The sequence below is a fragment of the Triticum aestivum genome, chromosome 2A, assembly GCF_018294505.1.
Source record: "Triticum aestivum cultivar Chinese Spring chromosome 2A, IWGSC CS RefSeq v2.1, whole genome shotgun sequence".
Taxonomy (NCBI): Eukaryota; Viridiplantae; Streptophyta; class Magnoliopsida; order Poales; family Poaceae; genus Triticum; species Triticum aestivum.
The window spans coordinates 434,227,831-434,299,919 of NC_057797.1; positions in this window are offsets into that span (position 1 = coordinate 434,227,831).

A 72,089-nucleotide genomic window follows, 5' to 3' on the forward strand; every position below is an offset into this window, starting at 1 on the left:
TATAGCCTAAAAACTTTGGGGAGCAGAATAGATCGGGAGTTCCACCGCCAAAAGCCTCCGTAGCCATTGAAAACCAATCTAGACCCGTTCCGGCACCCTGTCGGAGGGGGGAATCCCTCTCCGGTGGCCACCTTTATCATCCCGACGCTCTCCATGACGAGGAGGGAGTAGTTCACTCTCAGGGCCGAGGGTATGTACCAGTAGCTATGTGCTTGATCTCTCTCTCATGTTCTAGAGGTGATACGATCTTGATGTATTGCGAGCTTTACTATTATAGTTGGATCTTATGATGTTTCTCCCCCTCTACTCTCTTGTAATGGATTGATTTTTCCCTTTGAAGTTATCTTATCAGATTGAGTCTTTAAGGATTTGAGAACAATTGATGTATGTCTTGTGTGGGATACCCGTGGTGACAATGGGGTATTCTATTAATCCACTTGATGTATGTTTTGGTGATCAACTTGCGGGTTCCGCCCATGAACCTGTGCATAGGGGTTGGCACACGTTTTCGTCTTGACTCTCCAGTAGAAACTTTGGCGCACTCTTTGAAGTACTTTGTGTTGGTTTGAATAGATGAATCTGAGATTGTGTGATGCATATCGTATAATCATACCCACGTATACTTGAGGTGACATTGGAGTATCTAGGTGACATTAGGGTTTTGGTTGATTTGTGTCTTAAGGTGTTATTTTAGTACGAACTCTATGATAGATTGAACGGAAAGAATAGCTTCATATTATTTTACTATGGACTCTTGAATATATCTATCAGAAAGGATAACTTTGAGGTGGTTTCGTACCCTACCATAATCTCTTCGTTTGTTCTCCGCTATTAGTGACTTTGGAGTGACTCTTTGTTCCATGTTGAGGGATAGTTATATGATCCAAATGTTATTATTGTTGAGGGAACTTGCACTAGTGAAAGTATGAACCCTAGGCCTTGTTTCAATGCATTGCAATACTGTTTGTGCTCACTTTTATCATTAGTTACCTTGCTGTTTTTATATTTTCAGATTACAAAAACCTATATCTACCATCCATATTGCACTTGTATCACCATCTCTTCGCCGAACTAGTGCATCTATACAATTTACCATTGTATTGGTTGTGTTGGGGACACAAGAGACTCTTTGTTATTTGGTTGCCGGGTTGCTTGAGAGAGACCATCTTCATCCTACGCCTCCCACGGATTGATAAACCTTAGGTCATCCACTTGAGGGAAATTTGCTACTTTCCTACAAACCTCTGCACTTGGAGGCCCAACAACGTGTACAAGAAGAAGGTTGTGTAGTATACATCATTCAACTATCGAGTTGAACTGTTTGTATAAATTAAGAACGACTACTTAATCTATGAATGAAATCTATGCTTAATTACTGAATTTTAGTTGCAAAAATTACATAGTGCGAATGATTTCTAGCTGCATATTTTGACAAATCGTAGTGTTACAAGGATTGACAAATGGCAACGTTACTAGAACAACAAATGTAAATCTTTCCGGTTTGACAAATGGCAACATACCCAATATGACAGATGCAAATCTTACCGAATTATTTGTACGTGGTTGCACACGGGTCATCCAAAACAACTATTTGCGTTGAAGGGATGGACAAATCCTGCGCTGCTCTCACTTTGCATATGGGTGTTCTATCTAAATCGTTTGCGATCAAGAGCTGTAGAAATCCTGCTCGGCACATTTTCTCTTGGCTTCCTGGGGAAGCTGTCGGTTTGCATATGGGTGTTCTAACTAAAACATTTGCGATGAGTGTTTTATATTTAAAAAGCAAATTAAACTGCGGCTTGGGCGCCATTAATGGAGAGGATGCGAGCAAGGCGGGTGGTCATGGAAGTCAAAGGGCTCGCTTCCCAGTGAACATGTGCAGAATACAGCTCGCACGCTTCCCGGTGAGCCTGTGCACTTGAGGACAGCTTGCACGCCTCTCGGTCAGCCTGCGCACCGGATGGCGCTCGCACGCCTCCCTTTCAGTTAAGGTTAAGCAGCTGTCCGCACGACACCTCCTACAACCATTAAAACGAAGACACGTGGCGTCATGTCAATGGTTAACAGAATTTTGGATTTACTAGAATTTAAAAACCAGGCATCTCAATGTTTTACCGGCAATCAACGGTGCCCTGGTGTTTGAAATTCATTCCCATTGCTTGCATGGGACCTAAGCATGCACCCAAGGACACATATTTGATTTTTCAACCAATTTATATGCAATGGAGCATGTGCATGTAGTTCAAATTTGAATTATGCACATAAATGCATTGAAAACTCAGTTAATGCATAAAAATGTCCAAATGAACCCCGAAAAAGCATGAAAATTCACACAACACTCCTGTTGTTCTATGTTGCACGAGAAAAAAATTGAAAGCAATAAGAGGCAATGGATATCGTTTCATCCCCAAAGGTGAGACGTTCCCTACCGAAAACCATCATGCTTGTTGTGAGAAGCTCCGGTTTGTGAGAAGCATATACCCAAACCTGCCCCAAATGGGAAAAAATTTGTACCACGGCATGTTGATGCCGCTCCATGATAGCATGCCAAGTTTCATGAATTTCAGATAAGTTTTGGATTTACTAGAATTTGAAAACTAGGCATCTCAATGTCTTGCCGGCAATCAACGGTGCCCTGGTGTTTGAAATTCATTCCCATTTCTTGCATGGGACCAAAACATGCACCCAAGGACACAAATTTGTTTTTTCAACCAATTTATATGCACTGGAGCATGTGCATGTAGTTGAAATTTGAATTATGCACATCAATGCATTGAAAACTCAATTAATGCATAAAAATGTCCAAGCGAACCCCAAAAAATCACAAAAAATCACACAACACTCATGTTGTTCTACGTTGGCACGGGAAAAAAATTTGAAAGCAATAAGAGGCAATGGATATCGTTTCGTCCCCAAAGGTGGGACGTTCCCTACCAAAAACCATCATTCTTATTGTGAGAAGCTCCGGTTTGTGAGAAGCATATACCCAAACCTGCCCCAAATGGGAGAAAATTTGTACCACGGCATGTTGATGCCGCTCCATGATAGCATGCCAAGTTTCATCAATTTCATACGAGTTTTGGATTTACTAGAATTTAAAAACCAAGCATCTCAATGTTTTGTCGGCAATCAACGGTGCCCTGGTGTTTGAAATTCATTCCCATCTCTTGCATGGGAACTAAGCATGCACCCAAGGACACAAATTTGATTTTCCAACCAATTTATATGCATTGGAGCATGTGCATGTAGTTCAAATTTGAATTATGCACATAAATGCACTGAAATCTTAGTAAATGCATAAAAATGTCCAAACGAATCCCGAAAAATCACAAAAAATCACACAACACTCCTGTTGTTATATGTTGACACGAGAAAAAAATTTGAAAGCAATAAGAGGCAATGGATATCGCTTCGTCCCCAAAGGTGGGACGTTTCCCTACCGAAAACCATCATGCTTGTTGTGAGAAGCTCCGGTTTGTGAGAAGCATATACCCAAACATGCCCCAAATGGGACAATATTTGTACCACGGCATGTTGATGCCGCTCCATGATAGCATGCCAAGTTTCATGAATTTTAGACGAGTTTTGGATTTACTAGAATTTAAAAACCAAGCATCCCAATGTTTTGCCGGCAATCAACGGTGCCCTGGTGTTTGAAATTCATTCCCATCTCTTGCATGGGAACTAAGCATGCACCCAAGGACACACATTTGATTTTTCAACCAATTTATATGCAGTGGAGAATTTGCATGTAGTTCAAATTTCCACATAAATGCATTGAAAACTCAGTAAATGCATAAAAATGTCCAAACGAACCCCGAAAAATCACAAAAAATCACACAACACTCCTGTTGTTCTATGTTGACACGAGAGAAAAATTTGAAAGCAATAAGAGTCAATGGATATTGTTTCGTCCCCAAAGGTGGGACGTTCCCTACCGAAAACCATCATGCTTGTTGTGAGAAGCTCCTGTTTGTGAGAAGCATATACCCAAACATGCCCCAAATGGGACAATATTTGTACCACGGCATGTTGATGCCGCTCCATGATAGCATGCCAAGTTTCATGAATTTCAGACGAGTTTTGGATTTATAGAATTTGAAAACCAGGCATCTCAATGTTTTGCCGGCAATCAACGGTGCCCTGGTGTTTGAAATTCATTCCCATTTCTTGCATGGGACCTAAGCATGCACCCAAGGACACAGATTTGATTTTCAACCAATTTATATGCATTGGAGCATGTGCATGTAGTTCAAATTTGAATTATGCACATAAATGCATTGAAAACTCAGTTAATGCATAAAAATGTCCGAACGAACCCTGAAAAATTCCAAAATTGAACACAACACTCTTGTTGTTCTATGTTGACACTCGAATTTTTTTGAAAGCAATAAGAGGCTACAGATATCTTTTAATCCCCAAAGGTGGCACGTTCCCTACCGAAACCATCACGCTTATTGTGAGAAGCTCTGGTTTGTGAGAAGCTTATACCCAAACCTGCCCCAAATGGGACAAAATTTTTACCACAGCATGTTGATGCCGCTACATGATAGCATGCCAAGTTTCATGATTTTCATATGAGTTTGGGATTTACTAGAATTTTAAAACCAGGTATCTCAATGTTTGCGGCCGAGTGACGGTGGCAGGGTGTTTGACATTCATTCCCATTTCTTGCATGGGACGCAAGCATGCAACCAAGGACACATATTTGATTTTTCAACAAGTTTATATGCACTGGAGCATGTGCATGTTGTTCAAATTTGAATTATGCACATAAAATGCCTGGAAAACCCAGTTAATGTATAAATATGTACAAACAAACCCTGAATAATTCCAATTTTTTACGACACACCTATAGTTGCATGTTTACTGCAGATAAAAGTTCTAACAATTCAAACACCATCCTTTGTAGCAGTGACCCCATTATGTAATTGAAATGATCAAGACGATAAATCAAGTAGATCACACATAGTTTATTGTCACCAATCATGTGAGATGCAGCACAAAATATCTTGCAGCACCGTCGATGTATACTATGCCCATGGCTTACGAGAGAAGGTGTGTCAGCTATAGTCCACAGCCGGCGTGTCAAGCACACTAGCACACTCCCCAAATATCATTTCACTCTTCATTCGTTGCCGGTGAAAGATGGGGACGTGGACCCACGTCGTGAGGGCAACTTCGGAGGCCCACTCTGGTGAGAGCGCGGCCACAGCCGCCAGGCGCGTGCTAACAAGCTTCGTGAGGGCCACCGCAGTCTGTGTCTGGGCGGCCAAGGCAGCCCACCTGGCCGCTATTGCTTCCCAGGCGGCTGCAGTAGCATCTGCCTCGGGGATAGCAACTGGCGAGAGCAGCACAGCAGCTGTCCGTTCCACAGCAGCGGCCTTAGACCTGCAGGAGGCCGCCCACTACCATGCCGAGGCTGTCCACGCCCAGCTCATGGCGGTCACCGCACAAATCGAACGAAGCTTCTCCGACAACGGTCGGCAACCCACGGCCGATGAGATGGTAATCGCTGAGAGAGTTCGAGCAGTCGTCCATTCCTGCGCGGCATACCTTGCCACGACGGAGCCCGCTAGAGCCCATATTGTGGTCGCCCACGCCCAGCTCGTGGCGGCCTATTCCAAAGATATGGTGGATGCGGATGGCGAGATGCTTGCCGAGTATGGTGCAATTGACGCCATGGAGCCCCTTCCCCAGGAGATCGTCGGGCGCGAGCTGGACATGGAGGTGGCGGCGGAGATCGACGAGCACCAGCTGTAGTAGTACTCTTTGTTTTGTTTAATTAAGAGCGCCGATCTTTAATTTGTTAGAGTAATGTTTAGGTCAGCTAGCTCTGTTCAATTGCTGAACCTGCTCGATTAAGAAGTCAGTCTCCTTTGTGTACCCAAATTATGCAATGACATGGATGACCACTGTAACCAGGGAAATTCGAACCAAAATTTTTGACGCTCAAACTCAACACACACGGGTTAAGCTATCTGAATTGTTTGTGATGTTCACATATTGTATACAGTTCTGAATAAGGGACCGTGTCTGATGACACTTTGCGCGCCACTTTTTTGGCTGAAGCGATTCCAAATTTTCGGCTTCCGCGGAAATATCTACCTCCCCGCCCCCTCCCCCTTTGTAACACCCTGGATGTAACTTTCCCAATTTGTACTCCAACTCTTGCCGTTTCCAGCGTTAAGTTATTTTATTTTCTTAGGTTCGGGTTTGTTGTCTCCGTGTGTTGTTGTCGTTATCATGCATCTTATATCATGTCATCATGTGCATTGCATTCGCATACGTGTTCATCTCATGCTTTTGAGCATTTTCCCAGTTGTCCGTTTTGCGTTCCGGCGCTTCGTTCTCCTCCGGTGGTCATTTCTACCTTTCTTTTGTGTGTGGGGATTAAACATTTCCGGATTGGACCGAGACCTGCCAAGCGGCCTTGGTTTACTATCGGTAGACCGCCTGTCAATTTTCGTATCATTTGGACTTCGTTTGATACTCCAACGGTTAACCGAGGGACCGAAAAGGCCTCGTGTGTGTTGCAGCCCAACACCCCTCCAATTTGGCCCAAAACCCACCAAAACCCTCTCCATCATCTAGAGTGTTCGATCACGATTGCGTGGCCGAAAACCGCTCCTCATTTGGACTCTCCTAGCTCCCTCTATGCCTATATATACCTTCCCCATTCCAAATCTCGGATCCCCCCCTCTCTAAACCCTAGGCCGGACACGTCCACCCGACGCCGCCGACCAACCAGCCGCCACCACGTGGCCAGGCGAGCCCCACATCGCCGCCGCCGCCCGAGGCCCGTACGGCCCCCGCGGCCCAGTCAACCGCGCCGCCGCCCGCCTTCGTCTTCATCCCGCGCGGCTGAGCGCACCCGAGCCGCCCCGCTCCGGCCGCCGCATACTCCATCGCCGGCGACCTCCGGCGCAAGCGCCCTCGCCGGGACCTCGCCTCCACGCCGGCTCCGGCGACCGCCCGCCCCGCCGCCTCTCCACCGGCCGGCGCAGCTCCGGTGAGCGCCGCCTCTCCACCGCCCGGCGCCATTCCGACGCACCACCACCGCCCCGGCAAGTCCGCCGACGTCCTCTCCGGCGAACCTCGAAGAACCCGCCGCCGCTACAGTGTAGATCTCAGATCCAAAACTTCTAGGGTTGACTTTTGCCCCGAAACCCTAGTTCATGTGCCCATCTTCATCATGCTATAACTTTGCATCTGTAGCTCCGTTTTGGGCATATAGCATATCAAAATGTTCATCTCAGAGAGTACGTCATTTCATTACATTGCATCATTTTCATTTGAGTTCATCTTGATGCCCGAAATGCTGTTAGAAGAGGGCTACTTGAGATAATTGTCAGATCTGCTACTCCTTTTAGATATTTCTCATTTTTGCCATGGTTATTGTGTGCATGATATGCCCATGAGCTCTACATATGTTTTGTTAAGGGTTTTGTCATCTTTCCAGATGTGCAACCCATGTATTTTTAAGATGTGTGTGGTGACTAGCACAAGCTTGCAAAGTGAGGCACTTGGTAATTCTAATTTCAGGGACTTAGCATTTCCACTAAGTCCTTGAGCTGTTTATCTCATGTTGCCATATGTTCATGTTGTTTCCTAGTGCTCCGTGCCTCTTTTGAGGATGATCAGTAAGGATGTTTTGTTAATCTTGTAGTGCTATATCCATCCATCCCTTTTTTTGCAATTATGGAGCATCCTATCTTGAGTCAATCGAGCTCTACTTTTGCTACTTCGTGAATCTGGGCAGATTGTCTACTTGTTAGCGATTTTGCCGATGATGTTGTAGTTGATCCGTGCATGCTATGCTATTGTTCTTGCCATGTCTAGCTTGCATTTTGTGTATTCTTGATGGGTGTATGCTTAGTTGGTCATGACTTTCTTTATAGTGAGTGCATCGAGCTCTTAAATATGCCTACTTGATATCTGTTTTCAGCATGCTCCAGTTTTCACTAAGTCTAAGATCTGATTATGTTTTTGCCATGTTCACATGCTTGCAATTGTATTTTCTGATCCCTTTTGGCTCAAGGTCACTAAGGGACTTTTGTTAAGCTCTTTGAGTAGCTCCATGCCATGCTTTACTTTTCCATGTGCAGGTCCTATAGCATATAGTTTTGTTGCTCCGAAGAGTGCTACCTGATCTGAAATTCCAGACAAGTGTTAATTTCACTAAGTCTGAAATCTGTTTACCATATGCATTGTTGCCATGCTTGTTTGAACCTATTAATGGATGAATTGGCCGTAGCTCAGTGCTAGACTTTTGTTAAGCATCTTGAGTGCATCCCTGCCATGTATTTTTATGCCATGTTTGTGTGCTGTATCATGTTCATCTCATTGCATTGAGATGGCTACTTGCTGTAAATCGCAGACCGGTGTCATATTTGAATCGCTTGCCATTTCCAAACCGTAACTCCGATTCCGACATTCTTTATATCGTTTTCAAGCGATTTCATCTCATATTTCAAGTGGCACACTTGGTTTCCCAAGTTGAGGCCAGGTTCATGCATCCCTTGTCAAATCTTGCATATGCATTCCGCATCGCATCCCGCATAGCATACCATCCTTGCATCATATTGTTTGAGATTTGCACGTGGTTGATTGTGCTCCGTTTGCTTGTTTGTCTTGTTTGGGTAGAGCCGGGAGACGAGTTCGCTAACGAGGATCCCGTTGAGTTTGCTTTCGAGGATCTAGTCAACTCTGACAACTTTGCAGGCAAGATGATCATACCCTCGAAATCACTACTATCTTTGCTTTGCTAGATGCTCGCTCTTTTGCTATGCCAATGCTACGATGCCTACCACTTGCTTTCAAGCCTCCCAAATTTCCATGTCAAACCTCTAACCCAACATGTCCTAGCAAACCGTTGATTGGCTATGTTACCTCTTTGCTCAGCCCCTCTTATAGCGTTGCTAGTTGCAGGTGAAGATTGGAGGCCGTTCCTTGTTGGAACATTTTTTTACTTGTTGGGATATCATTTTATTATCTTGTTATCTTAATGCATCTATATACTTGGTAAAGGGTGGAAGGCTCAGCCTCTCGCCTAGTGTTTTGTTCCACTCTTGCCGCCCTAGTTTCCGTCATATCGGTGTTATGTTCCCGGATTTTGTGTTCCTTACGCGGTTGGGTTATAATGGGGCCCCTTGATAGTTCGCCTTGATTAAAGCTTTTCCAGCAATGCCCAACCTTGGTTTTACCATTTGCCACCTAGCCTCTTTTTCCCTTGGGTTTCCGGAGCCCGAGGGTCATCTTATGTTAAACCCCCCCGGGCCAGTGCTCCTCTGAGTGTTGGTCCAACCTAGAGCCCCTTGCAGCGCCACCTCGGGGAAACTCAAGGGCTGGTTTTAGTTGTACGGATTGCTTATCCGATTGTGCCCTGAGAAAGAGATATGTGCAGCTCCTATCGGGATTTGTCGGCACATTCGGGTGGTGTTGCTGGATTAGTTTTTAACCTATCGAAGTGTCTTGAAGAACCGAGGTACCGAGTCTGATCGGAACGTCTCGGGAGGAGGTCTATTCCTTCGTTGACCGTGAGAGCTTGTCATGGGCTAGGTTGGGACTCCCCTGCAGGGTTTTGAACTTTGGAAAGCCGTTCCCGCGGTTACGGGCAGATGGGAATTTGTTAATGTCCGGTTGTAGATAATTTCAACCTTAACTTAATTAAAATGAATCAACTGAGTGTGTTACCATGATGGCCTCTTCTCGGCGGAGTCCGGGAAGTGGACACGGTATTGGAGTAATGTTTGCGCAGGTTGTTCTCTAGTTTCTCGCTCACGCTTTGCCTCCTCTTCTCGCTCTCTTTTGCGAACAGGATAGCCACCATATTTGCTAGTCGCTTGCTGCAGCTCCACATATTTACCTTGCCTTACCTATAAGCTTAAATAGTCTTGATCGCGAGGGTGCGAGATTGCTGAGTCCCTGTGGCTCACAGATTACTATTACACCAGATGCAGGGCCTGATGATTCCGCTCCAGGTGACGCGCTTGAGCTCAAGTGGGAGTTCGACGAGGACTCTCAATGTTACTATGTCTCTTTTCCTGATGATCAGTAGTGGTGCCCAGTTGGGGGTGATCGGGACCGTGTCGCATGTTGGGTTATCTTTTATTTTGGCGCCGTAGTCGGGCCATGAGTGTTTGGATGATGTAATGTTATTTATGCATCTTGATTGACGTGGCGAGTGTAAGCCAACTATGTTATCTCCCCTTATTATTTATATTACATGGGATGTTGTGAAGATTGCCTAACTTGCGACATATGCCTTCAATGCGATTATGCCTCTAAGTCGTGCCTCGACACGTGGGAGATATAGTCGCATCGAGGGTGTTACAAGTTGGTATCAGAGCCTTCCCCGACCTTAGGAGCCCCATTGCTTGTTCGTTTTAGCAGCCGAGTTGTGTCTAGAAAAATGTTTTGAGTCATTTAGGAATTATATATCGGAGAGTTTAGGAATTCTTTTTACTTCCCAGTCTCCTCATCGCTCTGGTAAGGCATCCTGACGTAGAGTTTTGACTCTTCTCTTCTCAAATTTCACTAAATTTTTTTTAGGATCACGCGGGTATCTTGGAATTGTTCCGATGGTTTTATGATGAGAACATTGTCTTGGTGCCTTCTGTTAGGGGTTTTGTGGAAGTGTCCCGGGGAGTTGAGCTCTGAGGTGTTGTCATCATAATTTTATCGTTGCAGTTCTGGAATACCTGAGTTTAGTACGCCGACATCGAAAATCTCTTTTATGCAGTTCATTGGTGAGATAACCTCGACGCCACCCAGTACTGGGGCGGGAGTTCGGGAGTATCGCCATAACTTGTATAACGGATGCTTTTCGAAGGTTGAGGTAGATGGTTTCCGAAGTTTTTCTTGGTTATGTGTTGAAGGATGGATGCAGCTGGATGTAGGATTTGCTAGAATTGGGTGAGATATTATGCTTCCCCTGTATCCCCAACACCTGATTGCATAACCGGAAAGGTTCGGGAGTTTCATAGGTGGGAATTCTTGTAGCTCTAGTTCTTCTTCCACGGATATTGGTTTGAGATTGGGATTTCTTACCGATTATTCGTTCTTGATCCGTACCTTGTTGATTTATTTCTCTACCTAAATTCTAAGTGGCTTCTCAATTTATGGATATGTGACCATTTCAAGAGGAATGCATTCATTCATTTTGTTCAGATGTGAAGACTTTATGTTGCAATTTTCATTCCGTTGGATTCAGCTTCAATATTTGTCTATCAATGTGCTAATAGATGTCAACCTCTTCAGGATGGCCCCTCCAACATGCACGACTCCGAATCCTGATCCGCCACCACCTCCACCTCCTCCGAAGGCATGGCAAGCTGTGATGGCCGCAACCAATGCAAACACACAGTTGATCATGCAAATTCTCCAAGAGCGCAATCAAGGCAACCAACGGAACCAAGGCAACAATCAGAATCACTCTGCTACACTCAACCGGTTCCTTGCTAACGGGCCAAAGACTTTCAGCAATTGTGTTGAGGCAGCCGATGTTGACTATTGGCTTGTGGATCTGTGCAAGCATTTCGAGTGGAGTAACGTCAGGCCTGAGGACTTTGTCAAGTTCGCTTCCTTCCAACTCAAAGATCAAGCTGCAGAATGGTTCCAGCAGTACAAGGATTCCAGAGGTGGACGTGTTATCCCTTGGGATGACTTTCGTCAAGATTTCAGAGCTCAGCATATCCCTCAGAGCGTGGTTGAAAGCAAGCGTGAGGAATTCCGCAACCTGAAGCAAGGCTATTTGTCTGTCTATGACTACAACAAGTTCTTTCAGAAGCTCGCCCGCTTTGCTAAGCAGGACGTCCCTGATGAGAAGAGCATGATATACCAGTTCAGGGGTGGTCTCAGAGAAGAAATCCAGCTAGCTCTTGTTCTCTTTGAGCCCTTGAGATACGATGAGTTCTACAACATGGCACAAAAGCAAGAGGCCGCTCAACTGAGATGTGATGCTTCCAAGAAGCGAGTCAGAGATGTTACTCCTTCTTCCTCTACTCAAGTGGCCAAGTAGCAGAAGTATTGGCTTCCTCCTCCTCCTTTCGTCAGCCGTATCAGCAGAAGAGCAAAGGTGGCAGTGGATCTTCCCACCACCCAACCCTGGCTTTCAAAACAAGACTTCGTCTCAAGCTCCAAGATCGAGTGCTCCGTATCACCGTCCGCTTTCAGAGGTCACGTGCAACAAGTGCCAACAGAAGGGTCACTATGCCAACAAGTGTTTCAACCAGAGGCGTCTCCCTCCTCCTCCTCCTGTCAGATCGGCAAGTATAGCTGTGGTAAAGCATAACCCCAAGTACGCCAAGGTCAATATGGTGAATGCAGCTCAGCCAGAGGATTCATCAGATGTCATCATGGGTAACCTTCCTGTTAACGATATTCCCGCAAGAGTTCTTTTTGACACTGGTGCATCACATTGTTTCATCTCAAGACCTTTTGCATCTAAGCATGATTTTGTTACTCAAGTGTTGCCGAAACCGCTGGCTATTGTCTCTCTGGCCCGTCAAATGACATCTCGAGTATGCGTTCCGGATGCCACAATAACTTTGGGTGACTATACTTGTCCTCTCCAAATGTTCTGGGTGACTCGGATATTGATCTTATTCTCGGAATGGATTGGCTTTCTAAGCACAAGGCTTAGCTTGATTGTGCTGCAAGGCAGATTCAATTGACTCATTTGTCTGAGGATGTAATTGTCTTTGCCGCTCGTAATAATACCATCCGTCTGTTTTCTCTCAATGACAAGGGTGAACTGGATGCTATCTCGCAAATTCCAATCGTTTGCGAATATCAAGACGTCTTTCCAGAAGAGCTTCCAGGAATGCCTCCGCACTGGCCAGTTGAATTCGTCATTGATCTTGAGCCCGGCACGGAACCTGTGTGCAAGTGTCCTTACAAGCTCGGACCTGAAGAGTTGAAGGAGCTGAAGAAGCAACTCGATATTCAAGAGAGAATGGGTCTCATCCGGCCTAGTTCTTCTCCGTGGGGTTGTGGTGTTCTTTTTGTGAAGACGAAGGATGGAACAGACCGACTTTGTGTTGATTACCGTCCATTGAACAAGAAGACCATCAAGAACAAATACCCACTTCCCAACATCAATGAGCTGTTCGAACAACTCAAAGGTGCCCAAGTATTCTCCAAGCTTGATCTCCGTATGGGTTATCATCAGATTCGTACCCGTGAGCAAGATATTCCCACGACGGCTTTCAGGACAAGCTATGGTTCATATGAATACACTGTCATGTCTTTTGGCCTCGTCAACGCTCCTCCGACGTTCTCTCGCATGATGAACTTCATCTTCAACGCCTACACCAATGACTTTGTTTTGGTCTATCTTGATGACATTCTGGTTTTCTCGAAGAACAAGGAAGATCATGCCAAGCACTTGCGTTTGGTACTCGATAAGCTTAGGGAACATCAGTTCTACGCCAAGTTCTCCAAGTGCGAATTTTGGCTCGATGAGGTTCTTTATCTTGGTCATATCATCTCTGCCAAGGGCATTGCCGTGAATCCTGAGAAGGTGTCTGCAATTGTGAATTGGGAACCTCCTCAGAACGTGAAGCAACTCCGTAGCTTCCTCGGTCTCGCAAGTTATTACCGAAGATTCGTTGAAAACTTTTCTAAGATCGCGAAGCCTCTCTCAAATCTTCTCCAAAAGCATGTCAAGTACGTTTGGTCTCCAGAGTGTGACATTGCCTTCAACACTTTGAAAGAGAAATTGATCACTGCTCTAGTTCTCACTCCGCCTGATGAATCCAAACCGTACGAGGTCTTTTGTGATGCCTCTCTCCAAGGTCTTGGCGCAGTGTTGATGTAAGAGAAGAAAGTTGTTGCATATACCTCTCGCCAGTTGAACCTAATGAAAAGAACTACCCCACTCATGATCTCGAGTTGGCGGCAGTTGTGCATGCTCTTTTGACTTGGAGACATCTCTTATTGGGAAGAAAAGTGGACATTTTCACTGATCACAAGAGTCTCAAGTACATCTTCACTCAGCCTAATCTTAACCTCAGGCAAACTCGATGGGTCGAAATGATTCAAGAGTATAATCCGAGTATCGAGTATACTCCAGGCAAGGCCAATGTGATTGCTGACGCATTGAGCAGAAAGGCTTATTGCAACAGTCTTATTCTCAAGCCTTATCAACCCGAGCTTTGTGAAGCTTTCCGCAAACTTAATCTACAAGTTGTTCCTCAAGGTTTCCTCGCCAACCTTCAAGTCTCTCCTACCTTGGAAGACCAGATTCGCCAAGCCCAGCTTCTTGATGCTATGGTGAAAAAGGTGAAGATTGGGATTGCCAAGAGTCAACCCAAGTACAAGTGCTACCGCCTTGATGACAAGGACACTCTCTTCTTCGAGGATCGTATTGTTGTGCCCAAAGGTGACCTTCGTAAAGTGATCATGAACGAGGCTCACAATTCTCTCCTCTCCATCCACCCTGGGAGCACGAAGATGTATCAGGACCTCAAGCAGGCTTATTGGTGGACTCGAATGAAGCGCGAGATTGCTCAGTTCGTGAATGAATGTGATGTCTGCAGAAGAGTGAAGGCAGAACACCAAAGGCCAGCTGGTCTCCTCCAACCTCTTGCCATTCCAGAATGGAAGTTTGACCACATTGAAATGGACTTCGTGACTGGGTTTCCAAAGTCCAAGCGTGGCAATGATGCTATATTCGTTGTCATCGACAAACTCACTAAAGTGGCTCACTTTCTGCCTATCAAAGAGTCAATCACTGCAGCTCAATTGGCGGAACTCTATACCTCTCGAATTGTCTCTCTGCACGGTATTCCACAAGTGATCTCTTCAGACCGTGGCAGCATCTTTACCTCCAAGTTTTGGGATTCTTTTCAGAAGGCCATGGGCACCAACATCCGCTTCAGCACAGCTTTCCATCCTCAAACTAGCGGTCAAGTCGAGCGTGTCAACCAGATTCTTGAAGATATGCTCAGGGCTTGTGTGATCTCCTTCGGCATGAAGTGGGAGGATTGTCTTCCTTATGCTGAATTCTCCTACAACAACAGTTTTCAAGCAAGTTCGGGCAAGGCCCCATTTGAAATTCTGTATGGCAGGAAGTGCCGTACCCCTCTCAACTGGTCTGAAACCGGTGAACGTCAGCTTTTGGGTAATGACTTAATCACAGAGGCAGAGGAAATGTGCAAAGTCATTCGAGATAACCTCAAAGCAGCCCAATCCCGCCAGAAGAGCTACTATGATAGTAAGCACCGTGATTTGGCTTTCGAGATCGGAGATCATGTTTACCTCCGCGTCTCTCCTATGAAAGGTACTCGTCGCTTCGGTATCAAAGGGAAGCTTGCCCCCAGATACGTGGGACCTTTCAAGATTGTCAGCAAGAGAGGCGACCTCGCCTATCAACTCGAGCTTCCTTCAAACTTTGCAAATGTTCATGACGTGTTCCATGTCTCTCAGCTCCGAAAGTGCTTCAAGACTCCTGACCGCACCGTCAACTTTGAGGACATTGAGCTCCAAGAAGATCTATCCTATCATGAGCACCCGGTTGCTATTCTTGAAGAGACTGAACGCAAGACTCGCAATAAGTCAATCAAATTCCTCAAATTCAAGTGGTCACACCATTCTGACCATGAAGCTACCTGGGAACGCGAGGATCACCTCCGTTCTGAGTACGCGGCGTTCTTTCAGTCCTAGATCTCGGGACGAGATCCTTTCATAGTGGTGGAGTGTTGTAACACCCCGGATGTAACTTTCCCAATTTGTACTTCAACTCTTGCCGTTTCCGGCGTTAAGTTATTTTATTTTCTCGTGTTCGGGTTTTTTGCCTCCGTGTGTTGTTGTCGTTGTCATGCATCTCATATCATGTCATCATGTGCATTGCATTCGCATACGTGTTCATCTCATGCATTTGGGCATTTTCCCCGTTGTCCATTTTGCGTTCCGGCGCTTCGTTCTCCTCCGGTGGTCATTTCTACCTTTCTTTCATGTGTGGGGATTAAACATTTCCGGATTGGACCGAGACTTGCCAAGCGGCCTTGGTTTACTACCGGTAGACCGCCTGTCAAGTTTCGTATCATTTGGACTTCGTTTGATACTCCAACGGTTAACCGAGGGACTGAAAAGGCCTCGTGTGTGTTGAAGCCCAACACCCCTCCAATTTTGCCCAAAACCCACCAAAACCCTCTCCATCATCTAGAGCATTCGATCACGATCACGTGGCCGAAAACCGCTCCTCATTTTGACTCTCCTACCTCCCTCTATGCCTATATATACCTTCCCCATTCCAAATCTCGGATCCCCCCTCTCTAAACCCTAAAAAAAGATCCCCTTGCCACCGGACGTGTCCGAATCGGGCCGGACACGTCCGCCCGCCGCCGCCGACCAACCAGCCGCCGCCACGTGGCCGGGCGAGCCCCACATCGCCGCCGCCGCCCGAGGCCCGTCCGGCCCACTCGGGGCCCCCGCGGCCAAGTCAACCGCGCCGCCGCCCGCCTTCGTCTTCATCCCGCGCTGCCGAGCGCGCCCAAGCCGCCCCACTCCGGCCATCGCGTACACCATCGCCGGCGACCTCCGACCGCCCGAGCCTCGCCGCCTCTCCACCGGCCGGCGCAGCTCCGGTGAGCGCCGCCTCTCCACCGCCCGGCGCCATTCCGACGCACCACCACCATCCCGGCAAGTCCGCTGACGTCCTCTCCGGCGAACCTCGAAGAACCCGCCGCCGCTACAGTGCAGATCTCAGATCCAAAACTTCTAGGGTTGACTTTTGCCCCGAAACCCTAGTTCATGTGCCCATCTTCATCATGCTATAACTTTGCATCCATAGCTCCGTTTTGGGCATATAGCATATCAAAATGTTCATCTGAGAGAGTACATCATTTCATTCCATCGCATCATTTTCATGTGAGTTCATCTTGATGCCCGAAATGCTGTTAGAAGAGGGCTACTTGAGATAATTGTCAGATCTGCCACTCCTTTTAGATATTTCTCATTTTTGCCATGGTTATTGTGTGCATGATATGCCCATGAGCTCTACATATGTTTTGTTAAGGGTTTTGTCATCTTTCCAGAGGTGCAACCCATGTATTTTTTTGATGTGTGTAGTGACTAGCACAAGCTTGCAAAGTGAGGCACTTGGTAATTCTGATTTCAGGGACTTAGCATTTCCACTAAGTCCTTAAGCTGTTTATCTCATGTTGCCATATGTTCATGTTGTTTCCTAGTGATCAGTGCCTATTTTGAGGATGATAAGTAAGGATGTTTTGTTAATCTTGTAGTTCTCTATCCATCCATATCTTTTTTTGCAATTATGGAGCACCCTAGCTTGAGTCAATCGAGCTCTACTTTTGCTACTTCGTGAATCTGGGCAGATTGTCTACTTGTTAGCGATTTTGCCGATGATGTTGTAGTTGATCTGTGCATGCTATGCTATTGTTCTTGCCATTTCTAGCTTGCATTTTGTGTATTCTTGATCGGTGTATGCTTAGTTGGTCATGACTTGCTTTATAGTGAGTGCATCGAGCTCGTAAACATGCCTACTTGATATCTGTTTTCAGCATGCTCCAGTTTTCACTAAGTCTGAGAACTGATTATGTTTTTGCCATGTTCACATGCTTGCAATTGTATTTTCTGATCCCGTTTGGCTCAAGGTCACTAAGGGACTTTTGTTAAGCTCTTTGAGTAGCTCCATGCCATGCTTTACTTTTCCATGTTCATGTCCTGTAGCATATAGTTTTGTTGCTCCGAAGAGTGCTACCTGATCTGAAATTCCAGACAAGTGTTAATTTCACTAAGTCTGAAATCTGTTTACCATATGCATTTTTGCCATGCTTGTTTGAACCTGTTAATGGATGAATTGGCCGTAGCTCAGTGCTAGACTTTCGTTAAGCATCTTGAGTGCATCCCTGCCATGTATTTTTATGCCATGTTTGGGTGCTGTAGCATGTTCATCTCATTGCATTTAGATGGCTACTTGCTGTAAATCGCAGACCGGTGTCATATTTGAATCGCTTGCATTTCCAAACCGTAACTCCGATTCCGACGTTCTTTATATCGTTTTCAAGCGATTTCATCTCATATTTCCAGTGGCACACTTGGTTTCCCAAGTTGAGGCCAGGTTCATGCATCCCTTGTCAAATCTTGCATATGCATCCCGCATCGCATCCCGCATAGCATACCATCCTTGCATCATATTGTTTGAGCTTTGCACGTGGTTGATTGTGTCCTTGTTGCTTGTTTGTCTTGTTTGGGTAGAGCCAGGAGACGAGTTCGCTAACGAGGAGCCCGTTGAGTTTGCTTTCGAGGATCCAGTCAACTCTGACAACTTTGCAGGCAAGATGATCATACCCTCGAAATCACTACTATGTTTGCTATGCTAGATTGCTCGCTCTTTTGCTATGCCAATGCTACGATGCCTACCATTTGCTTTCAAGCCTCCCAAATTGCCATGTCAAACCTCTAACCCACCATGTCCTAGCAAACCGTTGATTGGCTATGTTACCGCTTTGCTCAGCCCCTCTTATAGCGTTGCTAGTTGCAGGTGAAGATTGGAGGCCGTTCCTTGTTGGAACATTTATTTACTTGTTGGGATATCATTATATTGCCATGTTATCTTAATGCATCTATATACTTGGTAAAGGGTGGAAGGCTCGGCCTCTCGCCTAGTGTTTTGTTCCACTCTTGCCGCCCTAGTTTCCGTCATATCGGTGTTATGTTCCCGGATTTTGCGTTCCTTACGCGGTTGGGTTATAATGGGAACCCCTTGATAGTTCGCCTTGATTAAAGCTTTTCCAGCAATGCCCAACCTTGGTTTTACCATTTGCCACCTAGCCTCTTTTCCCTTGGGTTTCCGGAGCCCGAGGGTCATCTTATTTTAAACCCCCCCCGGGCCAGTGCTCCTCTGAGTGTTGGTCCAACCTAGAGCCCCTTGCAGCGCCACCTCGGGGAAACTCGAGGGCTGGTTTTAGTTGTACGGATTGCTTATCCGATTGTGCCCTGAGAAAGAGATATGTGCAGCTCCTATCGGGATTTGTCGGCACATTCGGGCGGTGTTGCTGGTCTTGTTTTAACCTGTCGAAGTGTCTTGAAGAACCGAGGTACCGAGTCTGATCGGAACGTCTCGGGAGGAGGTCTATTCCTTCGTTGACCGTGAGAGCTTGTCATGGGCTAAGTTGGGACTCCCCTGCAGGGATTTGAACTTTCGAAAGCCGTGCCCGCGGTTATGGGCAGATGGGAATTTGTTAATGTCCGGTTGTAGATAACTTGAACGTTAACTTAATTAAAATGAATCAACTGAGTGTGTTACCGTGATGGCCTCTTCTCGGCGGAGTCCGGGAAGTGGACACGGTGTTGGAGTAATGTTTGCGCAGGTTGTTCTCTAGTTTCTCGCTCGCGCTTTGCCTCCTCTTCTCGCTCTCTTTTGCGAACAGGATAGCCACCATATTTGCTAGTCGCTTGCTGCAGCTCCACATATTTACCTTGCCTTACCTATAAGCTTAAATAGTCTTGATCGCGAGGGTGCGAGATTGCTGAGTCCCTGTGGCTCACAGATTACTATTACACCAGATGCAGGGCCTGATGATTCCGCTCCAGGTGACGCGCTCGAGCTCAAGTGGGAGTTCGACGAGGACTCTCAACGATACTATGTTTCCTTTCCTGATGATCAGTAGTGGTGCCCAGTTGGGGGTGATCGGGACCGTGTCGCATGTTGGGTTATCTTTTATTTTGGCGCCGTAGTCGGGCCATGAGTGTTTGGATGATGTAATGTTATTTATGTACTTGATTGACGTGGCGAGTGTAAGCCAACTATGTTATCTCCCCTTTATTATCTATATTACATGGGATGTTGTGAAGATTGCCTAACTTGCGACATATGCCTTCAATGCGATTATGCCTCTAAGTCGTGCCTCGACACGTGGGAGATATAGTCGCATCGAGGGTGTTACAAGTTGGTATCAGAGCCTTCCCCGAGCTTAGGAGCCCCATTGCTTGTTCGTTTTAGCAGCCGAGTTGTGTCTAGAAAAATGTTTTGAGTCATTTAGGAATTATATATCGGAGAGTTTAGGAATTCTTTTTACTTCCCAGTCTCCTCATCGCTCTGGTAAGGCATCCTGACGTAGAGTTTTGACTCTTCTCTTCTCAAATTTCACTAAGTTTTTTTTAGGATCACGCGGGTATCTTGGAATCGTTCCGATGGTTTTATGATGAGAACATTGTCTTGGTGCCTCCTGTCAGGGGTTTTGTGGAAGTGTCCCGGGGAGTTGAGCTCTGAGGTGTTGTCATCATAATTTTATCGTTGCAGTTCTGGAATACCTGAGTTTAGTACGCCGACATCGAAAATCTCTTTTATGCAGTCAATCATCCAAGGCAATCATCCAAGGCACTGGCCTAAAGTTACAAAGGCCATCAACATCAATGAAGGCTCAACATTTGCCTTCTGCTTCAGCAGTTTTCTAGATGAGATACATTTGTCTATGTCCCGTCTATGATGCTAATTTCAAAAGGTTATAGATGTTGCATGTGAAACTTGGTCCCGGTGTACTTGTGTAATGGGGTAGCTGAGTGTTGAAGGTATATGATGTTGTACTCTGATGTATTTTAATTATGAAAATGAAATATATTGTGTGCTTAATATGAACTGTCAATTAGATTAATAAATGGATTATGAATAATCAGATAATTAGCCTGCTAATTGTGTTTTGCTATTGCAAACGGTTTTTGAAAAAATACCGTGGGCGATGACCTCAGGCAACGCACACAGTTTCTAGGAATAAACCGTGTTGCATCAATGAACAATCACACACGACTTTCTCTTGAAAACTATTTGCGTTAGGCCACCTTGCGCAAACGTTTACCACATGAAAACTGTGTGTGTTGAACAGCCTTTGCCACACAGTTTCTTCCATGTACCGTGTGTGATATATTCAATAACACAAGCGATTTAATGGGAAAAATTGTGTGTGATGTACCTATGAACAGAAACGTTTTCCTTGGAGCGACTATGGGGGATGTACATACGAACGGAAATGTTTAGCGGAGACTGACTGTGTGGGATGTACTTGCAACCGGACACAATTTCGCCATATAATTGTATTTGTTTAGCTCTATTGTACGTATTTCCGTATTTGAGCGCTCGCCGGTCGCACACGACCTCATTTTGCCGAACGTGTGTGCCAGGAGGGCATATCCGCGATAGTTTCTGGGTCGTGTGGGAAGGACCCCCCTATCGCCCACACTCACTTGGCGATGGTTCCAAATGCCGCCGCAGAAAGGGGTTAAAAACCGTTTGTTTAGAATCTCGCTATACTAGTGTCCCATGTAATGAACAAGAAAGTAAATAGTTGGCTTACAATCGCCACATCACACAAAGATCAAATAATTCATACATCATTCAGAGTACACACATAGTCTAACTACAGATGGAACCAAATGAAAAGAAGACAACCCCAAATGATACATCCTGATTGTCCCAACTGGGCACCACTACTGATCATCCGGAAACGAAACATAGTAATGCCCAAGGTCTTTGTCGAACTCCCACTTGAGTTCGGTGGCATCACCCACACTGGTATCATAGACACCTGCAACTGCTTTGGTAGTATCTGTGACTCACGAGGACTCAGCAATCTCAAAACCTGCGAGATCAAGACTATTTAAGCTTATGGGTAGGATGTGGTTATGGGGTGGAGTTGCAGCAAGCGCCAAGCGAATATGGTGGCTAACATAAGAGTACAAGTGTAAGATGAGAAACTATGCAACAGATGTAAAGCTAGAAGTGATCAAGAAGTGACCCTGAACTAATTACGTTCATACATAACGCAAGCGTGTTCACTTCCCAGACTCCGCCGAAAATAGACCATCACGGATTACACACGCGGTGGATGCATTTTAATTAAGTCAAGTGTCAAGTTCTCTACAACCGGACATTAACAAATTCCCATCTACCACATAACGACGAGCACGACTCTCGAAAGTTTATACGCTGTAGGGGTGTCCCGACTTAGCCCATCACAAGCTCTCACGATCAGCGAAGGATATTACTTCTCCCAGAATAACCCGATCAGTCTCGGAATCCTGGTTACAAGACATTTCGACAATGGTAAAACAAGACCAGCAAGACCACCTGGATGTGCCGACAAATCCCGATAGGAGTTGCACATATCTCATTCTCAGGGCACACTCGATGGGACAAGCTACAAGTAAAACCAACCCTCAAGTTTCCCCATGGTGGCCCCGCAGGCTGCCCGGTTCGGACCAACACTCAGAAGAGCACTGGCCTAGGGGGGTTGAATTAAGATAATCCTTGGGTTAATTACTCCCTAGGAAAATTTTAGTTGTTATTAAGCAAATGGTAAAACCAAGGTTGGGCCTTGCTGGAGGAGTTTTATTCAAAGCGAACTGCCAAGGGGGTCCCATAACCCCAACCGCGTAAGGAACGCAAAATCAAGGAACATAACACCGGTATGACGGAAACTAGGGCGGCAAGAGTGGAACAAAACACCGAGCAAAAGGCCAAGCCTTCCACCCTTTGCCAAGTATATAGATGCATTAATTAAATAAGAGATATTGTGATATCCCAACATATCCATGTTCCAAACATGGAACAACCTGCTCTGCACCTGCAACTAGCAATGCTATAAGAGGGGCTAATCAAAAGCGGTAACATAGCCAAACAACGGTTTGCTAGGAAGGTGAGTTAGAGGCTTGACATGGCAATATGGGAGGCATGATAAACAAGTGGTAGGTAGCGCTACATGCAATAGAACGAACAACTAGCAAGCAAAGATAGAAGTGATATCGAGGGTAATGATCATCTTGCCTGCAAAGTTCTCAGGGTTGTCGAAAGCTTGCTCCTCATAAACGTAATCAACATGATCCTCGTTCACGAACTCGTCTCCTGGTTCTACCCAAAGCAAGAACACAAGCAACAGAACAACAATCAATCACGATGCAATGCACAAGCAACATGATGCAACTTTGCAAGCTCATGCCACTCACCAGCATCACAAGGTAACCAACAGTAAGAAGACACATTTACAAAGCTAAACATGGCAAGAGCAAGTTCATAGGGTGCATGGATCACTAGCAAAACACATGGCAAAAATGCACTTCATGTTAACAATCTGCCAGCAACAATGTTTAGCAAAAGTAGAGCATGGTAATGGCAAGCTACACTACCCCATAATTACAACCAGAGGCAAGAATGGATAGAGCATAACCATATCTTCAAAAAACTCTTACTGAACTTCATCAAAATGTGCATGGATCTACTTGTGGCAACAAGTCAACATAGCAACATAATGTAACAAGAAAAGACTTAGCAGAAATACTAAGTGTCTGAAATCAGCAACATCATGTGGCCTACTTTGCATGCTTGTTCTAGTCACCACAGAGCTCATAAAAATACAAGGCTTGCACCACTGCAAATATGGCATGAAGATGCTCGAAAAACATGTAGACATGATGCTCAAAGGACGCACACACAAAATGCTATGAATATGACAAATCAGCAAGTTATGATGGATTCCAGCAGACAACATCATATAGCACTTTTGCAACAAAGATTAAGGCATCAATATGGATAGTAACATGCATTCAAGTGACACTATCATGAAGAGCATCACGAGATGAACATTTCGGTATATAATATGCGCAAATCGGAGCTACGAGCATGGGGATATGGCATGACAAACATGTGCACATGAGGTAGAAATTCGGGGACTTGGAAGATATTTTCAACCTTAGATCTAGGGTCTGCACGCGTCCCAAGGTTGGTCGACGAGGTCGCCGGAGATGAGGGAGGCGGCGGCCTGAGCTTGAGGGAGAGGTGCTCCGGCGAGGGAGGGTCAACGGAGGCGGTCGCCGGTGAGGTAGGGTGGCCGGATCCGGCGACGGACTGCGCCGGCGAGGCCGAGTGGCAAAGGCGGTGCCGCAGCATGGTGGAGCGGCGCCAGTGACCGGGTGGCAGGGTGGCGCTACAGCGCCGTGGAGCAGCAAGTTCGGGCGGCGGCGTGCGGCGGACGAGCGGGAGGCGACGGACGGCGTCAAGCTGCGGCGCCCGTGGGCCGGCAGGGCCCCGCGCGGGCCTGGCGGGCCGACGGCGGTGGGAGCGGGCGGAGGCCACGTGGCAGGTACTGATTCGTTGGGGCGCGGTGGTGGACGCGTCCGGTCGTCGGCGGACATGCCCGACGGCGCAGAGGAGGGTGGAGCTAGGGTTTGGACCCGGATTTGGATGGGGGAAGGCATATTTATAGGTAGGGGGAGCTAGGAGAGTCCAAATGAGGTGCGGTTTTCGCCCACACAATCGCGATCCAATGACGGAGAGTATGGAGGGGGTTTAGATGGGTAGTGGGCTGTTGTGGAGGGGTGCTGGGCTGCAATGAGAGAGGGGTTTTTGCGGTTACCCGGTTAACCATTGGGGCATCAAACGACCTCCAAATGGAACAAAATTTGGCAGGCAGCCTATCGTTGATGTACCAAGGCCGTTCGACAAATCTCGGCCCATTCCGAGAAAGTTTTTCTCCCGCTCACGAAACAATATCTGAGGAGTGCAACGGGTGCATGTGTGAGTGTTGGATTCCAAAACGGACAACGGGGAAAATGACCAGATGCATGAGACGAACACGAATGCAAATGAGATGCACATGATGACATGAGATGAAATGCATGACATGAACGGAATATGAAATGAAAGACAAAACCTAGCCACGAAGGAAATAACATATCACATAGCTGGAAAATGGCAAGAGTTGGAGTTACAATTATGGAATGTTACATCCGGGGCATTACAACTCTCCACCACTACAAGAGGATCTCGACCCGAGATCTAGGACTGAAAGAACTCCGAATATTCGGAACGGAGGTGATCCTCGTGCTCCTATGTGGATTCTCGGTCGGAATGGTGCGACCAGTTAACTTTCAGGAATTTTATCGACTTGTTGCGAGTTTTGCGCTTGGTTCCTTCAAGAATGGCAATGGGGTGCTCATGATAAGACAAATCTCCTTGGAGATCAATCTCTTCGAAGTTGATAGTGCACTCAGGTGTCTTGAAGCACTTGCGAAGCTGTGACACGTGAAACACATCGTGCACATTTGTGAAGTTGAACGATTGATAGGCGAGGTCGCCTCTTTTGCCAATGATCTTGAAAGGACCCACATATCTCGGGGCAATCTTCCCTTTGATACCGAAGCATTGAGTGCCTTTCATTAGAGAGGCGCGGAGGTAGACATGGTGTCTGATCTCGAAAGACAAGTCACGGTGCTTGCTATCATAGTAACTCTTCTGGTGCAATTGCGCGGCTTTGAGATTTTCACGAATGACTTTACATGTTTCTTCAGCTTCTGTGATCAAGTCATTGCCAAGAAGTTGGCGTTCACCAGTCTTGGACCAGTTGAGAGAACTACAACACTTTCTGCCATATAGAATTTCGAATGGGGCCTTGCCCGAACTTGCTTGGAAGCTATTGTTGTAGGAGAACTCGACATATGGGAGGCAATCTTCCCACTTCATACCAAAAGAGATGACACAAGCTCTGAGCATGTCTTCGAGGATTTGATTGACTCGCTCGACTTGGCCACTTGTTTGAGGATGAAAAGCTGTGCTAAAGCGAATGCTGGTGCCCATGGCCTTCTGGAAGGAGTCCCAAAACTTGGAAGTGAAAATGCTTCCACAGTCTGAAGAGATCTATTGCGAAATACCATGCAACGAGACAGTTCTAGAGGTGTATAGCTCTGCCAACTGAGCTGCTGTGATAGATTCTTTGATTGGAAGGAAATGAGACACTTTTGTAAGCTTGTCGATGACAACGAAGATAGCATCGTTCCCATGCTTGGAATTGGGAAATCCAGTGAAAAAGTCCATTTCGATATGATCAAACTTCCATTCTGTAATAGCAACAGGTTGGAGGAGACTAGCTGGTCGTTGATGTTCTGCTTTCACCCTTCAAAAGACATCACATTCATTCACGAATTGAGCAATTTCTCGCTTCATTCGAGTCCACCAATACGACTGCTTGAGGCCATGGTACATCTTCGAACTGCCTAGATGAATGGAAAGAATAGAGTTGTGCTCTTCGTTCATTATGACCTTCCTTAGATCACCTTTAGGAACCACAATCCGGTCCTCGAAGAATAAGGTTTCCTTGTCATCAATGCGATAGCACTTGTATTTGGATAAGCCCTTGGAAATACTGTGTTTCACCTTCTTCACCATGGGATCAAGGAGTTGTGCCTCACGAATTTGATCTTCCAAAGTTGGAGTGACTTGAAGGTTGGCAAGAAAACCTTGAGGAACAACTTGGAGGTTGAGCTTGCGGAAAGATTCACAAGATCCGGTTGGAATGGCTTGAGAATTAAGCTATTGCAATAATCCTTTCTGCTCAAAGCATCTGCAATCACATTGGCCTTGCCCGGAGTATATTCAATACTTGGATTGTACTCTTGAATCATTTCGACACAACAAGTTTGCTTGAGGTTGAGGTTGGGTTGAGTGAAGATATATTTGAGGCTCTTGTGATCGGTGAAGATGTCCACTTGCCTTCCCAACAAGAGATATCTCCATGTTATTAATGCATGGACAACTACCGCCAACTCAATCTCGTGAGTGGGGTAGTTCCTTTCGTTTGACTTAAACTGACGAGAAGTATAGGCCACAACTTTCTTCTCTTGCATTAATACGGCACCGAGACCTTGCAAGGAGGCATCACAGAAAACTTCGAATGGCTTGGACTCATCAGGAGGAGTTAAGACAGGAGCTGAGACGAGTTTCTCTTTGAGAGTTTTGAAAGCAACATCACACTCAGGAGTCTAGGAATACTTGACATGCTTCTGGAGGAGGTTGGAAAGAGGCTTAGCAATCTTTGAGAAATTCTCAACAAATCTTCAGCAATAGCTTGCAAGCCCAAGGAAACTGCGGAGCTGCTTGACATCCTGAGGAGGCTCCTAGTTCACAATTGCAGAAACCATCTATGGATTAACAGCAATGCCCTAGGAAGAGATGATGTGACCACGGTAAAGAACTTCATCAAGCGGAAACTCACATTTGGAGAACTTTGCGTAGAATTGATACTCTTTGAGCTTGTCGAGCACCAATCGCAAATGTTTGGCATGATCCTTCTTATTCTTGGAGAACACCAATATATCATCGAGATACACCAGAACGAATTCATTTGTGTAGGGGTTGAAGATAAAGTTCATAATATGAGAGAATGTTGGAGGGGCATTTACAAGGCCGAAAGACATGACAGTATATTCATAAGAACCAAAGCTTGTTCTGAATGCTGTCTTAGGGATATCTTCTTCATGAATGTGAATCTGATGATAACCCATATAGAGGTTAAGCATGGAAAACACCTTTGCACATTTCAGTTGCTCGAATAGCTCATTGATGTTGGGAAGTGTGTACTTGTTCTTGATTGTCTTCTTGTTCAATGGACGGTAATCGATGCAAAGTCGGTCTGTGCCATCCTTCTTCTAGACAAAAAGAACACCACAACCCCACGAAGATGAACTCGGTCTGATCAGACCCAGACGCTCTTGCTCATCAAGCTGTTTCTTCAATTCTTTTAGCTCTTTTAGCCCATGCTTGTATGGCCACTTGCAAACAGGTTCTGTACCGGGCTCAAGATCGATAACGAACTCAACTGGCTGGTGAGGAGGCATACCCGAAAGCTCTTCTAGAAAGACATCTTGGTACTCACAAACAACTGAAATCTGAGAAATAGCATCTAACTCGCCCTTCTCATTGAGGGAAAGCAACCGAATGGTTTCATAACGAGCGGCTTAGATGATCACATCCTCAGAAGAGTGTGTTAATTTAATCTCCCTGGCAGCACAATCAAGGAAGGCCTTGTGGTGAAAAAGCCAATCCATGTCGAGAATTAGATCAATATCAGAGTCGCCGAGAATAATTGGGGAAGCCAGGAATTTATAGTTTCCCATCTTAATACCGACATTCGGAACCAACATGCTAGAGCTCAAACGCTTTGCCGGAGAAACAACTTGCAATGCTCTAGGTATTACCTCTGTGTCAAAATTGTTCTTTGATGCAAATGGATATGACATGAAAGAATGTGATGCACTAGAATCAAATAAGACTTTTGCAAGAATATCATTAACTAGAAGATTACCCATGATCACTTCTGAAGAATCCTCTGCTTGGGCTGAATTCATCATGTTCACCCTTGCAGACTTGGGATTATGCTTGACAACTGCATTGCTTGAAGAACTCATAGGAGGAGGAGGCGGAAGGCGCCTTTGGTTGAAGCACTTGTTTGCATAGTGACTTTTCTGCTAACACATGTCACAAGTAACCTATGAGAGCGGACGATGATAAGGAGGAGGAGCACCTATCCTTGGAGCTTGAGTCTGAGACTTGTTCTGATAGCCTAGGTTGCGTGGGTGGGAAGATCCATGGCCACCTTTGTTCTTCTGCTAGTAATGCTGACGAAATGGAGGAGGTGGAGGAAGCCAAAACTTCTATTGCTTAGCTTCCACTCGTGAGGAAGAAGAAAACTGAACTGCATCCCTGATTCTCTTCTTTGAAGCCTCACACTTGAGCTGAGCAACTTCTTGCTTGACGGCCATGTTATAGAACTGATCGAACTGAATAGGCTCAACAAGAACGAGCGCTAACTGCAAATTCTCTCTGAGGCCACCCCTGAAGTGATAGATCATGCTTTTTTCATCAGGAACGTCCTGCCTTGTGAAGCGAGCAAGTTTTTGAAACTGGATGTTGTATTGATACACGGACATGCTTCCTTGCTTGAGATTGTGGAATTCCTCACGCTTGCTCTCAACAACACTTGTTGGAATGCGATGAGCTTTAAAGTCCCAGCAGAAGTCATCCCAGGTAATCACTCGACCTCCTCTGGAATCTTTGTATTGCTGATACCAATCAGCTGCTTGGTCCTTGAGTTGAAAACAAGCGAACTTGACGAAGTCCTCAGGCGTGACATTGGTACATTCAAAATGCTTGCTGATGTCCATGAGCCAGTCATCGGCGTCCATGGCCTCAACACAATTGCTGAAAGACTTTGGCTGATTTGCATGAAACTGTTGAGGGTAGCAAACTGAGGTTGATTGTTGAATTGGCCTTGACCTTGATTCCCTTGGTTGCCTTGACCTTGGTTGCGCTCTTGCAAGAGTTGCAAAATCATCTGGGTATTGGGGTTGGTGGCTGCCATGATAACTTTCCATGCCTCCGGAGGCGGAGGAGGTGGCAGCGGTAGAGGGTTCGCCTGATCCCCATCATTGCGGTCCGGATTCAGACGTGTTGGAGGAGCCATCCTGAATAGGGTGACATTCATTAGAACCATGATAGACCGATAGACAAGCTGAATCAATGGATATAAATTGCAACAAAAAGTCTTCACAATAAACATTCAAACAGAGATTGAACGAATGAATTCCAAAGTTAACAATACACGACCATTAAGGTGAGAAGCCACTTGAAAAGAGATAGACGAATGAAATAACAAGGTACAACTGGAACAAATAAGTGGTAAGGATTACCCAATCACATACCAATTATCTGCTGGAAGAATAACTAAAAGATACTTGAATTCCCACCTATAAACTCCCGAAATTTTTTGGTTATGCAATCTGGTGTTGGGGATACACGGAGGCACACTATATATCACACAACTAACAAGCCTTGCGCTCCAACTGTATCCATCCGTCAACACATAACCAAGAAAACTCCGGAAATCGTGTACCTCAACCTTCGAAAAGCATCTGTTATATGAGCTACGGCAATACTCCCGAACTACCTCCCTAGTACTGGGTGGCTTCGAGGATATCTCACCACTAACTACATAAAAGAGATTTTCGATGTCGGCGAACTCAGGTATTCTAGAACTGCAACGATAAAATTGTGACGACAACACCTCGGAGCTCAACTCTCCGGGACACTGCCACAACCCCTAAATGTAAGGAGGCACCAAGAACAATGTTCTCGTTACAAGAATATCGGAACGATCCCAAGATACCCGCATGATCCTAATTTTTTAGTGAAAATGAGGAGATGAAAGTCAAAACATCTACGTCAGGAGACCTCACCAGAGCGACGAAGGGGGCTGAGGAGTAAAAAGAATCCTACTCTCTGATATATATAATCCTAAGACTCAAAACATTTTTGTTCTAGACTCAACAACGTCAGCGGTTCGATCAAGCAAGGGGCTCCTAAGTCGGGGATGGCTCTGATTACCAACTTGTAACGCCCAAGATGCGGCTATATCTCCCACGTGTCGAGGCACGACTTAGAGGCATAACCGCATTTTGGTTTTGTCGTAAGAAGTTTCATCTTCACACAATCCCATGTAATGAACAAGGAAGTAAATTGTTGGCTTACAATCGCCACGTCACACAAAGATCAAATAATTCATACATCATTCGGAGTACACACATAGTCCAACGACGGACGGAACCAAATGAAAAGAAGACAACCCCAAATGCTAAATCCTGATCATCCCAAACTGGGCACCACTACCGATCATCCGGAAACGAAACATAGTAACGCCCAAGGTCTTTGTCGAACTCCCACTTGAGTTCGGTGGCATCACCTGCACTGGTATCATCGGCACCTGCAACTGTTTTGGTAGTATCTATGAGTCACGAGGACTCAGCAATCTCAAAATCTGCGAGATCAAGACTATTTAAGCTTATGGGTAGGATGTGGTCATGGGGAGGAGTTGCAGCAAGCGCTAGGCAAATATGGTGGCTAACATACGAGTACAAGTGTAATATGAGAAACTACGCAACAGATGTAAAGCTAGAAGTGATCAAGAAGTGATCCTGAACTAATTACGTTCATACATAACCCAACCGTGTTCACTTCCCGGACTCCACCGAAAAGAGACCATCACGGGTTACACACGCGGTGGATGCATTTTAATTAAGTCAAGTGTCAAGTTCTCTACAACCGGATATTAACAAATTCCCATCTACCACATAACCACGAGCATGGCTCTCGAAAGTTTATACGCTACAGGGGTGTCCCGACTTAGCCCATCACAAGCTCTCATGATCTGCGAAGGATATTCCTTCTCCCAGAATAACCCGATCAGTCTCGGAATCTTGGTTACAAGACATTTCGACAATGGTAAAACAAGACCAACAAGACCGCCCGGATGTGCCAACAAATCCCGATAGGAGCTGCACATATCTCGTTCTCAGGGCACACCGGATGGGACAAGCTACAAGTAAAACTAACCCTCAAGTTTCCCCGAGGTAGCCTCGCACTGCTCGGTTCGGACCAACACTTAGAGGAGCACTGGCCGAGGGGGTTGAATTAAGATAATCCTTGGGTTAATTACTCCCTAGGCAAATTTTAGTTGTTATTAAGCAAATGGTAGAACCAAGGTTGGGCCTTGCTGGAGGAGTTTTATTCAAAGCGAACTGCCAAGGGGGTCCCATAACTCCAACCACGTAAGGAACGCAAAATCAAGGAACATAACACCGGTATGACAGAAACTAGGGCGGCAAGAGTGGAACAAAACACCGAGCAAAAGGCCAAGCCTTCCACCCTTTGCCAAGTATATAGATGCATTAATTAAATAAGAGATATTGTGATATCCCAACATATCCATGTTCCAAACATGGAACAACCTGCTCTGCACCTGCAACTAGCAACGCTATAAGAGGGGCTGAGCAAAAGCGGTAACATAGCCAAACAACGGTTTGCTAGGAAGGTGGCTAGAGGCTTGACATGGCAATATGGGAGGCATGGTAAACAAGTGGTAGGTGGCGCGACATAGCAATAAAACAAACAACTAGCAAGCAAAGATAGAAGTGATATTGGGGGTAATGATCATCTTGCCTGCAAAGTTCTCAGGGTTGTCGAAAGCTTGCTACTCGTAAACGTACTCAACAGGATCCTCATTCATGAACGTGTCTCCCAGCTCTACCCAAAGCAAGAACACAAGCAACGAAACAACAAGCAATCATGATGCAATGCACAAGCAACATGATGCAAGACATGACATGGAATGCAAGGTATGATGTGCAATGCATATGGGTACTCCAGAAGGGAAAAGGATGAGCATGGCATCAACTTGGCAAACCAAGCATGCCACTGGAAAGATGGAGTGATTTCAGTCAAAATCGATATAAGGACCACCGGAAACGGGTGCACGGTTTGCAAATGATGAGCAAAACAAGAACGATGCAAAACTGCGCTTAACAACATCATAGCACTTAAAATGCCTCATGAAACTATGCTACAACACTCCAACATAGAAACAAAGCACATGCCAGTAAAGTACAGGTGAAGCTCTACAAATCATGAACATTGAGCTCCTGCTAGAACTCACTAGAACAAGCATAAAATAGCATGGCAAAAATGCATATGACAACAGTTTAATAGAGTGAAAATACTGAACATGGCGTAATTAGCATCAGGCAGCAATGCTTAGAGCTAGCAAACAACATGCTATAGGAACATATCATGGCAAACAAAGGTATGGTATGCTAGTAATAAAGGCAATGAACAAAGCTCCCTAACTAAACTTTAGCCAAAGATGCATAGAAAAGATGGTAGCATCAATGCAAACATGGCAAGTGATATGAACAGTTTTAGACTTAGTAGAAAAACTTAGCATGGCAGAAACAGATTCCTGATAGCAACTTTGCAAGCTCATGCCACTCACCACAAACCATTACATAGCATCACAAGGTACCCAACAGTAATAAGACACATTTATGAAGCTAACCATGGCAAGAGCAAGTTCATAGGGTGCATGGATCACTAGCAAAACACATGGCAATAATGCACTTCATGTTAACAATCTGCCAGCAACAACGTTTAGCAAAAGTAGAGAATGGTAATGACAAGCCACACTACCCCATAATTACAACCAGAGGCAAGAATGGATAGAGAATAACCATATCTTCAAAACACACTTACTGAACTTCATCAAAATGTGCATGGATCTACTTGTGGCAACAAGTCAACATAGCAACATAATTTAACAAGAAAAGACTTAGCAGAAATACTAAGTGTCTGAAATCAGCAACATCATGTGGCCTACTTTGCATGCTTGTTCTAGTCACCACAGAGCTTATAAAAATACAAGGATTGCACCACTACAAAGATGGCATGAAGAGGCTCCTAAAACATGTAGACATGATGCTCAAAGGATGCACACACAAAATGCTATCAAAATGACAAATCAGCATGTTATGATGGATTCTAGCAGACAACATCATATAGCACTTTTGCAAAAAAGATTAAGACATCAATATGGATAGTAACATGCATGCAAATGACACTAGCTTGAAGAGAATCACGAGATGAAAATTTCGATATATAATATGCGCAAATCAGAGCTATGAGCATGGAGATATGACATGACAAACATGTGCACATGAGGTAGAAATCCGGGGACTTAGAAGATATTTTTAACCTTAGATCTAGGGTTTGCACGCATCCCGAGGTTGGTCGACGAGGTCGTCAGAGATGAGGGAGGCGGCGGCCTTAGCTTAAGGGAGAGGTGCTCTGGCGAGGGGATCGACGGAGGCGATCGCCGGTGAGGTGCGGTGGCTGGATCCGGTGACGGAAGGCGCCGGCGAGGCCAAGCGGTAGAGGCGGCGCGGGCGCACACGTTGACCGGGCGGCGGGGTGGAGCAGCGATGGCGACCGGGCGACGGGGCGGCGCTGCTGCGTGGTGGAGCAGCGAGTCCGGGCGGCGGCGCGACGGGCCGGGAGGGCCCCGCACGGGCTTGGTGGGCCGGCGGCGGTGGGAGCGGGCGGAGGCCATGTGGCAGGTGCTGATTCGCTGGGGCGAGGCGGCAGATGCGTCCAGCCGTCGGCGGATGTGTCCAACGGCGCGGAGCAGGGTGAAGCTAGGGTTTGGACCTGAATTTGGACGGGGGAAGGCATATTTATAGGTAGGTGAGCTAGGAGAGTCTGAATGAGGTGCAGTTTTCACCCACTCGATCGTGATCCAACAATGGAGAGCATGGAGGGGGTTTAGATAGGCTAGTGGGCTGTTATGGAGGGTTGCTGGGCTGCAATGAAAGAGGGGTTTTCGCGGTTACCCGCTTAACCGTTGGGGCATCAAACGACGTCCAAATGGAATGAAATTTGATAGGCGGCCTACCGGGGATGTACCAAGGCCATTGGACAAATCTCGGCCCATTCCAAGAATGCTTTTCTCCCGCTCACGAAACGAGATCTAAGGGGTGCAACGGGTGCATGTGTGATTGTCGGATTCCGAAACGGACAATGGGGAAAATGACTGGATGCATGAGACGGACACGAATGCAAATGATATGCACATGATGACATGAGATGAAATGCATGACATGAACAAAATACAAAATGAAAGACAAAACCCAGTCACGAAAGAAATAACATATCACATAGCCGGAAATGGCAAGAGTTGGAGTTACAATTATGCAATGTTACATCCGGGGCGTTACATTAATATTATTCTCAAGATCAGAGGTGTTCCTATTATTATTATTATTATTATTATTATTATTATTAGAAGTATTTCCATAGGAATTACCATAATTATTAGAGGAATTACTAGGAAAAGGCCTAGGATTAAAATTACCTCTGTAAGCATTGTTATTGAAATTGTTTCGTGAGATAAAATTCACATCTATGGCATCACTATTTTGCTCAATCAAAGTAGACAAAGGAATATCATTGGAATCAATAGGAGCACTTTTACTAGCAACCAATTTCATAAGAGCATCAACTTTTTCACTCAAATATGAAATTTCTTCAACCGAATTAACTTTTTTACTCGTAGGAGCTCTTTCGGTATGTCATTGTGAATAATTTGCCATAATATAATCAAGAAATTTGGTGGATTCACCCAAAGTAATTTCCATTAAAGTACCACCCGCGGTGGAATCTAAAAGATTACGAGAAACAAAATTCAACCCCGTATAAATATTTTGTATGGTCATCCAAAGATTTAACCCGTGAGTTGGGAAATTCCTTAGCATAATTTTCATCCTTTCCCAAGATTGTGCAACATGCTCATGTTCAAGTTGCTTGAAATTCATGATCTGGGTTCTATGGGAAATAGTTTTTGCGGGCAGAAAATACTTAGTGATAAAAGCATCTTTGCACTTATTCGAAGAATCAATAGTATTGCGAGGCAAAGAAGATAACCAAATTTTTGCATGATCTCACAAAGAAAACGAAAATAATTTCAACTTCACAACATCATTGTCCACATCTTTTTCATTTTCCATATCTCATAATTCCATGAATGTGTTAAGATGGGACGCGACATCCTCATTAGGAGTACCAGAAAATTGATCTTTGTTGTTGGTATTTGAGAAATCATACAACTTGGTGTTCTCTTGAGTGCGAATAAAACGACAAATTTTTATGAAGTGGGGGAGAGGAAAACCAGAGGAAAATGGAAAATAATGTAAATTGCAAGGAGATGAGATTTGTGATTAGGAACCTGGTAGATGTTGATGATGTCTCCCCAGCAACGGCGCCAGAAATGCCTTATGTCTGCTAGAACTACGTCGGTATTTCCCCAAAGAGGAAGGGATGATGCAGCACAACAATGGCAGGTATTTCCCTCATTGATGAGACCAAGGTTATCGAACCAGTAGGAGAACCAATCAACACTATGTAGACAACACCTGCACACAAATAACAAATACTCGCAACCTGACGTGTTAAAGGGGTTGTCAATCCCTTTCGGCTAACGGTGCCACAAATTGGCAAACGGACGTGATAAAATATGATAGATGGCATAAATATATCTCGGATAAAATAAATTGCAGTAAGGTATTTTTGGTTTAATAGATCTGAAAATAAAAATCAAAGGAAAATAGATCGCAAAGGCAAATATATTAAGGAAGAGACCCGGGGCCCGTAGAATTCACTAGTGGCTTCTCTCGAGAAAAAGAGCAAATGATGGGTAAACAAATTACAGTTGGGCGATTGATAGAACTTCAAATAATCATGACAATATCCAGGTAATGGTCATTATATAGGCATCACGTACAAGATTAGTAGACTGACTCCTGCCTGCATCTACTACTATTACTCCACACATCGACCGCTATCTAGCATGCATCTAGTGTATTAAGTTCATGGAGAAACGGAGAAATGCAATAAGAACAATGACATGATGTAGACAAGATCTATTTATGTAGAAATAGACCCCATCTTGTTATCCTTAATAGCAATGATACATAAGTGTTGTTCCCCTTCTGTCACTGGGATCAAGCACCGTAAGATCGAACCCATTACAAAGCACCTCTTCCCATTGCAAGATAAATAGATCAAGTTGGCCAAACAAAATCCAAATATCGAAGAAGAAATACGAGGCTATAATCAGTCATGCATATAAGAGATCAAAGAAGACTCGAATAACTTTCATGGATAAAAAGAGATAGATCTGAGCATAAACTCAAAGTTCATCGGATCCCAGAAACACACCGCAAAAGAAATACATCATATGGATCCCCAAGAGACCATTGTATTGAGAATCAAACGAGAGAGAGGAATCCATCTAGCTACTAACTATGGACCCGAAGGTCTACAAAGAATTACTCACGCATCATCGAAGAGGCACCAATGGACATGATGAACCCCTCCGTGATGGTGTCTAGATTGGATCTGGTGGTTCTAGACTCTGCGACGGCTGGAATTGATTTTCATCGAATCCCCTAGGGTTTCTGGAATATTGGGGTATTTACAGAGCAAAGAGTCAGTTCGGGAGGCACCCAAGGTGGGCACCACCCACCAGCGCGCCCTGGTGGGTTGTGCTCCCTTCGGAGCACCCCCTAGGCACTTCTCCGACCCATTGGATGTCTTCTGATCCAAAAAATCCACATAAAGTTTCACTACATTTGGGCTTCATTCGGTATTGATTTCCTGCGATGCAAAAAATATGCAAAAAACAGCAACTGGCACTTGGCACTATGTTAATAGGTTAGTACTAGAAAATGATATAAAATGACTATAAAATGATTATAAAACATCCAAGAATGATAATATAACAGCATGAAACAATAAAAATTATAGATACGTTGGAGACATATCAGGACTCCGGCCTTATAATAAAAAAAGAGCCCAAAGAGCCCAAATAAAAAAGAGAGGCCAAAGAGCCCAAATGAAATAAATAAATAAAATGAGAGAAAAAAAGAGAAGGGGCAATGTTACTATCCTTTTTCCACACTTGTGCTTCAAAGTAGCACCATGTTCTTCATGATAGAGAGTCTCCAATTTTGTCACTTTCATATATTACTAGTGGGAATTTTTCATTGTAGAACTTGTCTTGTATATTCTAATGATGGGATTCCTCAAATTGCCCTAGGTCTTCGTGAGCAAGCAAGTTGGATGCACATCCACTTAGTTTTCTTTTGAGCTTTCATACACTTATAGCTCTAGTGCATCCATTGCATGGCAATCCCTACTCACTTGCATCGATATCAATTATGGGAATATCCATAGCCTATTAATTTGCCTAGTTGATGTGATACTTTCACCTTTTTGTATTCTCCTCACAACCTCCACCATACTCTATTCCACTTATAGTGCTATATCCATGGCTCACACTCATGTATTGCATGAAAGTTGAAAAAGCTTGAGAACATTAAAAGTATGAAACAGTAGCTTCATTTGTCATCCGGGTTGTGCATGATAAATACTTGTGTGATGAAGATAAAGCATGACAAGACTATATGATTTTGTAGGGATAACTTTCTTTAGCCATGATATTTTGAGAAGACATGATTGCTTTGTTAGTATGCTTGAAGTATTATTTTTTATGTAAATATTAAAATTTTGTTTTGAATCTTATGGATGTAAATATTCATACCACAATAAAGGAAATTGCATTGATAATTATATTAGGCAGCACTCCATATCAAAAATTTTGTTTTTATCATCTAGCTACTCGAGGACAAGCATGAATTAAGCTTGGGGATGCTTGGTACGTCTCCAATGTATCTATAATTTTTGATTGTTCCATGCTATTATATTATCTATCTTAGATGTTTTGTATGCATTTATACGCTATTTTATATTATTTTTGGGACTAACCTATTAACCTAGTGCCCAGTGCCAGATGCTGTTTTTTTCCTTGTTTTCGACTTCTACAGAAAATCAATACCAAATGGAGTCCAAACGGAACAAAACTTTACGATGATTTTTCTTGGATGACAAGACACCTAGGAAGCTTTGTAAGGAGGCCACAAGCCCTAGGGGAGTGCCCCCTAGGTTTGTGGGGCCCTCGTGGCTCTCCTAACCCTAACTCCAACACTATAAATTCCCAAATATTCCCCCTACATCAGAGGGCACACCAAAAATACTTTTCTGACACCGCAAGCTTATGTTCTCGTGAGATCCCATCTTGGGGCCTTTTCCGGTACTCCGCCGAAGGGGGATTTGATCACAGAGGGCCTCTACACCAACCTTGTGTTGGGAACATTGCATGGAAAACAAAAAAGAATTCTACGCACACGCAAGATCTATCTATGGAGATGCATGGCAATGAGAGGGGAGAGTGTGTCTACATACCCTCGTAGACCATAAGTGGAAGTGTTTATTAACACGGTCGATGTAGTCGAACTTCTTCGCGATCCAACCGATCAAGTACCGAACGTACGACACCTCCGCGTCCAGCACACGTTCAACTCAGTGACGTCCTCGCCTTCTTGATCCAGCAAGATGGGCAAAGTAGTGGATAAGTTACGGTAGCATGAAGGCATGGTGACGGTGGTGATGCTATCTCCGCAGGGCTTCACCTAAGCACTCCGAAAATATGACCGAGGGACGAAACTGTGGAGAGGGGCGCCGCACACGGCTAAGAGATTGTCGTGTGTTGTGTGCTGCCCCCTCCCTCGTATATATAGGTGGGGGAGAGGGAGTAAGCCAGGAGGTGCCCCAAGGGAGGCTGAATCCCCCTTGAGCTTTGGCCCTGGCTGCGCGCCCCCTTACCATATTTTCCCGAGGGGGAAGGAAGGGGGAGGAGAGGAAGGCAGGGGAGGCTGAATCCTCTTCCTTCCTTTTCTCCCCATGGCCGGCTGTCATAGAAGGGGCGCGCCAGCCCCTTGTGGGCTGGTGTGATCCTCTTACTTGGCCCATAAGGCCCATATACCTCTCGGGGGTTCCCGGAACCCCTTCCGGTGATCTGATGACTACCCGATACTTCCCCAAACTCTTTCGATCTCCAAATAACAACGTACTATATATCAATATTTACCTCTGGACCATTCCGGAGCTCCTTGTCGTGTCTGTGATCTCATCCGAGACTCCAAACAACATTCATTCACCAAATCATATAACTCATATAACACTATATCGTCAATGAACATTAACCGTGTGGACCCTACGGGTTCAAGAACTATGTAGACATGACCGAGACACTTCTCTAGTCAATAACCTATAGCGGAACCTGGATGCCCATATTGGCTCCTATATATTCTATGAAGATCTTTATCAGTCGAACCTTATGACAACATACATATTTCCCTTTGTTTGTCGGTACGTTACTTGCCCAAGATTCGATCGTCGGTATCTTCATACATTGTTCAATCTCATTATCGGCAAGGCTTTTTACTCGTTCCATAATACATCATCTTGCAACTAACTTCTAACTCACTTTGCTTGCAAGGCTTCTTATGATGTGTATTGCCAAGAGGGACTAGAGATACCTCTCCGATACATAGAGTGACAAATCCTAATCTCGATCGATGCCAACTCAACAAACACCTTCGGAGATACATGTAGACACTACAAAAAAAAGACACATCCTTGACATTTTGGGCCGAACGAAATTTTTTTCTGTCATACTTATGACAATTCTATGACAATAATTGTGACAAAAAGACGGTATCATCATAGATGTGGTGGGGTCCTACTTCTATGACAAAAAATCATGACAGAAACTGGGATTTTCATCCTGGGTGGGCCGGAGACGCAGCTGCATGACATTCTTTGGGCCGTCCATGACGGAAAAAACCATGGTCGAAGCGAGGGCGAGGAAAATATTAGGGTGTTCCCGGTTACGGTGGGTGGTCGGGGCCGAGCGATGCGTGTTTCTCTCGTACACGCACGCGCGTGGGTGTGAGGCGCTGGGCTCTAACTGAACCCGAGCGATTGCACTGCAGGCTATGCATTACTGAACCCGAGCGATCGATCGATGGCTGTTAACTGAACCCGATCGAGCGATTCCTTCGCTACTGCTGCTAACTGAAGCCGATCGATGCTGCCTCTGGATGAACAGTGAGCGTTGCTGGGGGGTTGTATGAACAGTTCCCGGTGGGGGTGGATGAACAGGACCCCGTGGTGTTTCCTCTGGATGAACATGACCTCGGTCGATCGAAACGGTTGGGTCTGGATGAACAGGACCCCGTGGAGGGCAGGATGAGCAAGACCACCCCGTGGAGGTCTGGATGAACAATAGCCCGTGTAGGGGTGGTTGAACAGGAGCCTATGGAGAGGGCTGGATGAACAGTAGCCCATGGAGGGGTGGTTGAACAGGAGCCCGTGGGGAGGGCTGGTTGAACAGTAGCCGGTGGAGTAGCGCGCGGTGGAGGCTAGATGAACAGGAGTCCGTGGATGAACAGTCACAGGTGGAGGCTGGAGGAGGTCGACGGTGGATGAACAGTAGCCCGTGGAGGCTGGAAGGGGTCGACGGTGGAGATGAATAGTATCCAGTGGAGTCCCGTTTTGCGGTACGCCACACCCCTCCTGATGAACAAGACCCTTGTTTCGACCGTAGCGCTCCAACACAAGCCTGTTTCCTCCGTTTTGCGGTACGCCGCACCCCTCCCGATCAACAGGACCCTCGTTTCGATCGTAGGAGGTCTGTTTCCTCCATTTTGCGGTATGCCAGACCCCTCCCGATGAACAGGATCCCGTTTCGACCGTGGCCGGTCGAACACAAGGCCGTTTCCTCCATTCTGCGGTACGCCAGGCCTCGTTTCCATCGGTTGTTCCGTCCAAGCCCTCCCGATGAACACGACGACGCATTCCGTTCCGACCCAGCCGGTTGGCTCCCCATGAACACGACGACGCAGTTTCTCCGTTCCGACCCAGCCATGTACATGAGCCCTGGCCGTACGTATGTGTGAGTAGGCTTTAGAGACCCTGCCCTTATGTACGTACGTGGCCGTATTTTCTTTCGAGACCCTGCTACGTCTACATGCTACGTGCGCGCCTCCACTAAGTCACTTGTGCGCCTCTACATCGACCAGTATGCATGTAAACGTTTGCGACCAGAATGACAATGCTACGTACGCTTTGACCAGGTGGGTCCCGACTGTCAGGCACTTCCTTGCGTGCCAATATGTAGCTGGTGGGTCCCAGTAGTCAGGGGGCGAATCGTTTTTTTGCCTGGACGCACTTCCTTGCGTGCGAAGATTTAGCTGGTAGGTCCCGACAGTCAGTGGGAATTGTTTTTTTCATGAAATACAGTTGCCTGTCCGGTGGGTCCCTGCTGTCAGGTGGAGGAACAATTATTTTGCGCATAATAAGGAGGCACTTCCTTGCTGCGGCCGTCGACCTAGCTATCAGCCTCTCCATGTATAGTCCATGTACGATGGAAGCCGTTCCTTGATCACGTTGACCACGCCGAGCCGAGAGCACCAGGGAGGTGGACGACGGCGAGGCCTAGGAAGGAGACGACGTGGAGCCGGGGAAGACGCGGCAGTGGAAGCCCGCGCGGAGAGGAGTATGAGGGTTCACTGGTTCGATTGCGGTGTGAGGCTGCCGTCGCCGCAGGGCCTGGCCAGTGGTGGGAATAGTAGGGGCGATGAGGCCTCCGTGGCAGCACAGCCGGCCATGGGAGGCAGTAGCATGCAGCACGACTAGCGCTGCTTTGGGCAGCTGGAGCAAGAAGACCAGAGGTTGAAGAAGCACTGCGGCTGTTGGATGGACATCGTACGGTCACTAGAGCTAGGATCGTTCATATTGACAAAGTTGACAAAGCACTCTGTCCCCGTCAACTTAGTAGGCCTACAAGTCAGCCACCCACCAAGGTGGGTCCTAGCTAGCAGGGGGAGTATTCATTTTTTGCGCATAATAAGGAGGCACTTCCGGTGGGTCCGAGCTGACAGCGGAGGGAACGTTTTTTTCACGAAATACAGTGGCCCGTTCGGTGGGTCCCAGCAGTCAGGGGGAAACGTTTTCTTCGCCAAATACCATGGCCCGTCCGGTGGGTCCTTGCTGTCAGGTGGAGGAATAATTATTTTCCGCATAATAAGGAGGCACTTCCTTGCGGCTGCCGTGGACCTAGTTGTTAGCCTCTCCACGTACAGTACTCTTCCGATGGAAGTCGTTCCTCGACCACGCTGACCACGCTGCGCCGAGAGCACCAGGGCCGTGGACGACGATGAGGCCTAGGAAGGGGACGACACGGAGCCGGGGAAGACGCGATAGTGGATGTCCACGCGTAGAGGAGTATGAGGGTTCGCTGGTTCGCTGCGGTGTGAGGCTGCCGTCGCCGCAGAATAACAGCGGATGTGGGTGAGTAGAGGGATGGCCTGGCCAGCGGTGAGAGTAGTAGGGGGCGGTGAGGCCTCCACGGCATCGCAGCCGACCACGGGAGGCAGGAGCACGAGGCACGACCGGCGCTGCTTTGGACGGCTGGAGTAAGAAGACCAGAGGTTAAAGAAGCACTACGGCCGTTGGATGGACATCGTACGGTCACTGGAGCTAGAATCGTTCATATTGACTAAGTCAACAAAGCCCTCCATCCCCGTCAACTTAGTTGGCCCACAAGTCAGCCTCCCACTATTTTGGGTCCCAGCTAGCAGGGGGTATTCATTTTTTGTGCGTAATAAGGAGGCACTTCCTTGCATGCGAAGATATAGCTAGTGGGTCTGACCTGTCAGTGGTGGGAACGTTTTTCGCGAAATACACAGGCCCTTCCGGTGGGTCCCAGCTGTCAGGTGGAGGAATCATTATTTTGTGCATAATAAGGAGGCATTTCCTTGCATGTGTCCGTGGACCCAGCTGTCAGCCTCTCCATGCGTAGTCTACTTCCGATGGTGTCGTTCGTTGACCATGTTAACCACTCCGCGCCGAGCGCATCCAAGGTGGTGGACGACGGCGAGGCCCCGAACAGCAATGAGCCAGAGATGGGAAGACACGGGAGTAGAGTCGCAGATGGAGAGGTGTACGAGGGTTAACTGGTTCTGGTGCAGTGTGGTTCGGCAGTCGGTGGAGAAGAACAGGAGGTGTGGAGGCGGGAGCAGGTGGTCCCGGCGGCGCTGGAGGACGAAGATGAGAGATTGAAGATGGATGCCGGTCGTTGGATGTAAATCCAACGGATAACGATGCCAGAATCATTTATTGACTAAGTTGACAATGACTTGAATTGGCTTCGACCTATTGGCCCACATTTCAGCCTCCAAAAATGTGGCGCGTATTCAACCCATCTTTTCAGAATTTACAGTCTTTTTTTTGCGGGGTAGAATTTACAGTCCATTTGATCTCTTTTTTTGAATTACAATCCATTAGCTAGGCTGGGTGAACAAATAATGTAGCGTCCATGCGGCCCATTTATGTTTTTCCTAAAAAATTATAGGCCATTTGCACTTTCTCGAAATACACGATTTTGCTGGGCTTATTCTAATTATAATGTTGGGATGGACGCAACAATGTTATCAAAAAATAAACATGGGCTGAGCATTTTGTTATATATATATATTTATTTATTTAAATAATAAGTGATGTATTATTACATTGGTCCTTAAATCTTACCAAGCTTTTATACACAATCACCAGGATTTTCGTTGCCAAAAAAATCTAGGATTTTATTGTTAAGAAATTATTTTTATAAGTTAATAAGATGTGGGATATTGTTTTCTTACATATGTAAGTATCTGTTAAATATATGATGACAATAAAAATAATATATAATAACATATAAAATAATTTAAATATATATAATATAGTTAGAAGGGAAACATAAGTTGGACCAGGCGTTCCTATTCTTATATACAAAAATAGAACAGACCTCTGTGTTTTCTTAAAAAAATATATAAATTGGGTTGCCGATGTTTCAGGAAAAAAACCTCGGATGGGAGGTCCATAGGCCGGTCGATACATGACGGCCCTCAAGAAAATACAAACAGGCCTATGGACCTCCCATCGAGGTTGTGGGCTGCGCATGTTAAAAAAGAAATCCTAGATGGGTCAGCCCAAAACCAAGCTGATACTTGCGGCCCGAGTGATAATAAATGATACCTGCCAGCTCCCCGGCTTCGTTGTGAATTTATCTCCTATAGTAACTACGTTGAAGCACCTAAAAATGTAACTATGTTGACAAATTCGTGGGCCCCAACGTCAGTATAGCATTAGGAGGAAGTATTTTCTCGATGAGGCACTTGCTTGCATACGGCCATAGGCCTGGTGGGTCCCGACTGGCCGCCTCTCCACGTACAATCCTCTCTAGATTCCTCTCGTTTGTTCAGCATGTTCACAACGGCAGACAGAGGCATGGCGGCGAGTGCACAAAGGCGCAGGAGAAGATCCGACCACCTAAGGAAGTGCCTTATTAGTAACGAAACAACTAAACTAGCCTAGTGGCCGAGTGACACTACCCGACAGTTGTTCCGCCTGGGTTCGATTCCACCTGTGGAGAGAAAATATCTCCAAAACATTTTCCTCTGCCTTTATTGACATGTGGGTCCCAATTGTCATCTACGCACACCATGTCCAACACTTGCCAAAACTTTGTCCCTCGTTTTCCTGTTTTTCGCACACTCGACATTGTGTGGGCATCTTGAAAATAGCATATCTTTTTGACTGTGCATCATATGAAGATGTGCTATGCATGAAGGTTGATCAGCATGATGTTAACTGGCTGGTAGTTCTAGTTTCGACCATGAATAAAACTTCCAACATGATGTTAACATAGTTTGAAAAGGCCGTGTTAATATGAATGCTCGGCCTCTGAAAGTTGTAGTTTCTTATCTGAAACTGAACTTGGAGTTTCTTATCTGATACTAAAACTTGCAGTTTCTTCTCTAAGAATCACTTGTCAGCGACCGAAAGGCAGGGTAACCTCTCCTCTCCATTCCAAAACCACCATCTCGTCTCTACCTCTTCTCCATTTCAAAACCACCCCCTCTCCACTCCATCATCTCCATTCCAAAACCACTGTCTCGCCTCTCCCTCTTCTCTATTGCAAGACCACCGTCTCTCCTCCCATCTTCCAAAGCTAGCACCAGACTACTCAGAAGGACATCCATGGAGGGGCTGCAACAGCGAATTAGGCAGATCGCCGGCGGCGACCAGGCAAAGTTAGCCAGGTTGAAGGAGAACCTTACTTGGGTTGACAATGAGTGGGAGATTTCGAGGACGGCGAGGGCCATGTGGCAATGTATGCGAAAGAGCGAGATGACGGTGATGAGGGCGGCGATGTACTCCTCGGCGGCAGTCACGCCGCAGTCCTTCGAGTTTATGGAGTATCTCCTCTGGGCAATGGAGCAGACAAATTCGCCCGAGGCAAAAGTCAGGCGGAGGTGGTGGGCGTACAGGTCGAAGGTCGAGCACCCAGAGGATAACGAATCGAATGAGTACGTTGTGCCGTTCGTGAGGGTGCAGACCAGCCGGAGCCACGGGAGTATTCGTTCTCCCACCGCAAGAGGAGGCCGAATGGCGCGACGTCGCTTCCCCGCCCTTCTCCATGGTTCCCTCGACGCTCGCCTTGTTTCAACGGCATCGGTAGGGTTTAAGGTAAGCTTCTCACTAACCTAATCTTCCATCCACTCATGCTTACAATCAATGTGACAACTAATAAAAATCATGCTTACAATCAGTCTCCGAGTACTACGCCAATCACCCTAAAATAGCTCTGGACCTTTGGGTCAAAGTTGTGACACTGTGTACAAATAAAGAAAAATAGATTGGTGCTTCTTTCAGAAAAGAGTACACCCCTAGAAAACTTCCAATATAAGCTACTAGTATTTTTTTAAGTCTAAGCTACTAGTATTTGGTTAGAGGATTTGCTGTCGAGAAAGATCCATCCACAATGAGCGCCACACATCCCACTGATGATGGTGGATGCCAATGCTCAGATGGAGCAGGGTTGGTGTTGGTAATTTTTACTTGGCACCTCGCACTCTGCGTATATGCCGTTTCCATCCATACATTTGTGCAGTTCCACGAAAATGCAGCTGAATAACCCTGTTTGCACAGATAATGAAAAGGCATGATTACATTATAGTGGCACTAGTTGATGAAACATACACTAATAAACAGAAGAAAATATTACATCATACTGGAACTCGACCCAAGTCTCCCCGATTTACCTTCTGCCAGTGATGAACATCAGTGTACAACTGTAGTACAAGGAGGGGCCTTGAGACATTCAAATCTCTATTTTTGTGCAGATCAACTAAAATTAAGCACCCCAGTTTGCAGAAACGCTTGAACATTAACAATGGGACTAGTTGATGAAACATATACATTAACAAAGAGAAGAACTTTCTTTATCTACATTGGAAATGAAATGATAGAGAGGACACTCGCTCTATTTTAACTGTATTATTACTTCATTTCATCAGTCACACTAGGGTCGAGCAGGTGGCAAACGAGGTGTACCGTGCATTGCAAGGATGAAGGCTGGGGGTGCTTAGACTGGGATGCTGAAGCTAGCTCTTTCAGTTCCTATCTTCCCCCTGATGTTTCTGTGGTAGCATTTGGGTTGTAATCCAAACTTGGTCGAGCTGGTGCGGCGTCCCCCTACCTGCCTAGCTTATGTGGCGAACTTATCTCCTGCTATTACTCAGTCTGTTCTAGTAGTAGTTGCATAACTTCCCGTTTACACTGAGATGTTGTCGGATAATGGTTCTCTATGGTTGGGTTTCTTTAATGAACTCGGAGGGAACCCCCTCTTTCGATATATAAAAAACAGTGGCACTAGTGGTGCCAAAACATTGCCTCAAATTAATAGTGCCACTAGATTAAGGTGCAAAATAATAACATTACTGCTTTATCATGGCAGTGCCGAAACAGTAGCACAAGAGCAGGATCAACATGCAGGATCTTTGGCAAATGGTCAGACCAAAAAGGAACATACCTCGTGATGGGAACCATATCTGCAGTCAACGCCATCATAGAATGGATGACACCAGTCACCAACACGGATAATTCAATTCATCGGACCTTTTGGTGCAGTTCACCTAAAATGAAGCAATGTCCCATGAGCTAGCAGCTTCTTCTTCTTCTTTTTTAAGAAAAGCGCTCCAGCCCCGGTTCCATTTCCATCAGAAAACGAAACCCACAGAGCTTCTTCTTCATTAGTTGCAATAAAATTGAGCAACATCAAGGTTGGTCGTGAAGCTCCTTGAGAGTAGGCGGACCAGGACAGTTGCATCTCTAAGAAAAAAAGCAACTTATCTTAATGGGAAATTTAGCAGGACATGAAAAAAGTGCCATTGATTCATATTACTGGAGGCATTACATTGAAAACAACATTGGTTTAACGTGTCCTTACTTTTAACAGTGCGACTGCTACATTTTAGCAGTGGAATTAAATAAGAGCGGCTCGGGGCAACAAACATCAGAAGAGGATATCTGGGTTGGTCCCATTTTTGTTCGGTATATAGCCACCTTATACTGTGTGAGGCTAGCAAATCTAGTGCTGGACTTACTCTGTTGACTTGTTCCCCAGTCCCCACTTTCTTTCCTTCTTCAACCAATACATCGGGTTTATATTGAGTTTGTACTGCGTTCCCTTTATTTCACTATTAGACCTAGAGACCAGTTGGATAGCCAGTCTCTGCTACTTTTCGCCCCCATTATTTCCTCTTTTGACCAAGTACTAGATTCAGGTAACAAATCTTCCCCCACCCCACCCCCTTTCTTCCTTGTTTGAACCAATTACTACTAGATTCGAGTGCATGAACTAGTTTGACCTCTTAACAGTAAAAAATTAGGTGGTTTACGAACAGCCGATCGATCCTATCTACACAAGGGGGCCTGAGAAATAGTAAAAGATACAAATGCAATGATGTCAGGAGCTTGGGAAGTAGAGCAAGTCCGGTTTCAAAGGAAGTTATACCTAAGGGTCACGAGAATGTCGCTAGGTAGGCGGCGGGAGACCAGATCTGCCCACACTACGACAGCGTGGAAGAAGGGGTGGGAGGCCCTCCCTCGCCAGCGATGCTTGGGAGAGAACGACAAGACACACTAATCGAGACATGCCAGCAGTGGGTAAGAGCCGTCGTCGAGGACGACCGCGTGAACATTGCACCTTCTCACCTTCCCCAACGGAGAGGATCCGGCTGGATCTGTGACCAGCGGTGAGTAGAGAGAGAGTGTGTGGCCACCATTGTCGTGTTTAGATCTGGAGAGGACGAGACAGTGTGAAGAGAGCAACACTAGCAAGCAAGCGCAGAAGCTCCTGCCTATATAGTGGAGTACTAGTTTTCTTTTGTCTACCGGCCGGAGCCGGCTTAACCTCGGCAATGACTGTCGAGAAGTCTTCATGCACGTGCCCCGGAGGCGCAGTTGTCGTCATTTTGATCTGAAGCACCGGATTATAACATATAACACGAAAAAATGTGACATGACAAGAAATCATAACCTCACTGCCCAAAGGAGACAAGATGAATCCCGACGGACAAACTAGACGAGGATCAAAGCTCAAATTAAATATAAACTCGTAGAAAAGGGGTCCGTCGATAGATGTCCTAATTAACATAGCCGGCTTGACCTAGATGGCAGCTGGGTAGTCTTTGTGCATGTGCCCCCAATGACTAGCCCAACTCAGTTGTCGCTGTTTAACCCTCGTAGTGATCCGAAGCACATGACACCTAATTTAGCGAGATGATAACAAACCTTTTTTTTAGATTTCTCACCAGAACTACAGCCATGTACAACACAGCCTGCATGATATGTAGACGACAGCCAATCCAGGCATGTCTGCTGGAGTCTGGTCACATGCATGGACAAACTAATCTTTTGTGTCTTGCAGGAATCGTCCAGGTACCAGCGTATGTACTACTTCTATTAACTCACCCGACTTGCGGGGCCGGGGAGTGTGCCTATGGTCGGTTCTCAATTGCGGTCCCACATGTGTGTGCAAACGCAATATGACGCGCGTTCCATTTGGAGAGTGGCGTGCCAGACCGACCGACCGTCTAGGGTGCGACGCGAACGCGACGGGCGTGATGTATACTCCATAAATGTGTACCGCCGTTTTCTTGAGGCTTTGCTCCACAGCGCAATCCATGGATACAAAATTACTCCCTCTGGTCCTTTTTACTTCGCGTATTAGATTTCTGTCAAGTCAAAATCAACCAAGTTTGACAAAATTTATATTAAAAAAATAAACATTCACAATACCAACTATATATACTATGAAACTACATTTCATAATGATTATAAAAATATTGATTTGGTATTGTGAATGTTAATACTCTTTTCTATAAGTTTGGTCAAAGTAAAGATACTTTAACTTTGGACAAATCTTATATGCAAACTAAAAAGGACCGGAGGGAGTAGTATACTGTACTATTTAAAAGTCGAGGGCGGGGCTTTTCCCGCGCGGTAGGCGGGGCAGTTCTTCCTAGTCGGTTCGACAGAGACATGAGAAGATGAGGGAGTAGGATGCTGCAAACGTAGGGCTGTGTGATTTGACAGTGAGTTACTGCTGGACAGGTGGGGCCTGGTGATTTGACTTGCCATTATCATTTTAACTGTGTCACTACGACCAGCTTGAGTCTCCCGATTCCTGAACACCTCCATACAGGTGCCTCTCCCGATGCTCCACCATGTAGAGGCTGGCTCTTGCTTGAGAGCCCAGTCCTCCACTTTTTCCTTGCCTCTTTCCCCCAGATATGCAAAAATGGCATGTAAAGCGGGCTTATAGCCCACTATTGTACTTGATCCTACAGGTGCTAAGCCTACCACATAGGCATAAAGTCTGATGTGGCAAGTTAATTAAGAAGAGACAGACTAGTTTGGTGACCCCAGGAAGAAACGGTGATAAGCACGTGTACCTAGATGAAGCAAACTTAGCAACAAAACACTAAGCACCTATGCATTGGGGACTTGAGTTGCTAAGCCATTTAATGCCCATAGCACCTCATCTAAGCACCATTTCATTGGAAGAGCTCACTCCTTGGCAAATCCAATAAATACTATGAAGAAAGAGATATAGAGAAGTAAAAAAATACTCTTATAACCAACCTTATAGCTAACCTTGTTGTATGAGTGACCAAGTGATGACTATGTATGACATGCCAACATCAGATAGCCTAATGCACCGTGTTAAATCTGCCAGGGCGCGGCCGCGCGAGCGAGGCGACGGTCGTGGTAGGCGCGACCATGATACGGGCCGCTGGCAGCCCTTGCATCTGAGATCAAACGGTCACATGCTAAGTTGCTGAAAATTTGTAGAATAACTCTCCAAGATAGGATATTCACCCATAGGTCTAGAATCATGCCATGCAACCATTCGATCTCAGATCCAAGGGCTCTCGGAAGCCCGTATCATGGGAGAATGGAAAGCTTCGCATCACCTGTAATTTTCCCGACGCTTGACATGACATCGAAACCCATTTAATTGGGTGTCGAGTAGACATGACATCTAATTGGTCCCCCATAGTACTGTGCATGAATCCATTTATCCACCAGGCAAGCCACTACCCTGCCATTTGCACGCGCTCGCCCACTCGACATTTTTATAGTCGATAAAACGCTCCTAGTCGTCCTGTCCTTTCACATTACGGCAGTTCCAGTAATCCTAACCCTCCTCCCAAATCCATGGCGTCCCAAATCTCCATGATCGGCGGTGAGTACAAGGTTAGAACCATCACCGGTGATGAGTTCGACGTCATCTACACCCGTTCTTCCGCAACGGTGAAAGAATGCCTTGCTCACTTCAAACACATGTTCGAAAACTCAAATGATGAGTGGGTCGCTGGGCTAGATGTTGAGTACACCACAGTCCTGGGAAGCGAGAAGAATCTAAAGGAGGCAGAGAAGAAGAAGCCCGCCGTGATCCAGGTTTGCACACATGACTTATGCTTGGTCTACCACGTATGCCATGCCGACGTTGAGTGTGAGGAATTTAAGAAGTTCCTCAAGGGCTGCTGAGTCAAATTTGTTACTGTAGACTTTAGGAATGACAAGGAAATCCTGGGTCGGATAGGCCTCGTTGTAGGCGGCCCCTTCGACCTCCAGAAGAAAGGGCTGGTTCCCTCCCTTGATCAGCCTTCAATGCTGACCCTGGCAGGAGCCATGGTTCATCCTTCGTACGGTGAACTAAAGAAACCTCCGCACACGTTTCATCGTGCATGGCAGTGGACTGTACTAGATATAGACCACATCCACTACGCTGTAATGGATGGCTACCTTTGTTTCAATATCTACAAGGGTTGGATGAGGAGCAAGAGCCAAGTGTGCGGTTCAAGCAAAGAAGTATCGCCCAAGAGGAAGAGGGACAAGGCCGAAGTCGATGAGGAGTCCGAGTAAGGTGGCAGTGTCGTTGCTCATGGTGGTTCTAATGTAGTGTCTACCGGATTAGTTGCTTAGTTTAATTTCAGGTGTGCTTAGTTTTATTTGAGGGGTGTGTTGTGCTGAGCCCCCAGCAGAACTATGTTATGTTTCTTCTCGTTATATTTCGTACATGTCATCTTTTAGTTGGTATAGTACTACCACTCGTTTCTTCACATTATATACGTACAATATATATGGCCAACATCATATAGCCAGCAGTTTAGTTGTCAAAGAATTTCAGGGTGCTTAGTTTTGTCAAAGAATTCCAGGGTGCTTAGTTTTATTTGAGGGGTGTGTTGTGCTGGAGACCTTTAACTTATCATTGTGAGAATCGGCTTATTTTTGTCATGTAACATGGTCAACGGGTTTGACGTGAAAATAACAATGTCTAATGGCATTTCTAATATACACTGCCACCCCCCAGATTTTCTTTACAAAGGCAACATAGAACTATATGAGTGCCCTACTAAATTTTGGAATTATGTCGGGTTCGTTTGGCCTTTTTTATACATTAATTGAGTTTCTGGTCATTTAATGTGCATAATTCAAATTTGAACTACAAGCACATGCTCCCGTGCACCAAAGTTGATTGAAAAATCACGTGTGTGTCCTCGGGTGAATTTCTAGGTCACATGCAAGAAATGAGAATGAAATTCAAACATCTTGGCATCATGGTTCGGCCGAGAACATCGAGAAGCTTGGTTTTAAAATTCTTGTAAATCCAAAACACGCCTGAAAATCATGAAACTTGGCATGGTGTCATGTCATGGTACTACCATGTTGTGGTAAAAGAAATTACAGAATAGGAACAAGTTTTGTTATAAGTTTCTTGCAAACCGGAGCTTCTCTCAAGAAGGCTCGTGGTTCTGAGAGGGAACATGTCACCTTTGTGTGTATAATTCAAATTTTAAATACAAGCACATGCTCCAGTGCACGAAATCTGGTTGAAAAATCACATGTGTGTCCTCAGGTAAATTTCTAGGTCCCATGCAAGAAATGGGAATGAAATTCAAACATCTGGGCGTCATGGCTCAGTTGGAAACATTGAGAAACTTGGTTTTTTAATTCCTGTAAATCCGAAACACGTGTGAAAATCATGAAACTTGGCTTGGTTTCATGACATGGCACCAACATGCTGTGGTAATTTTGCTGTCCGATTTGCGAAGGCGCACACATTAACAATCAACAAAGTCATTTTGGAACAAGTGTTGTCACGTTACAATCGGAAACACAAGTATTATTGAAACCGTGTGCGTTCTATTTACCATTTACGTGCCGCCACGCATCCCCTTTTTTATTAGCTAGGAGGCGCTGTGCAGGGTAGCTATTTGAGTACGGGAGGCGTGCGAGCCCTTTGACCTCCATCTGCCGTCCACCTCTCTCCCAAGGTCTCCATTAATGGCGCCTAAGCCTCTGTTTAATGGCGTGTCAATGTCTCACTCGACTGAGATTTAAGAGAGAAAAATGAAAATCTGAAAAGAAAATTTTGCATGGATCTTGATGTAAGATCTGACGGACCTATAGAGCATCTACTGCGACTTATAGAAAGACTGATGAATATATATAAGGACGACGAGAGTGGATAATAATTGTATTACATAATTAGGAAGATAATTAAAAAAGCCACGTGCGGCTACGCCCGAAATACACAAGGGCAAAAGAAGAAGGAAGACGCATACAACGATCTGGCTCGCTGATCTCTACTTTCTTGATGCGCTGCAGGTCGCGGAGACTAGTTCTCGCGGCGGGCGATGATCTCTTTCATCAGTTTCATGTCCTTAATATGCTGCTTGGCAGCATCCATGGATTCCTCCACCAGCCTTTTGCGCTCGATGCGGAGCATGGCATTCTCGTCCATAAGTTTCTTGATGATGACGCCCGTCCTCTGCAACAAGGCAGCGGTCTCCTCCTCCTGCTTCGCCCTTCCGGCGATCTTCACCCTCAGCAGGTCGCGCTCGCCCCGGAGCTTTGCATTGCCCTCCCCTAGTTGCCGGATGATGCCAGTAGCCTCGTCCTGCAACCTCGCCCCCCGATGATCTGATCCAGCTGGCAATGGACTATCGCATGCATGTGCCTGGAAGAGTCCTCTCTTGCCCGCGAGAAATTTTCCCAGGCCGCGGCGGAGCGGCGGGACCCCCCTGTTGCTTCGGCGGTGCTGTGGGACATCTCTGCTGTTTCCGCAGCGTGGCCGGACCAGTCTGCTACATCGACGGCGTGGCGGGACCTCCATGCTGCTTCGGCGGCGCGACGGGACCTCTGTGTTGCTACGGATGCGCGGCTGGACATGTCGGCTGCTTTCGTGGCGAGGCGGGACATATCTTGTGCTTCCTCTTCCATGCTCACATCTCCCTGGTGGAAATCTCTCGACCCAGAACTCACGCTTGCTATGGCTTGATTGACTTGATTGTTTTTTGTGGATGACGAGTTGAGGAGGAATGTGCAATCATCTTAGCATAGTAGTATTTATAACCGAGTACTACTAATACAATCCTAAGTGGGAAACCATTTAGGTTGTGATCGGTGTGAACAGATTTGCAATTAAATATAGCATGGTAGTAGTAGTAATTTGGAATGTGACGAGACGCGCTCAAAATTTATTAATGGTTCTAGTTTCGAAGTGCGGCACTATTCCAGGATGGCGTAACGTCGGCACATTTTCTCGGCCGTGGTGTAGCATATGCCATGGTACTAGTTCTTTTTCTACTGCTGTGTACGTGCAAAAACTAGCACCATCGGATACATATCTTACGCTTGGCATTCGACAGGAATAGCCTTGTGGTGAGCTATAGACTAGTATTTTTTTCAGACGCATTACACCTATCTCTCAGGACTTCTCGCACGCACCATCACTGCTCCCTAGGTCGATGCCACTCACATACAGTTGTACTCTGAGAAGAGCTGCACGCATGCACTCGTCCTCTCTCACACACGCATCTGTAGCTACGAACTGTAGTGTTCTCAACCATCCGATTGGCTCTATCATAGGTTTCACGTTGCTCCTTGGCCTTGAGATTGAGAAGTTTAAAACGCGAAGGCTAAGATAGAGGCGCGAGGTTTTGGTTAATGTGCGGGCCGCACAGGGCACCAACACGACATAAGCTTCGTCTGCCTGGTGCGCATGCAGTCGGGTGAGTTGTCCAAGTATAGACACAACCAGGCCCTTGTTGGTATCTGCGCCTCGACTTTGGCTGGTCATAGTGGAGAGTAGCATAGACTAGTTACTAGTCTATGTTACTAGTACCTTCTTAGTGGGTAGTGTCATATAGTATATGCATAATTTGGCGACGAGCGCTCTCTATATGTACCACCTTTTTTCTTTAATTACATCTTGTTAGTTTTTCTCCATGGAGCAATCCATCGATACTACTACCGTACAAATGCATACATTTTTTGAAAGGCTAGAGGGCGGGGCAGTCTAGCTTGGTCCTTTTCATGAGAGGCGAGGGCCTTTGTGATATGACGGCTCATTACTACTGGAAGGCGGGGCCTTGTGATTTGACTGCTCATACAAATGTGCCGACGACCTAAGGAGGAGCAAAGAACCGTGCGGTATACTCAAGTTTTCCACTGGAGTATGAAACACGGCAGCCTAGTGCCATATCCTCTACTCTCTAGTCTTATTATATATTACTAGCAAGATGCATTGTTCTATTGGCGATGAAGAATGATCTAATTTGCCAGTCATCTCATTTTTAGCATTGTTCCATTCATGCCTCGCAGAGAAGGTGACACGTGCGGCCAAACACACGAAGCAAAATAAGAAACACAGGAGCAAAAGAAGAAGGAGGATTATCACCCCCAAAAAAGAAGGAAGACGCACACACAAGTATGGGGTGCTGCTCTGACTACATGAAGGGTTGCTGGCCGCGGAGTCGTAACTGCTTCTTCATCGCCTCCATGACCTCCATCTCCTTGCGCGTCTCCTCCGCTATCTTCATCATTGTGTCCATGACGCGGGATTTCTCGATGCAAGCCTTCATCATCTGTTCCACGGCCGCATTACGTACCTTGACAGCAGTCGGGTGCTCGATGCGGAGCTTTGCCAACTCCTCCTTCTGTTCCATGATGAGGGCCTGCAACATCTTCATCGAGGAACTACTATTATCATGTAGCTTCTTCCAGCCGGTGTTGTCCTCCTTCAGCAGGTCCAGCTCGTGGCAGAGCTTCGCCTTGTCCTCTTGAAGTTGCAGGATTTCGCCGATCGCCTTCTTCTCTGAGGCAATGCTCTTCTTCAGCAGCATCACCAAGCCGACGGTCAACCCCCTGCTCATTGAGCTCAGCAGGCATGTCGTCGAGGCTCTCCTTCAGCAGCTCCACCAAGCCATGGATGAGCTCCTTCTGCTTATTGAGGTTCTTATTGAGCTAATTAGGCATGTCATCAAGGGATAACGACTCCAGCGCCGCATGTTCACCTCTGCATTTAGGGCGCTCCTGGGAGCCATCGCCTGCTCGTGAGAGATCTTTCGAGGTCTCTGCGTGGCGGCGAGCCCTCTCTTTTTTTTCCGCAGCCTTGGTTGCTGCTCCCTTGTTACGAGTAGTTCTCGACCTAGAGCTTTGCACACCGGCCATGGCAAGGACAGACAAAGAAGGAGGACTTATGAGGAGCAAGGTTGAGTAATTTTTGGTTAGGTAGTTCCCCTTTTTATAACCTAAGTACTGGCACTAGTACTAAAACCTGCATAGTGGGAACACGTTCAGGTTTGGTACATACTGGAGGTGTGAGCAAGCTTGCACTTAATTGTAGCACTAGTACTTTCGAATGTGATGGGAACAAGGTAAATATTAATTGATGGTTTTTGGTTTCAAGGCCCGAAACGGCTCCCGATGAGTTTAGTGGAACATAAATTTCAAGTAGACTACACTTCTCAGATGCGTAAATATTATGTTACTATCAAAAATTGGCACAAAATACGAAGGAGACCAATGGAAGTACTACTAGCAACCCATGATTTAACTACTCGTATGCGAGCAGTACTACGTGCATGTCTTTCTTCCGCCCTCACGTCCACTCAATTTGCATGCCTGTATTAATTGACCATCAATGAAGTGAAGGACTTTACACGCGTCAAATTATCACATGGGGTGGATCTTGGTACAAAATTGTGTCCGCCCGTGTACCCGCGTGTGCGTGCGAGGGAAGAGTGCGTGCATGGCGTGCATGCACATCTTCGCTTCGTGCATGTACTGCCAGTGCGGCTCAGGGAGGACGAGTACATTCTTCAGGAACTAGCAGCACGTCACTATGATTAATCCACACAAGGATGTCGCGACAATGCCTCCACATGTGCCACGTGGCTTCATGAACGGTAAGAGAGACACTGTGTAGCGTGCCATTGGTTTTGCACATACTCGAAGTACTAGTAAGGTACACGTGCATTGCACACGTCCGATTTTCCAACCAAATTATGAATAAATACCACACTATAGCATGTAAGCTCTGAGTCATATATGCCTGATGTAGACCTTCATTTAATTATTATAGTTCATCTCATTCAAAATCAATTAGTTTTTATAAAAAAATCCTAGGGCCTCTTTGATTCGTAGGATTTCCAAAACGCGGGAATAGGAAGAACATGTGATTAGAGTGGAATGTCGTCTTGATTCCTACAGGATGGTACGAGTGTTTGATTTTGCATAGGAAAAATGAAGAATTCTTTCAAAGAGGTTTGAGTGGATGGGATGTTTCCTATGAAATCTAGTGCAAATGAATCATATGGAAAAATTCCTATGGTTTACAATCCAAGGAATCAAACAACCAAGATAGGAAAAATTCCTAAGGATTAGAATCCTCCAAAATTCCTTCGAGAATCCTTTGAATCAAAGAAGCACTTAATCCATTTTATGATTCATGGAATTGTGCGTTGTAAAGCATAAAGTAAAAAACAAATAATGGCAATTCAACTAGAAAAAAAGATTTGGCAGTTATGATACGGAAGATTCTAGAACAAAGGAGAACCACTGTTGTTTTGAGATATGTGCATTATGCTTAAGTTCAACCATGGAGGCTGCTAGATTGTACATGTGGCAAAATCCGGTGGGGGCTAGAAGATGGTGCGAGGGGCTGAGTGGAGGGAGAGTATGACGGAGTGCACAACTACGAGATCGATATTTAGAGAGAGGGGGCGAGAACGTGCATTGTTGCACGCAGTGGCGGAGCCATGAAAAATGTCCCATGAGTTAGGAGGCCAGGCATTGCTAATCCTTTATGAGGAGGGCCAATTCATCAACTTAAACCATTTTTACCAGTAATTGTCTAATGATCACATTCATATTAGCCTCGATATATAGTGATGTTAGGGGGGCAGGGCCGTTGCTGCCCCTGTCTTTGCCATTGTGCGTGCGTCTGAGAGATGAAGCGGAAGGCATGGATGATGAGAGGGGGCGTTGGATATATAATTAATGTGGGTGTATTAGCTATATATGTAATCCTATATAGAGAGGTATAGATTGATCGATGTGGACATGGGAAAGAGGGTGAGACCTCACTAGATATATAGATTGATCGGTTTATGTGGAAAACTATGAAAGACCTAGCTATATACACACACACATAGAGGAACATCGATCGTTGCGCATGCACGTGAGAGATAAAGAATGCCCGATATGATGGAGAGGGGGATGTGTGTGTGTGTGCCTTCATGGGAGACCGACCTGAAGAAAAAGATTGCATGTGTGCGATGGATAATGCCGACTGGTAGTGTGTGTGCATGCATGCACGAGAGAAAGTTAGTGGTACAATTATAAAGAGAAGACCAATGTGTGGGTGTAAAAGACTAGGTGAGGTCATAATCAATGTAAAGTTGAATTCAAATATTTGAATAAGAGATCATGATGTTTGAAACCCATGCATGCATGAATATAACGGAGATCTGCGCGGTGTGGTTTGGAAACAGGCATGTTGTAATGTATACACATTGAACAAGGTCAGACTGGTTTGAATTTGAGATACCGATGGCAGACATCGTTTGGCCACATTGCATCCGTGCATGGACACACTATTCTAATTGGAGATGATGGGTGGCTTTCGCATCACATATCTATATCTATACCCCTATATATATTATATTATATTTTTTATATAGTGTGCGGATAACTTTAACTTTGAAAGATGGTTGTTGGATGAGGCCAATCCGATGGTGCAGAGCTGGCAAATTTGAGCACTACTAGCCGTTGGATATCATCTAGATTCCACCAGATTTTGCCACATGTACAATCTAGAAGACTCTATGGTTGAACTTAAGCATAATGCACAAACCTCAAAACACAAGCACTTCTTCTTTGTTCTAGAATCTTCCATATCAGAATTGCCCAAATATTTTTCTACTTGATTTGTTTTTACTTTATGCCTTAAAACGCACAATTCCATGAATCTTAAAATAGATTAGCTTTCTTATAAAAACTAGATGATTTTGAATGAAATGAACTATAAGAATTAAACGAACATCTACATCATGCATATATGACTCAAAGCTTACATGCTATAATGTGGTATTTATTCATAATTTGGTTGCCAAATCTCATGCGTGCAATGCACGTGTACCTTACTAGTCTAAATGGTGTCTGTGTGTGTGTTGTGCATGTTAAGCACATTGTACGTAGTATATCATACTAGTCTAAATTGTCTTTTTTTCTTTTGGGTACACGTTAAGCTTGTTCTCCCAAAATTTCAAGCCGCGCCTTGTTATGCCGAAATTTGAAGCTAGCGTCTCTGTCTATCGTGCTGCGAAACTCCCGCCTCTACAACCCGCGCCTTGTTACCCCAAAATATTTAAGATAAATCTTTGTCTCGTTGTGCTTCGACAACTCCCTCCATCTCAACCCGCGCCTTGCTATTCCAAAATTACAACAAGCGCGAAAACTCCCACCTCCTGTGCAATCCCGACACGCGAAATGCCCGTGATACCCCTGAACCGAAAGAACCGCCTCAAACCGGTGGGGGTACTTTCATAACTTACCCCACATTTGGGACAAGCACGTCCCTAAGCCATGGTTCCCCCACTCCCATCCCATCCGCCCACCAATTCGTACACCGAGGCCGGCAAAACCCGCGAAGCCCCACACCCTCCTCCGTCCGCCACCCAGCCAGAGCCTCTTCCCCGACGACGTCGTCCACAGCAACACCTCGACGTCCCTCATCCACCGTACCGGATGAGGATCCGTCATCGATCTGGTCGTCCCGCCGGTTCAGCCACCCCGTCCTCCACCTCCAAGGAGCTGCCCCGATGTTCCCCTCGTCTTTCGTGCCACCTCCATTCCCACACCGTCGTCTTCACCTGCACCACCTAAAGAGCATCATCATCACCGTTTCCTCGGATGAAGCTGCAACCTAATCGGCGCCACCAAAGAGGTTGTACACTAATCACCACATTTTCTTCTTGATTCGATCTCATGGTGCTGCCGCCGCGCGGTCGCGAGCCGACACGGCGCGGCTCCATCCACGGCGGCATCACCGGCCACTTCCTCCACGGCGTCGCTCCCTGGGCGGCGACGTCCACATCAGTAGGAGCTGCTGCTTTAGCTCTCGCTCGCGCTGCTGCTCTGCTCTTGCTCTTGCTCTCGATCCCCTGCCTGGTCTGCTCTTGCTCTTGCTCTTGCTCGCGCGGTTACTCTCGCTCTTTCTCTTGCTTGCGATGCTGCTTTGATTTAGCTACACTTCAGTCGACTGAATCGACTTTTGGGTCAGTCAATTTTTAGGGGGTGGGGGGGCTCGCCGGAGTTAAGGAAGAACCAGTCGCAGCGGGGAGGGGTGCTCGCTGGAGAGGTACCCCACTATCTATCTTAGGGTTCAGGGTGGGGGCGGTGGTCGCCGGCGGTGGTGGGGCGGTGGCGTGGGGATCGCCGAAGAAAAAGCTCGGCACAGGGGGCACAGGGATGGCCGGGGCGGCGGCGGACTGGCGGTGGGGAGTGTTTTCGGGGCGGGCGGGGCGGCGCACCGCAGGTCGCGGGCAGCGGGGGGCGGTTGTTCGGCTGGTGCTGGCTGGCGGCTCAAGGGGTGGAGGTTGAAGATGAACTGCAGGCCCTTGATTTCATATTCATCAGCTGCAAAATCGACTAACCAGAGATGAAAAAGTCAGTCGACTGACGTGTAGCCTCACCTCTAGTGCGTTCAGTTTCGACAACAAAATTCAGTTTCGATAGTTAAGTTCAGTTTCAACAGTTAAGTTCACAGATGAGCGGCTGATGTATACATCTAGCACTTTGTGGTTATGTATTTTACGTCATCTATTGGAGATGCTATTAGAATTCCATTCAGGTTAACGTTGTCTCTCTTGTGCTGCTTCAGCCTCGGCGTCGTACAACTCACCGGAGCTGCTCCAACGATGAAACCCTCCATCACAGTGGAGCAGTACCTCGGGCTCCATCTCCAGACGCCTAAGATCTTCTTCCCCTCCTCCTATAGCCAATTCAGCCGGAGCATTCTCACCGGCCAACCCAATCACGCTGAGATCGACATGGCTTCGCCAAAGAGGTTGTACACTTCTTATGGTTTGACTTAATCTCACCATGCTTCTTTGCATCCTGTGATCTTCTAATTCTTGTGAACCAAACACCCAGATTGGCAGAAATCCTGTGTTTTTAAATTCTCTGTTTTGCACGTGCATTCCTATCCTATTCTTGTCTATTTCCTATCCCTGCATTGTTAGAATCCTCAAATTCAAACAAGCCCTTACACAATTACTTCTGTTATAGATATATGTCAAAGAAAACCTTGTGTGGTTTGTCCTGCTCCTGCGGTGATATGTTCCACCCCAGCTCAGATGCTCCAACGACGGAAGGGTTCACCACAACAGGGATCCACTCTCCAGACTGTCTTTTGCCGCCTCAGATCTTCTTCCCCATCGCCGGCAGCCATGACAACTGAATTACCATTATCAACTGAGCAGATAACCTTGAGGACTACATGGCTCCGCAAGAGAGGTCGCACTCTTCTGTGTCTGCTTACGTTATGCATTGCTTAATATGATGACATGCTACTTTTCGTCGTGTTCACCTATTAGACTCCGACTCAGGTCTAAACTTATGCTGAAACTTGAGTTTTTAAATGGTTGTGGGGTACATACTGGGGCAGCAATCAGTACTATCTTTCTACTATCTGGTTAATCTCGGGTGTCTACTATGAGCTTCATGTTGGGTGCAAACAAACATAAAGGAGCCATTATCTGTATTTTTTAACTAAAGCTATTATCTGCCTGCTATCATTTGTTTTGGGTCTATCCACAGTTTGCTACCATCACTCTGGATTTGTGCATGCACTCCTTACATAATCTCACTATGTTTTATTCGTATGAATGTCAGTTATTGTACACAATGGAACGGAACATGTAGAGCAAAAGAGACGACCCTTGCATGACAATAAAATTTCATGCAGACGTCGCTCCATGGTGGGCGCAAAGGCAGCCCCCCTCCACCCATTTCGGATCGTAATCAAGAGGAAGATAACTGTTCTGAGGGGGGTTCAGAAGAAGAAGACCACTCCTATTTACCCCATGAGGTCTTCGCTCTAACTTGGCATGCTAATGTTGGTAAAATCATGCATATGGTGCCTTGCATTGCTTACTGTATACATCAAAGATGTCATCTGCTTAGTTTAGACATGCTTTGTGTCAATGCCATTTGTTTAGTTTCTTTATCGTATATGTGAATCATGCAATGCCATCTTGTTTAGCCAGGCATCATATATGTGAATTTTGCAATGCCACCCTGGTTAGCCAGTCATCTTATATGTGAATTATATCATGACATGATTTTTTATTACGTGTTAAATTTGTCAACAATTTTAGTACATTCAATTACTCTTCCTGTGCATCAGCCATTCGGCACGGTCATGGAAAAATCTGGAGTGGAAACCACATCTTCAGAGAAGACAATGCTATCTGACGAAGAACATGTCTTGCTGGTTACAAATAGCTCCTCAGAGTAGGATTCAGAGACAGATGACCAGTCCTATTCCCCCCCCCCCCGAGGTGCATGCTCTAACTTGGCAGGGTTATGTTGCTCATATCGTGCGTATGGTATCTTGCATTGCTATGTCATTTGCTTAGTTTAGACATGCTTTGTGTGAATGCCACCTATTTAGTGTCTAATTACCATATATGTGAATTATGCAATGCCACCTTGTTGCAAGACATTATATATGTGAATTATGCAATGCTATCTTCTTGCAAGGCATTATATATGTGAATTATGCAATGCCATGCTGTTTAGCCAAGCGTCATATATGTGAGTTATATCATGTCGTCCCTTTTTTGTATTTCTTATTTCTTTTGTCAACAATGTTTGTATATTCAACTGCTCTTCCTGTGCATCAGCCATTTGAATTGGTGATGGAGAAATCTGGAGTGAAAACAAGGTCTTCATAGCAGACAATGCTACCTGGTGAAGCAGATATTTTGCTGTTTACAGATAGCTCTTCAGAGGAGGATTCAGAGGCAGATGACCAGTCCTATTATCCCCCTGAGGTGTATGCTCAAACTTGGCAGGGTTATATTACTCATATCATGCATATGTTGTATTGCAATGCTTAGTTTTTACATCATATACACGATATTGATTGCCATCTCCTTAGTTGACACATCATATATGCAATTGCCCTCTGCTCACTTCCTTAGTATATAAATCGTATATTTGAATTATATCATGCCATGATATTCACATAGACAGCATGTATCTGAATTACGGCATGCCAACCCATTTTCTAAAGACATAATATAGTTATATCATCTCATCCTGTTCACACTTCACATAGTCATCATATTTTGAATTATGTCATTCTATCCGTGAATTATATCATGCCATCATGTTTCCATCGACGACATGTTTGTGATTTATGGCATGCCAACCACTTTAATAGACACATCATATAGTTATATCATGTCATCCTGTTTACATAGTCATCATATTTTGAAGTATGTCATTCTATCCTGTTTAGTTAGCTATCATACATGTGAAATTGTGTCATGGTATCCTGTTTAATTAGCCATCACATATGTGAAATTATGTCCTGCTATTCTGTTTGGTTAGACAACATAAATGTGAATTATTTCATGCCCTGTTTTCTTCCCTACTATCCATTGCACCTGTCTATCTTACAATGTCTGTACATTCAATTACTTTTCTTGTTTATCAGTCATTTCAATTGGAGGGGGTGATGGCAGTATCTTTGGGAGTAAAAACACGGTCTTGAGAAAAAATCGGGCTACCTGTCGATGGAGATAGAACCATGGTTGTACTTGCCCAAGAACCAGCCGCACCACACATAACACAGACTCACGCAGATTGTACCCCTACCCAGTTGGACAGAGAACCAACTACACCCCTTCTAACCCCAACCCCAGCAGATAGTAACCCAGTTCCCGTTTACATAGCACCGTCTCCACCACAGAGCACCCAAACACGAGCAGTTAGTAAGGCAACTGTTGTCGTGGTTCTAAGTCTGACAGTAGAATAGGGGGGTAGGAATGTAGAGGCAAGATCCTAGCTATGGAGGAGTTGTTCACATGAGTTTTACGAGTTCAGGCCCTTCTCAGAGGAAGTAACAGTCCTACGTCTCGGAGCCCAGAGGCGGTCGAATGGATTATATGCGTGTGTGTTACAGGGGGTGCGAACCCTTGTCCCTGAGGAGGGGGGTGGCTTATATAGAGTTTGCCAGACCCCTCCTGCGCTCAGTTACAAAGGGTTTAAGGTATATAAAGATGGAGATGTTACTAGTAACGCCTGCAATAAAGATACATAATGACCATTAAGGCTATGACCTAATTCCCGACCGTTGCAGAGTGGAGTGGCTCTAGATCTTCTGGTAGTCGAGTGATTGTCCATACGGTCGAGTGTCTTCAAGACTGTCGAGTGGAACATAGCTTCATGGTCGAGTGGATGATGATATTTCTTCAACTGCTTCTGGTTCTTTTAGAGATGTCCTTAGGGAGGGTATCTTGGACAAATCCATGACCCTACCCTAGGTACATAGCTTCATCATTAGCCCCTGAATGGATCAGGGTTTGAGTGAGGAAGGAGTTGAGAATGCTTCCGACTCATTTTTCGTTGTTATGAGTATATCTTTTTCAGGATCAATGAACTGAGGTGACGACAACAACTTCTTTTTCAGTCGCCTTGATCCATTCTTAGTTTTTGTCGTGTGAACTTTTACTGAAAAGCTTCGAGTGATGATGTGGAGGATGCCTTCCGTCTGACAAGTTGTTCTGCTGTCCGCGGATTTTGCGGGATTCGAATTTTGGGAAGCGCGTCGGGCGGGGGAGGCCGTGGTAATCAGGATGGATTAGGCAGGTCGCCTCGATCCCCGCACCACCTTTTTTGCCACGTATCACATGCGCAACTGTTGCGGGATTTGATGACATCGTCCGGGCCTACAAGTCAGTCACTCGGAAGTATCCTTATAAAAGGCACCGGACCGGGCTTTTGAATAGTGCGCCCTCATTCTCCTCCTTCTTCTTCTTCTTCAGATTTCTCCACTGCCCCTGCTTCCGCTCTCGGCGTCGTAGCTCCGCTTGGACTCGATTCGCTGCCATGGGGAAGGAGAAGACGGTGGCGTTGGAGCATGCAAAGAAGGCGACGGCGAAGGCAAAAGGAAAGCGGACCAGCCGAGGTGGATCCTCGTCAAGGTCCGGCCTGCCGCCGGGCTAGATCCAGGGCGATTGGATCCGCTTGACGATTAGCCAGGACGACCTCGACGATCTGGTTGAGGGGGGACTGATCCCCCACGAATCGGCACGGCTCCCAGGGAACGAGACCGAGCCGCCGCCGCGGGAGGGTGAGTGCGTTCTCCTCGCCACTCACGTCGACCGCGGATTTTCTTTGCCTCCCCACCCTTTCTTTCGTGGTTTTATGAATTTCTTCGAGGCTCAACTCCACCACTTTACTCCAAACACTATCATGTACCTTCCTGCCTTCATGTCAATGTGCGAAAATTTCTTGGGTTGCCGACCGCACTGGGGTCTCTTCAAGCACATATTCACATGTCGCTCCCAGTCGGTCAAGAAGGCCAACCCGAGTGACGAGAGGACGCACGTGATACAGATGTGCGAAGGCCTTGGAATCCAAATGAGGAACAAGAGCACCTTCCAAGCTATGATCCTTCCTGACTCGGTCTGGGGCTGGCAGTCGACTTGGTTTTACTACAAGCACCAGCCGACCCCGGGTCAGTCGACTGGACTTCCCCCTTTTCTTTGGATTGAGTGGAGAAGCCCTCCTCCTTGAGGGTGATCCCATAAGATAAGGCGCAAGTGAAGGTGTTGGTCGAGCGGGTCGTCCAACTTGTCCGCGACGGAGTGACTGGTATGGACCTGCTGGAGGTCTTTCTCAGTTGATGCATCCAACCGCTCCAAGCCCGTGACCATCCGATGTGGATGTACTCGGGACTCAAGGACTCCACTGGATCCACCCGGAGGACGTTAGTGAAGACACGGTGGAGAAGTGGCTGAGAGGAATCACCGGCAACAAAGATAATCCCCGGGGGTCTAGGAGGGTGATTCCATTCGACCATTCGCGCCAGCCGGAATAGGTATGATTCTGCATTGTCAAGTATCTTCTCGATTCACTGTGTAACATCTTGTTGACGGTCGACTGTATTTCTTTCGTTCATTGTCTTTTCAGGCTCTTAATGATATGTACTCGATGCCCAATGGAGTGCAGGAGTAACACGTCGAGGAAGGGGCGAGCGGGGGTGAGAGTGGCAAGTGGCACTCGGATGCAGAGGAGGACAAGGAGAGCGACGACTCGAGCAATGAAGAAGAGGTCGACTCGCCTCCTCGTAGAGAGAGGAGGTCCAAGCACGCTCACGACCCGGCGAGCACCCCTGACCTGGTGGCCGCGTCGACTGGGCCATCTTCGAAGCGCCCTCGGACGTCTTCCCCGACGCTGACTGAGAAGGTACCGAAACAACTCAAGACTGCACCGCCTCGTGTGCCGAAAGCATCGAAGGCCACCTCCTTCGAAGGCCACCTCCTCCAAACCACCGAAGGCTTTGCCCAGAATCAAAGTGACCATCCCCACCATCTCCGGGTAATCATCTGACCCGATCTTTTGGTCGACTCGAGCAACAGAACATAACCAACTGAATGTTGACATTTGTAGCGCTGCTACCTCTGGGACTTCTTCCTACCAGTACCAAGACAAGGAAACGGAAGACGCGATTACCTCCAACCCAGGTAAAACTCTCATGATCTTGTCCTTGATTATTGGGTCGATTAAATTCTGGCAATTCACTTGGGGGCGACTGATCTATCTGCAGCCCTGCCCAACGTCATTGATCTTCCGGATGATGATGAAGATGTGGCCCCTAGGCCCAGGAAGAACAAAAAAGTAGCAGCTGGCAAGACGTCTCAGCAGGGACTGGTGACAACACCAACCGTCCGGCAATCCGAAGACGCGGGTGGGGCCTCTGTAACCTTCGTTGTCCCATTGTCGAGTGAGCGCCCTGCACCATCAATTGTACCGGTGTTTTCTTCAGTTGTCCAACCTCACGCTTCGGAGCTCCAAGCTTCCGCACCTGGGTCGTGCGCCCCCTTCTTCACCAACTACCATGTTCCGGAAAGTCAGTTGGACGCGGCTGCGGAGGCCATCCGTCAGGCCAACATGATGATGGAGCAGATGAAGACGGTGCACGAGAACAGCCATGCTTCTTACGATGCCAGCGCGGCTCTCCGGGCCAATGTCCAGGTAAGTAGGCTTCCGACTGGCCTTGTTCTATTAGGATATGCTACCTGAAATATTTTCTTTCATACAATCTCTTATTGTTTGCGTCGAATCTGTACACCCACTTGGTGTGTTTTGTTGTCTTTGGTATATGCGCTCTTCCACTTGGCCTGGCGAGTGGGATCAGAACCAGTGGGGGCACGCTAAGTGCACCCACTGGGTGTAGTCCCCGAGACCGCAGTCGACTGCAGGCAGTCGACTAGGGTCTGAGTACTTTTTTCTTTCTTTTCTTCCACTCGACCCGGGCGGACCGATCGAATGGGATCCGAACCAATGGGGGCACGTCAAGTGCACCCACTGGGTGTAGTCCCCGAGACCGCGGTCGACTGCTGGTAGTCGGCCGGGGTCTGAATAGTTCTTTTCTCTTACTTCTCTCTTTTTTACTCGACCTAGGCAGACCGGTCGAGTGGGGTTTGAATCAGTGGGGGCACACCAGTGCACCCGCTGGGTGTAGTCCCCGAGACCGTGGTCGACTGCGGGCAGTCGGCTGGGGTCTTGAGTAAACTTTTAAGTTTTATTCACTCGGAAGTAAATAATCTTTGACCTTGTCGATTGGCACGTCTTTTTCCTTCTGCAGAAATCTTGTACTCTCATTTCTAAGTTTGCCGAATTTGAGGAGAAGCAGAGGCAACTCAAGCTCGACTTGGAGCTGGCCCAACAGAAGTTGAAGAAAGCTCAAGACGAAGCTGCTGGTATGGAAGGTAACTGCCTGTCGACTGTTTATGTTGATCGTCTTTTAAGATATTTCTTCGATCTCTTCTTTGATCCGATTGCTTCTTTTGCAAAGAAAATGAGGTTGGATCTGGAGAAGAAGGACTCGGACCTTGCAGCTGTGCAGAAGGAAGCTTAAGATAAGACTGCCCTTGCAGACCAGAAGCTGGTTTCGGTCGGAGCGTTGGAAGGAGAGGTGAACAAACTGAAGTCCTGTCTCAATGAGTCCAACCAAGAGGTAACTCGTCTAAAGAAGGATAAGATTTCTCTGAATGAGAAGCTGGAGTCCGCGGTCCGTAAGAGAAATGACATGGAAGCCTATCTGAGAACTCTTGCTAAGAAACTCTATCTTATGCTGGAAGGTACTCCTTTTAATCCGACTGCTTTACTGCTTGCAAGTTAAACCTGTCCAGTCGACTCACTAACTCTTTGACTGCAGAATTCTGCCAAAACTTTGATGAGGAAACTGGAAGGATCGAGACGAGTTTAGACCCTATTGTTTCTCCGGTCGGCGACGAAGCTGCCATGAATGTGCTTTGACTGGAATCCCATGTCGCCAGCGTCACAAGTTACCTCGCTCGCCTGAAGATGGCAGTTTCACGGATCGACTCATCACTCTGGCCAAGGGCGATGCTTCAAAATGACCTCGAATCTCTGATGGCTCGGCTCAACAAGATTCCTGGTCGAGTGCAAGAGTGGAAGATGTCCTCTGCCCAGTGTGGTGCTGATGTGGCGCTGTCTTTGGTAAGGGTCCACTGCAAGGAAGCTCGTGAAGACAAGCTGGCGGCGATCAAGGTCACCAACACCAAAAGGCACAACTTCCAGTCCTTTATGGAGACTTTCATCATTGTTGCTACTCAGATCGCAGATGGAATCGACTTGGACGAATTCGTCGAACCCGCCAGCCCTCCTCCAGCCGAGTGAACGAACTATGAGATTTAAACCTGTCTTAAATTTGCCTCGGAATGTCGAGTGGTTGCTGTAACCATTAAAATCCTTCGGGCTTGATGCTCGAATACTTTTGATTTGTCGCTTGGAACTTTAGGATTTATCCGAACTGCTTTTGAATATGCTTGTGATTGCTTTTGGGATCTGCTCCCTATTTGGAGTGACCTTCGTGTTTGAGATGCAGCCTTCAAATGGGACTTCAATCAAACTGTGCCTTGTTGTCCTTGCGGACAAGGATGGAGCGCACGTTGTATTTGTGGCGTAGCTCGAAGGAGAATGTTGCAGTCGACCTGCGCCTCGTCATCCTTGCGGACAAGGATGGAGCGCATGTTGTATTTGTGGCATAGCTCGAAGGAGGAGGTTGCAGTTGACCTGCGCCTCGTCGTCCTTGCGGACAATGATGGAGTGCATGCTGTATTTGTGGCGCAGCTCGAAGGAGAGGGAGGTTGCAGTCGACCTGCACCTCATCGTCCTTGGGGACAAGGATGGAGCGCATGTTGTATTTGTGGCGTAGCTCGGAGAAGAGGGCCGCGGTCGACCTGCACCTCATCGTCCTTGCGGATGGAGATGGAGCGTACATTGTATTTGTGGCGCAGCTCCAAAGGAGAAGGACGGCTCACCACTCGATAGATTTTTACAAACTTAGGCGAGTACTGGACTGTAGCTAAGCCTCCGAGTTGGAGGATTGCTCACCACTCGGTAGGATTTTGCAAGGTTAGGCGAGTACTGGACTGCAACTCAGCCTCCGAGTGGGAGGATTGCTCACCACTTGGTAGGATTTTACAAACTTAGGCGAGTACTGGACTGCAGCTAAGCCTCCGAGTGGGAGGATTGCTCACCACTCGGTAGGATTTTACAAACTTAGGCGAGTACTAGACTGTAGCTAAGCCTCCGGGTGGGAGGATTGCTCACCACTCGGTAGGATTTTACAAACTTAGGTGAGTACTGGACTACAGCTAAGCCCCCGAGTGGGAGGATTGCTCACCACTCGGTAGGAGTTTACAAACTTAGGCGAGTACTGAATTGCAGCTAAGCCCCCGAGTGAGAGGATTGCTCACCACTCGGTAGTAATTTACAAACTTAGGCGAGTACTGGACTGCAGCTAAGCCCCCGAGTGGGAGGATTGCTCGCCACTCGGTAGGATTTTACAAACTTAGGCGAGTACTGGAGTGCAGCTAAGCCCCCGAGTGGGAGGATTGCTCACCACACTATGGGATTTTATAAACTTAGGCGAGTACTGTACTACAGCTAAGCCCCCGAGTGGGAGGATTGCTCGCCACTCGGTAGGATTTTACAAACTTATGCGAGTACTAGACTACAGCTAAGCCCCCGAGTGGGAGGATTGCTCACCACTCGATAGGATTTTACAAACTTAAGAGAGTACTGGACTGCAGCTAAGCCCCCGAGTGGGAGGATTGCTCACCTCGGTAGGATTTTACAAACTTAGGCGAGTACTGGACTGCAGCTAAGCCCCCGAGTGGGAGGATTGCTCGCCACTCGGTAGGATTTTATAAACTTAGGCGAGTACTGGACTGCATCTAAGCCCCCGAGTGGGAGGATTGCTCTCCACTCGGTAGGATTTCACAAACTTAGGCGAGTACTGGACTGCAGCTAAGCCCCCGAGTGGGAGGATTGCTCGCCACTCGGTAGGATTTTACAAACTTTGGCGAGTACTAGACTGCAGCTAAGCCCCCGAGTGGGAGGCTGGCTCACCACTCGGTAGGATTTTACAAACTTAGGCGAGTACTGGACTGTAGCTAAGCCCCCGAGTGGGAGGCTGGCTCACCGCTCGGTAGGATTTTACAAACTTAGGCAAAACGGGTTCGCAGCTAAGCCCCCAAGTGGGAGGCTGGCTCACCACTCGGTAGGTTTTTTGAAAACTTAGGCGAAACGGATTCACAGCTAAGTCACTCACTGGGGGTTTTTCAGACGTAGACAAAAGCAACAACAATCGTGCCAAAGGACTATAAAGCTCTTGTCTTTGATAAACAAATTACAACGGTATTTCTTATTACATTTTATTCGAACGAATACTTAAGTATAAAAGGGGCAAAGGAGCTCCGCATTCCAAGCCCATGGCTCGTCCTTCTTATGCTCGACACTGTAAAGGTGGTATGCTCCATTGTGGAGCACTCTGGTAACAATTAAGGGACCTTCCCAAGCTGGGGCGAGCTTGTGTGGTTTCTGCTGATCAACTCGAAGAACGAAGTCTCCCTCTTGAAAGGCTCGACCCTTCACGTGTCTAGCGTGGAATCGATGGAAGTCTTGTTGATAAATGGTCGACCGGATCAAGGCCATCTCTGTTTCCTCCTCTAGGAGGTCGACTGCGTCTTGCCGAGCTTGTTCTGCTTCATCTTCAGAGAAAATCTCAACTCGTGGTGCATTATGAAGCAAGTCACTCGGTAAAACCGCTTCAACTCCATAGACCAAGAAGAATGGAGTTCGACCAGTCGACCGATTATGAGTTGTCCTCAATCCCCAAAGAACTGATGGAAGCTCATCAACCCAGGCACCTGCTACGTGCTTCAGATTTCGCATCAGTCGGGGTTTCAGTCCTTTGAGAATCATGCCATTTGCTATTTCTGCTTGTCCATTTGACTAGGGATGGGAGACTAAAGCATAGTCGACTCGTGTGCCTTGTGAGGCGCAGAAGGTTCTGAACTCGTCAGAATCAAAGTTCGATCCGTTGTCAGTGATGATGCTATGCGGAACTCCATATATGAAAATCAACTCTCTGATGAAGCTGACAGCAGTACTAGCTTCAAGATTCTTAATAGGCTTGGCTTCGATCCATTTGGTAAACTTGTCGACTGCTACAAGCACATGAGTGAAGCCACTCCTACCAGTCCTCAATGGACCAACCATGTCCAATGCCCAAACAGCAAAGGGCCAGACGAGTGGGATGGTCTTCAGGGCTGATGCAGGTTTGTGTGACATATTGGAGTAGAACTGGCAGCCTTCACATCTGTCGACTATATCTTTCGCCATTTTATTTGCTCGTGGCCAATAAATCTAGCTCGGTATGCTTTAGCCACAATGGTCCAAGAGGACGCATGGTGACCACAGGTCCCCGAATGGATGTCGTGGAGGATCACTCGGCCTTCTTCTGGTGTTATACATTTCTGGCTGACCCCACTTGCACTTTCTCTGAACAGTTGACCCCTTATTATAGTAAAGGGCTTGGATCGACGGACGATCTGTCGAGCCTCTTCTTCATCCTCAGGGAGCTCTTTCCTAAGGATATATGCAATGTATGGCACTGTCCAGTCGGGAGTGATGACCAACACCTCCATGACCAAGTCGACCA